The sequence below is a fragment of the Rhinolophus sinicus genome, chromosome 3, assembly GCF_057876585.1.
Source record: "Rhinolophus sinicus isolate RSI-liver-muscle chromosome 3, RSI-T2T, whole genome shotgun sequence".
NCBI classification, from domain to species: Eukaryota; Metazoa; Chordata; class Mammalia; order Chiroptera; family Rhinolophidae; genus Rhinolophus; species Rhinolophus sinicus.
The window spans coordinates 174,349,949-174,415,395 of NC_142503.1; the positions used below are offsets into that span (position 1 = coordinate 174,349,949).

The 65,447-nt window shown below is 38.4% G+C and overlaps 2 protein-coding genes across 2 annotated transcripts; one reads left to right on the top strand and one right to left on the bottom strand.

Annotated features, from left to right (window-relative positions):
• Nucleotides 1-4,108: 4,108 nt before the first annotated feature.
• On the bottom strand, nt 4,109-15,632 carry ERH (ERH mRNA splicing and mitosis factor). The gene is made up of 4 exons (XM_019733703.3): nt 15,474-15,632; nt 13,258-13,345; nt 9,746-9,866; nt 4,109-4,630 (listed from the first exon to the last, which is right to left on the bottom strand). The coding sequence occupies exons 1-4, from the start codon at nt 15,615-15,617 to the stop codon at nt 4,528-4,530; spliced, it is 456 nt and encodes a 151-aa protein (XP_019589262.3). The 5' UTR covers nt 15,618-15,632; the 3' UTR covers nt 4,109-4,527.
• Nucleotides 15,633-15,917: 285 nt separating this feature from the next.
• Nucleotides 15,918-57,855, top strand: SLC39A9 (solute carrier family 39 member 9). Its single transcript, XM_019733460.3, has 7 exons — nt 15,918-16,730; nt 32,844-32,952; nt 42,037-42,234; nt 49,689-49,757; nt 50,869-50,954; nt 51,669-51,803; nt 53,879-57,855. Exons 1-7 carry the CDS (start codon nt 16,635-16,637, stop codon nt 54,107-54,109), a joined length of 924 nt encoding a protein of 307 aa, XP_019589019.2. The 5' UTR covers nt 15,918-16,634; the 3' UTR covers nt 54,110-57,855.
• Nucleotides 57,856-65,447: the final 7,592 nt, after the last annotated feature.

The window sequence follows — 65,447 nt, forward strand, 5'->3', positions numbered from 1 at the left end:
CAGCTGCCTCAGTCTCCCTCAAACTGTTTCCTCAATTCTGCAAGGCAGTTGGGCTCTATTTGAATTCCCTTTCCTTGCTATTCTGCCTTCCAGAAAAATATCTCCAGGCTGAATCCTGGGGGGAGTGTAAGGCTCACCTGTTCTATTTGCCTTTTCTCTGGGTTCATAGTTCTGTTACCTGTTGTCCAATGTATGAAGAAGTCCCTTCACTAACTTTGTCCAGTTTTTCAGTTGTTCAGTCTGGTCCTTTCTCTATTATGTCTAGAAGTCCTGGGGAGCTTTTAAAAATTCTCCTTTTCCCAGGTCCTGAACCTGATGGACTGAATCAGATTCTCTAGTGCAGGGTTAGCAAACCACAGCCCACAGTCCAAATCCAGCCTACAGTCTATTTCTATATGGCTAGCAGGCTAAGAATGGTTTTACATCTTTGAAGGGTAATAAAAAATATGAAGAAGAATGTGCAAGAGACCACTATGGCCCACGTCTAAAATATTTACTACTGAACCCTTTACAAATTGCTTGCTGACCCCCTAATCCAGAAGAAGGGTCTGGGAACCTGATTTTTAAAAGGCTTCCAAAGTGATTGTGGTGTAGCCATCTCAATACCAATTGGTAGACCAGTATTTGAAATCCATTACTGTGGCAAAAGAATGTGATCTTTGGAGCCAGAGAAACCTGGATTTTACTTCTTGACCTTAGGTAACTGCTTTAAAGTCTTATTTCTATAGTTATAAAATAATAACTGATATGCAGGAATGAAGATGAGAGATAAGGCATTCAGGTAAAGTAGCTATGTGGTACAGAGCTGGCCACCATAAATGGTTATTTTACTATTTTTTTTATTGAATAAAACCCTCAATATTGCTTTTTCTCATTGGTTGAGTGCTTCTGGTGAAAGTCAGAGTGATTAGTTCCACTAAAAATGTGCTAACCTCCCCATACTCCCCACATTTGTTCCAAACGTTTCTCACCATCTTCAAGGTCCTTCATAAATCTACTCCTCACTTTTTCAAAGATGGTGGCTTATTTTACCCATTTAATGGATTGAGACCCTCTAACACAGGGGTGTCCAAACTTTTTTCAACATTTTTCACCAAGGGCCATATGCGGTAAAATACACAAACAGCCAGGCCACTCACTCGAGGTGAAGTACGTATTGCCTCACCTGGTTTATTTAAGTAAACTAAATATATTTTTGGAATTTTCTGCGGGCCAATAAAAAATGGATTGCAGGCCGCAGTTGGCCCGCAGGCCGCAGTTTGGACACCCCTGCTCTAACACAAACTCTCAACTTTCCATCTCAATTTCTCTTCTGAGCTGCATTATTCCATTAGTACACCTAAACATGTATCGTCTTCAACTGGCACTGCAATTTTTCACTATCAGTTATTTAATTATATTTTTTACCTTAGATCCTTCTACTACTTACACATATGATCAAATCGCCTTTATTAAAAAAACCTGTCCTTCCAATTTACTGTTCCATATTACCACTCTTCTCTTTCCTAGTTTCCAATGAACTTTGACTTCCCTGCCTATACATATCACATTTCCTTTACTCTTTACCTGAAAATTTGGTTTTCATCTTCATATTATACTACTGAGAAGACTTCCTAAATTCCAAATCCAAAGCCTTTTTATAATTCCTGATTTTACCTGTCTCATTGAAAAATTCTGACTTGGCTTCTTGGACATTATATTCTCATTTTCCAATCTAGTCTACACAGAACATTGACTTTAATCTTAATGCAAAAATTTGACAGGTTATGCCTCAAAAAATTTTTAAGACTATCCACAGCCTATAAAATTAATTAGCTTTCCTGGCTTTTATGCCACCAACCTCCTAAATATTCACTTGATTCCAGCCATGATGACTTACTTGCTGTTCTTCAAACACCCCCAGTGCTTTACTACCACACCTCCATATTACTCTTGTCCTATTTTCAAAGTTTAGCCATTCTTCAAGGCCCAGCTCAAATGTTTCCTCCCTCATGAAGCCAGCTAGATGTGCTATCGCACATTTCTTAAATATCTGTGCATAAAGGATTAACAAATCCTTTATGGGGTTAGGGTTATGGACAAATGTGCTCTATGGACAAATTTGACCTTGGGTTAACCCTCTAGCTGTTCCTAAGGAAAAATGATGCAATGTATTACGAGGCAATATTGCTTAAACAGTTCATATTAATATATTAATCCTGATTTTCATTTGAATCTTCCAAAAATTAGTAAAAAACAATTTGATAAAGGAGGGGCCATAGTGATAAGAAGCTGATGCCATACTAACTCTGCCCCATCCTTTCTCCTCCAACCCAAAGTCTGTTTTGCTTTTAGGACAGTAAAATTGTCTGCTCATCCTTTGCCCAAGGCATTTAGTGAGTTGCTAGAAATATTTTCAGCCAAAGAACTGCAAGTGAAGTGAGATAGTTAAAATTTCCCTTTTATACTCCTGGGACCTCTTAGATCAAAATGTTAAAAGGAAACAGCACTGTCAAGAAATATTTTAGTAATTCTCAGGTATATAAAATAAGGTGGATTAGAGAATCAGGAATTTTGCTATTTGTCTGGTAGGTTTTACCTTTACATAGCAGTGTAAAGAATATCACTTTATAAGGAGAAATCAAATCTCCTTTACTTGTGGTTGGGTAAGGGCCACACAATCAATACTCCAACTATCTAACAATGTGGAAACAGTGGCTGTAGCTTGGCCAAACCACTAAGAAGTTTCATCACAGACTTCAACTTAACAAGGAAAAGGCTACTTCTCCTTTTCTGTGTAATACTGCAGTTAAGCGTGAATCTCTTCATATTTATTCCAGTCCTAGTCTTCCTTAAGCCTTCTAAAATATGATTCAAAATACCACTCCCCTCCTCTTTGCTGTCATCACCCAACATGTAGGACCCAGATGTTTTCTCATTCCTTAGAAAATTCTATTTTCCTCTGTAAGTCCAATACCAGAAACTATTGCATCTAAGAATCACGGGATCCCATTCCCTCCAGATGTGCTCTAGAGTATTTTTCAAAAAATATGAAGCCAAGATTGTATCTGTTAGAGAAATAAAACTATATCAAAAGGACAGGACAAATGAAAAGTGGAACAATCTAACTTACTTTTGGATCTATTTTTCTGTAAAAACATTTTAGCTTTAAAATTTGGCTGATACACATAAAATATTAACTACAGCTATACATAATTTTAAATTTTAAGTGTGTTTTTCCAGGACCCATCAGCTCCAAGTCAAGTAGTTGTTTCAATCTAGTTGTAGAGGGCGCAGCTCACAGTGGCCCATGTAGGGATCGAACCAGCAATCCTGTTGTTAAGAGCACCACACTCTACCAACTGAGCTAACCGGCCGCCCTACATAATTTTTTAAGGCACCCTAATTTTAATAGTCCTTTGATACAGTGATGGCGTTTCATTCATAAAATAATTATAGAAAAAGTGAACACATATAAATAATAACTCAGAATTTGGTTCTATATAAAAGAAGAAAAATATTAACTAAGGCCATAATGTGGAAGTAGGAGTGAGGACAAGGGGAATAAAAGGCATCATGAAGCCTCCAAAAAAACTGCCACTCTTATAGTGGCACACAGACATTCCTGGCTCTCAGTGATAATAGCAGAACCAACCAGGAAATGCCCACATATTTGAAGACTAGAGGTACAATACAGTGTTAGGTTCACGTCACAATGTGACCAAACCCTACATTAAAAGCAAGATTACCTTGTACTTTTCTGTGGTCTTTCCCTCACCCTTACAGCTTTCCAGACCAGAATGGTAATCAGCATTCAGCTGAAGGCTACACGAAGGGCACAAGTTCCCACAGAGTATACGACCAAAGCTAAGGAATGAACTTGGCTGCTACTACAATCTATGTACCAGAAAGTTTTTCATAATGTTTGCATTCAACAGTAGGTACCTTGGAGCTACAAATGAGATTCACATACAAGGCTAGGAATGAGGTAAAAGCTTGTTAGCGTCACATAAACCACAGCAAAATTCAAATTCTGTGTAGCAGCCTATTGCTTTTGAACCTGATAATGCTTTGCAAGAAAATTCAATGTTCAGAGACCAAAAAAAAAAAAAAAAAATTCACACAGGGGGAAAATATAACTAAAGAACATTTATTTGTTTTTCACCAAGACTTTAACTTGATGACATAACTAAACTGTGTCACCACCCCCACTCCAACTTGAAGAAGGGCTGTTAGAACAGTGAATGTTATAAAGCAGGCATGAACAGTTTTTGAAGGACTGGAACCAACATTACCTGACAAAGAACAATTTCCATCTAAATAATCATAAAAATGTTTAAGTAAAAAAAAAAAAGAAAAAAAAGGGGGGGAGGGTTGGTGGGGGTTTCAGATTGAACCAGATCCTCACATTTCATCTAACACACCTACTCTGGGCTAGAGTGTACCAAAATGGAAACAGGATTAGTATAATACAGAACTTCCACTACAGCACGCTGTACACACCTGTGTTCCAAACCCACCCCCAGCCCCTTAATGCATCCAACACAACTATTTCCCAGCCTGTTGGGCCTGCCGACGAAGGAGCACGTAGATCTTCTCTTTAATCCAGTCTTTGTTATAAGGCTGGTATGTCTGGGTATCAGCTCGGTAACTGAGGAACAGAAAGGTAATAAGCAAAGTTACAATGGTCAATTACTGTCACGTTTTTAAAACTCTTAAGTTATAACTGCCCAATAATGGCACAGATATGCACATGTTCATACATGACCTTAATGAAAATATAAAAGAGCTGATTACATAACTTCAATTTTGAGCAATATAACTTTACATCACCTTGTACGATCTTATAGCAGAAAAGGAAACCGAGGCCTATAGATCTTAAGTCCCAATGTGTTATACACCTACTTCTTAACACGTTGCGTACGGCGGGGTTTAAATCCCTTGTGAAGATTCTCATGATCCATACGCAACGTGTTAAGAATTATGACCAGAAACTGCATATTCTTTTTCCTACATAGTTACTATTTTTATGGTTCCTCTAGTGATTAAAAAACAAAAATCAAACACTAGTACCAACCTCAGATTTGCTAAATTTATTTTGAATGAACTAAAAACCTTTAAAAATGTTACTGTCATAAAGATTTATTCCTTGAAAACTATTAACAGAAGGAAATAGTTTAAGCTATATTTTAGGATTTGCTTTTTAAAATGAATCATGCTAGAGGCCAAAGGAGAGTTATTAGAAGATATAACAAGCTCCAAAATGGTTCTTATCAGAAAAGAAGGGCCAGGCATGCAAGGACTAGCATTAGCAATGAAACTGTAACAGGACTGTAGGGTTTTGGGAGTCCAAGGTGTCCCCTAATAGCCAATCACTCAAGCCATCTTTACAGGACTCAAAAAACAGGGACATTCCAGTTGATCTACAACTGAAATATAGCTGGTTAGGCAATAAATTCATTTTTGGAGTAAAAAACTAATAGCATAAAAAGGCAGTAAGTAACTAGAGGCTGCACAAATACAAAGCACATGACAGTGTTTCAAAGCCATGTGCACCATCTGGTGGAAACACTGCATGGCATCCAAGAGAGGCACAGATGCGGTTTGCCTAAGAAAAATACCTTAGTGATACCCTAGGAAAACAAAAGATCTAATTTATCAATTATTGCTTTACTTTAACCATCAGTTTATTTTACCTTCTCAGCAGAAAATTACATAAATACCTATTAATAAGTTATCAACTGCTAGGTATAGCTTTAAGTGCTTATCGGAATGAACTCAATCTTGTTTACAACCCTGTGAGAGTAGATAAAATTATCCCTTTTTTTTAATAAAGGGGGAAACCAAGGCTCAAAGAAGTACAGCAACTTATTAGCTATGGGACTTTGGGCCAGAAGTAGAAACTTAAAAACATTTCTGATCAGAGTCTTCACAGTTAACTACTGAGCTGCTAGAGACCTATATGCTCCAGTTTCTGGCAAGAGAAACAAACTCCAAAGTAGGTATGCTTTATACCATTATCATATCCTTCCCGAATAGTAAGGTCAGAATCTGGTTCATTAAGAACACACAAGCTTTCTATTTTTATAAAAAGTAGAAAATAAAAAGAAATATTTGGCTTTTCACTAATGTCCTTTTGTTACAATGAGAAATATTCTAAAAAGAAAAACAAGTTTCTTTGACTATCCTTTTTCATGCTTCCTAATGAATAAATGCTAATCTGGTCTACTTCAAGGTATGGCAGAATAGACTACAATATTTATATTAACGCTGGACTTTTCCTAACACTAAAAAAGGAACAGAATTTTTCAGAAGTATAGCATCTGGGTGGGACAGCCTTATTTAGACCATTCCCAGCAAGATCAGTTTGGTCATGAACATTTAGGAATCCATCAACTTGCATGCTATTTTCCAACTCAAGAAACAGTAATAATGCTTTCTTTTTGGAAAGTTGTACATTGATGGCTGTTAAGTGGCACTTGAAAATGAGACAAGTAAATGTTAGGTACATTTACAAAATCCCAAGCTGTTAGCACAGATGAATCTTTTAACCTTGCGTTATGGTCAATGAATGCAGGTTTATACAAGAACAAAAGCTGGGGGACTGAGCAGTGAAATCAGCCAGTGTCTTCACTGCTACCAGGTGGTCTTTCTGATTGGGAGTACCTCCTGGTTACAATAACTAAGGATGAAAATGTCCCTTTTGTCTCTTAAGCAAACAAGGAAAGCCTACATATTCAAAAGGCTATTATCTTAATCTTAATAAAAGCTTATTTTAAAAAAAAACCCACAGATCAGAGAACTGCAAAGAATTTGTACTTACACTTCAAATGTATGAACTACAAATCCTCTGTGCCTAAATTTTACTATTAATGCATTGTTGCTTCGTCTGGGGTTTAATCATATCACAAAGTATAATCTTATTTATTCCATTTCTTCCTATGCTGGTTACAGTCCTATGTCATTGCCATGTAAACTTAATAGAAGCAACAAGTACACAGCAATTTACAAACCAAACTGGACTTAATTCCTGTTCTGAGGAGTAACAGTCCAAGGCACAATGCTGATTGAGAGGGGCAGGGGGCAGTGCCATGGCAATAGGTAGCCTCTTTGGAAACAAGACCTTATTTCTCCTGAATATTCAAATAACAAAAGGGACAGAACAAAATCACATGGACAAAATGGTTCTAAATCCTAAATTTGATTCTGAAAGTTTTCAGAGGCCAAAGAAGTTTCAACGTTAGAGACGGAAATATTAAGCTACAATTCAGTTTTTCAGAGTAATAATTCAAATGTTAGAAATCATTTTAGCATACTAGATGTAGTTTCTGGTTTACTTTTAATGGCACAAAGTTAGAAAAGTTATGTTCTGCTGTTATTGCCATACTTGTCTCTTAAAACTGTTTTACTTTGTAATTTTCACTGTCAAAAAAACTCAACATAATACCCCTTTATTAGTTAACAGTACAATTTAACTCACTTGTGGCATTTGAAATTTATAATTCTATTCGTGGCAAATTTTAAAGAACCAATCTACTCATTGTAATTAAAAATAAAACTCTGCCTTGACTTTTGTCAATCTAGTTAAAAAAGGAGTTCCCACTATCTAGGCAATACTACTGTGCTAAGCAAACACTGGATCCGCACAGGTAGCCTCTGAGGTAAAGTTATCTAATTTTTCCAAATGAGCAAACTGAGAATTAGCAACATTAAACTAACTTGCCCACAGCAGCCACCAAATGACAGAGCCAGGAATCAGTCTCAGCTATGTCTAATTCTGAAACTCCAGCTAGCTCTTAACCATAGTCTCTCAAGGTGAGTAAAACACGATTCTTGGCTCTCAAGTAGCTCCCCATCTGTTGAGAATGAGTGTGCCACATCCAAACCATCCGGATTAGATACCTGATGTCTTGATTTTTATAAAATCAGAATAACAGCTATTAATTTTTCATAGGCCAGTAGTTCACTTAAACAATGAAGTGAGGATATGAATATGAACTGTCAGACGTTGCAAAATTTAGCACGACAGAAGTCAGATTCTTTCACTTTTGTTTAACCATTACACCAATTCAAGAATATAGCTCTGTAATGTAAACAAGGGAAAATTACCCCTAATTTTAAAAAGCTATGCCTCAAATCATACATGTGTGACATACATTTATACAAGTAGTATTTACTCAATATTAACTATGTTCCATGTACTTTTCCAGGCACTGGGGATACAGCAGTGAATAAAAACAAAGCTCTCCCTGTTCTCAGATTAAATTCTAGAAAGTAAATATATACGTTATCGGTGATTTCACTTCCAGTACATGATTCTCTCCACATGGGCCTCTCAGTTCCTTGAACTCCTCTCCTCCAAGGATCTTGTCTCCTGCCCTTACTTGGCCAGATCCCTAGACCGTGTCATTACCAGCAACTTCAATCTCCCAATTTCAGGCATGTCATTCTCTGATTACTACTACTTCCCAATACCCCAACTTCAACAATCCTTTGACGCCACTGGGACCTAGAATTAAATTCCTGTCTCCCCCCCACTGCAATCCCCACTTACATTTCATGATCATTCAGTTCCTTGCACAATACTCCCTTGCAAACACCCTCAACTTTTAACATATTTGCTAATTCTCTACCCGAAACCATCAGGTTAAGAATGACTAGGAAAAAACCACCATCACAATGACTAATTTCATTTTAAATTCATCATCAGGTATGTCATAAATCACACATTTCCCTAACCCCTTCAATCTCCCAGATTGTTTCTTACCTCTTTTTACAAACCTCCAACACCTCCTCCCTCCCCCTGAACTCCAAATAGTGCCCTCGCCTTCTATTTTCCAGAGATAACTAAAACAACCAGAAAACATTCCCAAGATTCCACCACATCTGCCTGCCCTCCCTACTTTTCCATCAATGAACTGTTCAAGATCCTATCTGAAGCCATCAATTTATCCCTCTCTACTAGTTCACACATACCATCAGCCTGCAAACTTAACATTATTCCTCCCAACTTAAAAAAGATTTAAAAAAAAAAAGCTATTCCTCTAGCTATAACCCCATTTCTCTGCTCTCCCTTCTAGCTAAATTCTTCCAAAATGTCTGAGTACAATTTATCTTTTCCCATTAGCATAACATCTGCAGCTTTGTTGGCTTCTTATAGTTTTCTGAGCTTTTCATATTAAAATAATTAGGGCCGATATGTTTTTCACCACTGAAAAACATATTTACTTCTAGAATAGTGTCTGGCATGGAAAAAAACCTTTAATTTGACAAATTTGTGAGAATAGAAAACAAAAAAATCTCACTAACAGACCAAAATATACATGGTTAACACCGGGTAGGATTTAAATTCCATTTCAGTCCTACATATATTTACATTTTTAAAATAATGTCAAGAAAGCAGAATAATCTTAGTTTTAATCCAAAGCCAATTGTTTTAGGGACAAAGACTATAAGGGAAAAGAAAAAAACAAGAAAAAGATTAGTTTAAGGAACAGAGAACCGGGACTGAAAGTCTTAGTTCGCACGCTCTCTTCATACTAAATGCATCAATTAGCAAAGTTCTTAAGATTTTCCTATGCCTTTAGCTTTATGTTGCCAACTGATTTTATGAGCCATATGTAGATGAAATACATTAATACTTAGTAGTCAAAATGCAAAGATCAGTGTCAGGCACAGAGTGAACTCCCCAAACCATAAATCACCTCAAACAGATGAGTAAACAATAGAAAAATACAACTTAAGAGCCATAGTGGTTAATACTTACACAAGGCAGCTGAGGTCTGCCAGATCATCAATAAAATCAAACAACTGGCTGATATCATACGTGATAGAGGGGCTGTTGGGATTCATTCTCTTCAGATGTTCTTCATACATTTTACAAACGCCTAGGAGGGAAAACCAAGATCTTAAAATTGTTTACACTTTAGCTATAAATAGTGTTGTATGTTGATATCATAAAACTTATTTTCATAACGCTGGGCTGGGAAAAGGACAGTAAGTTGATCACTTTTAATTGTTACTATTAGCAATTTCATAAAAATTTTATAAATTCACCAAAATGTTTGTATTTTGTGCCTTAATAATAAAATGATTACTTCGAGCCACTGGATCTAAAAGGACTTTAAAGACTTGTCATATGATGCTTCAAACAAGTGATAACATTGTGGGACTTAGGTTTTCAAAAACTAGACATTCCTAAGGCCTCAGAGTAAAGAAAAATACCACACTTGGGAATGATGGATGACAAACAGATGCTTTTCCATTTTGATACCATGCAAACAAACAAACAAACAAACCACACACACAAACTTAGAACTAATAAATGAGTGCAGCAAGATTTCAGGATATAACATCAATATACAAAAATCAATTGTATTTTTATACCCTAACAATAAACAATCTGAAAATGAAAGAAAACAGCTCCATGTATAATAGCATCAAAAAGGAATACACTCTTAGAAATTAATAAAAGCATAAGCTATACACTGAAAACTACACAATGTCATTGAAAGTGAAGGTTTTAATAAATGGAACGATATCTCATATTCATGGATTGGGAGACTTCATATTAAGATGGTAATATTCCCCCAAATGATGCATAGATTCAATGCAACCTCTATCAAAATTCAATCTATTTTTGCAGAACTTGACAAGCTAACTCTAAATTTGATATGGAAATAAAAAGGACGTAGGGTAGCCAAAACAATCTTGAACAAAGTTGGAAGACTCAAACTCCTGGATTCCAAAACTTACTACTAACTACAGTAATCAAAATAGTGTGGTAATGCTTACACATAATCACAGGCATACAGATCAAAGGAATAGAAACGAGAGTTCACAAATACGCATAAATCCTCACATTTATGGTCAACTGCTTTTTGACAAGGACACCAAGACAACGGAGAAAAGAATAGTCTTTTCAACAAAAGGTACTAGGACAACTGTATATCCACAAACAAAAGAATGAAGTTGGACCCATACCTCACAGCATTTATAAATATTCACTCAAAGTGGCTCAGAGACCTAAATGTAAGAGCCAAAACTATAAAACCTTGGAAGAAAATACAAGCGTGACTTAGGATAAGGCAATGGCTTCTTAGATATGACACCAAAACTACAGATAGCAGAAGAAAAAATATGTAAGTTGGAGTTCATCAAAATTTAAACCTTTTGTGCTTCAAGGACACTATCAAGAAAATGAAAAGACAAGCCACTGAATGAAAGAAAATCTTTGCAATACAGATATCTGATAACGGACTGTTATCCAAAATACACAAAACTCCTAAAACACAACTCAATTAAAAAATGGGCAAAAGATGTGAACACACACCTCATCAAAGAAGATATACAGATGGCAAGTAAGAGTTATAAAAAGATGCTCACCATCATGCAATTAGGAAACTGCAAATTAAAACAATGAAACATCACTATACATCTATTAGAATAGCAAAAATCCAAAATACTCACAACACCAAATGCTGCCAAGGACGTGGAGCAATAGGAACTCTCATTCATTGCTGATAGGAATGCAAAATGGTACAGCCCATCTGAAGACAGTTTGTCAGTTTTCTACAAAGCTAAACATAGCCTTACCATATCATCCAACAATCACACTCCTCGCTATTCACCCCAAAGAGTTGAAAACATAACCCACATAAAAACCTGCACATGAATTGTTTATAGCAGCTTTATTCATAATTGCCAAAACTTGAAAGCAACTAAGATGTCCTTCAATAAGTGAATGGCAAACCAAACTGTAGTACATTCATACAATGGAATATTACTCAGTGATAAAAAGAAATGAGCTATCAGGCCACGAAAAGCACTGGAGGAAACTAAAAAGCATAGTACTAGGTCAAAGAGCCAATCTGAAAAAGCTACATAGTGTATAATCTCAACCAAACGACATTCTGGAAAAGGTGGAACTATGCAGACATTAAAAAGATCAGCAGAGGTTTGGGGGGATGGGAAGGAAGAAAAGGTGAAGAATGGGATTTTTAGGGCAGTAAATGGTAGAAATGTGTCATTACACATACATCAAAACCCACAGAATGTTCAAAGCAAAGAGCGAACACTAATGTAAACTATGGACTTTACTACTCAAAAAATAAAATCTATTAATTTAAGAAAGGTGTGGGGCAAGTAGGGAAAGCTCTGCTTTCCAGAGGAATATTCACTACTATGAGAGAAAAATGAAAAAATTACCACTTGGCAACCACCATGTGAGAATTGATTCAGTAATTCCCTTTTAACTTTTTTAAAAATGGAAAATAAACCATTTCTTCTTTTTTAATTACATTTTTTCCAGTTACAGTTGACATTCAACATTAGTTTCAGGTATATAAATAACCATTTCAAATTTAAGAAGAAAAAAGCTATTAAACCACAAAAAGATTTGGAAGAACTTTAAATGCATACTGTTAAATGAAAAAAGTCAGTCTGAAAAAGCTACTTGTTTAATCCCAACCATATGACATTCTGGAAGAGGCAAACCTATGGAGGCACTGATTCATCCACTGTAAACCACGGTACCCCACCAATGCAAGGTGTTAGAGATACGGGTTGCTGTATAGAGCGTGGAAAGAGGAAACATACAGGAACTCTGTTCAATTTTTCTGTAAACCTAAAACTGCTCTAGAAATGAAGTTTTCTCTTCTTTAAAAATCAGAGCAGAGATGGATGGCAACTAGGAAGACATGGTGCCACCTACCCAGAAGCTGTCTCTAATGAGTAGCTTTTTTTCACGTCTTTCCATTGGTGGCTTTAAATGAACAGATTTTAAGTCTAATCCAGTTAGCTTTGGATAGCAACAAATTCAGAGTCATGCCCAGCAGCAAAAACAGTGACTACCGCATCTTTATAGGAAGATGAATAAAGAATGGACAATTTGCTAGAAACAGTGCAGGGCATACACAACTGGTTTACTTGGTGAAATGACTAAATGTAAAGATGAATGCAATTTGTGACAATCCAATCTATGTGCTCTCATCTAATAGTTCACTGAGTAAAGAAACATTAAGAGCTAATAGTTCCCTTCAGGGTGGTGTCTGCTTATCAAAGCACAACAAATTATACTGATTTGGTTCCATTTCCTTTATTCTCTGAGCTAATTTTTATTTTCTAACAACATTCTTGAATATCTACTTCCCCTGCTCAGATGAACAATCCAAGAAATCTGGAAGAAAAAACAAACCCAGTTCCTAAATGAGATAAACTGAATGTTAGGGAAAAAAAAAACACTCCGATTTCTAACCCTCGATTAGTGTTTAAACTCACCTTCCATGCATTCATTCACAGATTCGTAGTCAGCATAAGTTCTTCCTTCTGGCCTCTTGGTAGGCTGTACCAGCAAAATGGTGTGAGACTATAGGGGAAAAACATGACCTCAACGTAAGTTTCTAACTCTTATTTGAGAAATTCATAGTATGATATAAAAATCCTTCATGGCAACTTTCAGTATTTTCAATACTTATTGCCCTACGACAAGGATCAAAAATGACAAAGAAAAACTGACTAAATTTACAAATCTGTAGTCAAAATGGTTATTATTTTTAAGTGGCAGTGCTTTCCTGTTACCAGTTTAGATCATAATACCTCCCAAACCAGTTTCGGTCACTTTCTTCTTATTGGAGCTATTTTCAGAACCCTTTGGTTTTATTAAAAATCCAAATATATTTGTCTTATCAGTCTTTTCCTTTTTCCAGACAGATTTGGTCCTTGACTTCCTTGTGGTCCTTTTTCCAAGGGGAATGGCCAGTACAAAATATATATTTAAAAAAATAATTAAAAAGAACATACACACATACAAAATATAAGTACACTTAGGCATACACACACACACATACTGGGGGTGCCAAAAAAAAAAAAGTACACATTGTAAGAGATGTTACCTGTGTACTACTTTTCAAGTTGAATTACCGTAGCAATGTGTGGTATGATGTTCTCTCTAAAGATGGCACTAATCAAATGAGTACTAGTGTCATTCACTGTATTACAATTTTAATATTTTCCTTTCTTAAAATGTGTATACATTTTTTTGGCACCCTCTGTATATATATTCATATTTGCCACAACAGGAAAATAAGATTGTAAAACCTAGTCAGGAAAAAAAAGTTACACAGAATTACCTTAATAAAAATCCCTGTTCTCTATGATTACCAAGCAGCTGTGATTCACGCTAATGAATAATCTGGCTTTGTTAATTTTTTTAAAGTGTCACAAACATGAACCCTAAGAATAGTCATTCTACTGAAGCAAAAATAATACGATACATACAATTTGCTCATTAGCTTTGAAAGAAATTGAAGCTTGTATCTCTAGTAAAGCAAAAGTATTTAAGACTTCTGAATCAATACTTGTTTGCCTTAAATACAAATTCTAATTTTTTAATTCTATTTGAACAGATAAGGAATTATCACTGACATATTTCCAACAAGAGTGGGTAGTTGTTATTAACTGCTGCCACTTTCTCAGATTACTAAGCATTTTTACAATACCAAATCATGACATAAAAGGTAGAGAAAGAAGAGGTAAAATGACTTGCTCAAGGTCACAATGCGAGTTTTGACAAAACAGGAACTGGAAACCCAATTTTCTAATTCCTACTCCTCTTTGGGAGACTGTTTTAGGTTAAACACAGAATTATCTCAATTCAGAAAATTTCAACCTGAAAAGGTGCCTTCTTAACAATAATAGCTGCATAACTTAACAGTTACTGCAGCAACCAAGAAATGAAAGTTGAAGTGTGGAAGTAACCATGATTCCTCATAATCCCCGTATAAGCATCTCCTTTTTGTGGATTAAAAAAAACACACCACCCACCCATTACACTACCACTCTGGTCAGAGTCTAAGGAAACGTGACCCTACCCTCAGCTGAGCCTTTTTTTTTTTTTCCAGCCTCCAATCCCAGGAGAATATAAATAAGGGTAAGAACAAGATTAGGGGCTGAGACTAATGCCAAACCAGGCATCTAGGAATCTTGGAAAAGAGAAAAAAAGTTATGTATCTATATACTTAAAGGGAAGGGCACAGAAAAACTCGGGGGAGGGGAGGGATAGTTGAGAAAGCCCACTACAAAGCAAAGATGACCAGGCCCACACGCTGGGTGCAATACATTGAAACTGTCATCTTTGGGAGCAGGTTTGTCAGGCATTCCTCGGCCATTGTTCCTATAGCAGTCTAGAACGTTTGGGGGGAGAGAGCAGCATCCCCATGCCTGCCTTTACCAAGGAGCAATCGGAAGAAAGCGCATCCCGAGCACCACACGCCTCGCCCGAGCCAGCAGGAGGGCGCGCAACCGCAGGGCGGACCCGGGCTCTGGGGCCTAGTGCCAGGCCCAGCGTCTCTACGGCGGGAAGGGGAAGGGTCGATCCACACGCTGAGGGCCCGGGGAGAAGCAGCACGCTCAGGCTGTATGAGGTGTAAAAAGATGTACGGGGCTGGAGTTACCCGGAGGCTGGGGACTCAGGGAGCCGCTGAGGCCTTTCTTACCATCGCGCCAAACTCTTTCGCTAAAGCCGCCACCGACACTGCCGCCGCACACGAGCTTAGCACAACGCCGCCAACAGCCAATCCCCGCGAGAATAGCCGCCGGAAGTCGTCAGCAGGGCACCGCGAAAGAGCCCTTTGGACCATAGAAGCGCACGTATTTCCGGTGGCTCGGGCAGAGACCGACTCTGTTTCAGCCATCTTGAGTAAGGGCGATGAGATACACAGGGAATTCTTCGGAACCTGAAGAAAAATATTTTTTTTTCAAGACTCTGTCTTCCATACTCTCGTTATTAGATATACGGCTAACATGATAACCGATGTAGACAGTGACACAAGTCATCTTTCATTCGCCCTACTCAAAAATGGCGGCAGTATAGGAATCCAGGGCCAAAGGGCGGTTGTAACCCGGAAGTATCCTTCTAAAGGAGGGGGCGGTGAGGAAATCCGGATGTGCAGATAGTGAAGGGGTGCCACTTGGCGGCCATGGCCGCTGTAGTATCTGTGGCTGCGGGTCAAAGCCCACCAGAGTGGAGTAATATGGGCAGCACCGGACATAGGGCAGAGACAGCTTTGTATCGGCTTCGCTGCTGAATCCCTAAGACCCATCGTTAGAGACTTGTAGGACTCGTTTCCTCATTCTAGACTCGGAGGAGAGTTTACCGGGACTGGTGGGCTGGTCCCAGCCTGTGGGGATCACCAGCAGGGTGCCCCAGGGAGCTAGGGGCTCCGGGAGAACGAACAAGTTTGCTTGGGTGTTTCCTCCTTTTCCTGCTGCCACCTGAGACGTTGTCTGTGGAGGGAGTGGGCCCACTGTGCCATCCTCATTCCGACGATTGAAGAAATCGCTCTTTCGCGTACTTCCCCCATTGCTTTTTCTTTAACTGTTACCCCACCGGAATCCAGTGACTGGCACTTGAAAACCCAGGGGCTAGGACCTAAGACTGCTGAAAGTTCTCTCTGGTGCTAATATCAGCAAAAGGGGGCTATTTCCAGGTACGTTCAAGAGAAAGCTGCCTCGAACATACCTGGTGGGGAGGACGAAAGAACTGGAAAGTCCACTTGTTCTCTTGGAATCACCACACGCGTTTAAGAACCTAAGCACCTTTTGAAGACACTGAAAATTTGTAATCTGGTGGTGGTAGGTTAATAAAGGAGGGCAGAATGGATGATTTCATCTCCATTAGTCTGCTGTCTCTCGCTATGTTGGTGGGATGTTACGTGGCTGGAATCATTCCCTTGGCTGTTAATTTCTCAGAGGTAAGAAATTCTCGATTTTGTGTTAGCTGTCAGGAGGGCTGTTAGGAAGTAGTGACGGTTGTAAAGGGAAGTGCTTCCCCAGTAATCTCTGAGCTAAAGGTCTTATTAAGGAAGACTGTGTTTTAAAAAGATGTACAGGGTGGGTGGATCCACTGCAGATCCTGGAGCACTCTGTACACAATTTGCGTACAAAGATTTGGGGCCCTGCATTTTCCTGGGGAGAGGGACCATAACATTACTTTGATTCGCAAAGGTTCAAGGAATGAAGGTACCAGATTGCTATAAAGAAGTGTAAATAGTGAATGTTATTTGTTAATATCAGTTGAAATCAATATAACTTCTGTTTTTGAGAAAATCAAGCATAGGTGTTTGGAGAAAGGTAGTTTTTTAGATACCTGTATTAATTAGAATGAAGTAACAAAAATGTTTATTTAAAAAAAAAGTTAGATTCTTAACTCATTTCCTTTTAAAGAAGGAGTGCATTCGACTGAATATTCGAAGTTGTTTTCAAATCGATTGGCTTAGATACTAATTTTTTGTTAATATGTTTGACGTTTTGGTTAATTTGTTTGGTTGTCATTACGTGAACAAAAATTAACGGGGAGGAAAAATAGATGAAAGCAGTGTTCAATGAAAATGCGGATATGTTCTTCAAGTTGTCATAAAGAGTTCACATGTTCACAGTACTCAAAGATTTAGGGAGGAAAAACTACTACACTGGGGGAACAGGATTTCATTATTATGCCCAGGGGTTCAGCTGTAAAACAGGCCTCTGTCACTGCCAGTCCTGAAAGAAAGGACAGGGGAGAGAGAAAGTAAGTAGAAAAGAAAGGTATAGATGAGGTGTGAGGAAGGCCTTGAAGAAACCTGAGGGAAGAGGAGGCATTGCTGGTAAAGAAAATAGCCTGTGGGTGGGAAGAAAGGTGGGACTAGGCCTTGTGAGTATGAGAAATAGTAAAGCCCCCAGCCAGCTGGAAGGGAGGCTTGAATTGTTGCTGCTCCCTTTCTGTTTACTTTTTGTATTTGTACTTCTCAGCATCTAATGCCAACATTGAGCTAAATTTTTTTGAGCATGTACATTACCTAACTTCATTTTAAAGAGTCAGTGAGGTACAGATGAGGAAACTGAGACTCAGACAGATTTGTAACTTGGATAAGTTCATGAAGTATGTTAGAATCAGAATTGTTTTTTAAATCTAGGTTTTCCTCATGCACAGCAATTGTTAGCTACTCTGTCCATTGTGGCAAAGGAAGCAAACTGGTAGCCTTCGTACCAAATCTAGCCCACAGACTTAATTTGTTAGATTAGCAGACCTTTTATTTTTATTACTGTTATTGTTTTTGTCTGTATTCCTTCAAGGCAACAGTTAGCTAGAGCTGAGTAGCCGTAGATTGTCGCTATCCTTTTGGGTATGTATGAAGCCTACTGAACTCATTTTGGCTACGTGCCCACCCAGTGCTTTGTGAGCCTGCTGTCTTTCCTCTGACAAAAGCCGTATTTTCTTATAACTACATCAGAACTGAATTGACATTAATAGGACTGTGATGTTAAGTTGGTTTGTATATTTAAACATTTATTGAGGTGACTTTTATCAAAAATTATAGTTAATTTAAATACAAAACTGATAAAACTTTTTCTTTCTATAAAATGCTTAGGACTTTTCCAATTTCAATATTTTCTCAAACTGTCTTGGGTGATTTTTGCAATATGCAGACATATGCTATTTTATTTTTCACTGACAGGAAATGTGTACATGAGTGGTGTACTTAACCAGGTCATTGATATAAGATAATTAGTACGACATGTCATTTATGGCTTTCTAAATTGATGGTCATGTGGTCTTTTCCAACTGTAGGTCTTAAAATGCTACAAATCAGCATTCACAATCTCTGTTTATTATTACATCAGGAACAATGCACTTGGAGCTATTGGAATAAAAAGGAAAGTTGTATATAACTTAACAAAGACATTTTAGAATTTTTTTTAATTTTTATTTTATTTTTATGTTAGTTTCAAGATATTTTACAGTTTAACTGGTGTTTTCTATCTCTTACGAATTAAGCATTTTTCTTCTAGGCAAGTTATATTATTATTACCAACCAAAGTATCGTGAAACTAGTGAGATGATAAATTTGTAAAACTAAACTTCATTTATGGAGGCTGAGAAGCACAATTTCTACTCTTAGAAAATAGCTCCCCAGATTCCTACATTGGCTAAAGTCTAGCTTTTCTTAGGTACTAGTGTTATTATACATAGAAGGATCAATAAACCGGATTTATTTTACAGTTCACTATCATTTACATGAAAAGATATGCTTTTTATTCATGCTCTTAATCTAGCTGCTGCTTTGTCATTCATTACTTTCTTCTTCAGAATTTCTCAGCAGGAAAAAAGACCAATAAAGCCATTACTTAGGGCAAGATTAATATTTAGAAATTAGTTAAAATCAAGTAGTCTGAAACTGCTGTAGCAGTGGTGTCTACCCGCCATCTCTGACCATCAACAGGTTTATGTGACACTGATTTTTCTGTTATTTTTCTCCAACAGTCCTTGCCCCCAAAGCAACTTTCCTGATGCTTTTGTAACCTCTTCCTTGCCATTTGACCTGGTGACTGTACCTTCATACGTAAATCATTTTAAAGCAAAGGGAAAAAATCTCCCGACTCTCAAGTGCATTTATAAGTAACTAATAATCAAGATGCTCTGTTCTTCAGCACGTGGGAAGGAGAAAAACTGAACTTGTACAGGAGGCCAAAGCATGCTTTACACAAGTGAGGTCCTGTCTGGTAAAGGATTGGACACACTAGCACTATCTTATGTTTTTAATGAGCAGTTTTCTTGGCTCTATATGGAAATGCATATGTAGGTTGAGAGCCCACAATTTAACTACCTAGTATAAACCCAGTTTAGCAAGTGCTCAGATTGATGAATGAATTTAAGATATAAATGACGGCCAAACTGGGATTTTAGATCAATTATCTGAGGGTTGTTATTTACCTGAGCGTGTCTTTTTGTCACAGAGCTGGTGATAGAGAGCAAGCTGTGTTTGCACCGGAGCTCTGGGGTAATGCTCCTCTAACTCTCTGCTGAAGATTAGTTTTTGGTTTTTTAAATTTCTGTTCCATTGCAGACCAATATATTTGCAAAAATGAAATACTAAGAAAATGAAGTGGGAAAAAAAATAACATACAAAATACAATCCCAAATGTAGTGTTATTAGATTTAAGAGACATAGCAATTATTCCTATAATTGTAATAATCATTTTGCTAAAAAATGAGTGGAGAGCTTTCTCTCAGTTTTGCACTTTTCTCATTGCAGGTCAGTTTGGATTATAATATTTCATGTGTTAAAACGGTATAAATCCGTAGGTATGCAGATGAAGTAGTGCTACTCTTATTTGATAAAGAATTTAAGATGATTAATGTACTGATTTCAGAAGGACCTTTCAGAGACAGGTGGTGTGTTCAAAATCAGTGTCACTACTTGAGCAAGCTATTTAACGTCCAACTCTCTTCTGTTAAATGACCTTATGGATTGTTGTGAGGATGTAATGAAATAATACAAACACAAGGCTTAACACTGTATCTAGAACATAATAAGGACTTTAGAAATCATTGAGAATTATTCTCAGTATTGATTACAAAAAATGTTTTAAGGTTTTCATTTTTATGATTTTGTTCTAAGTTATAATTTTTAAACCTTTTATTTTTGGAGCAGACTCCTAATACTGGGTAAACTCTCCAACCCCCTTAAAACATGGAAACTTCTCAGCTATTTTTTTGGAATTCGAATGGTCTTGTTTGGGGGTTGGCATTCCTATTCACCATGAATGTTTCATTTGGAGAGGCCAGGGCTTTTCTTCTAGTCTCTCTGCCTTACAGTACTTTTCTTAGTATTCAACTTACTTTTCTTCATTATAATTATTCTCATTTTAAGCTTTGTTTTGTTTTTCATGTGTTAAACTTTTGTGTCTATAATAATGGACTCATTCATAATAAATATGTTTGGGGCTTTGAGTTGCCCCCAGATCAAAGGTTTGCGTCTAAAAGAACACATCCATTCAGTATGCTTTTTCTCTGACAGTGGTTCTTTTGGAAATAGATTTGACAAAGTTGCATTTTTAAGGACTTTTGCATTGTCTGTTAAATTAACCTTTTATTCTTGTATGGTAATTCTATTGAATTTTAAGCTCTTTTGGAATTTCATTTCTAAATTCTAACATTTTAAATTTTACATTCTCTATAATTTACCCATACATGGAAGTCATACTTTGTCTTTCCTCAGATTGTTGTCTTATAAAGTTATTGCCTCATAAGTATCTTTGCTTGATAAAACTAGGTTTGGCTCAAATAAAATCTCGATACAATCTGATTCAACATTATTGGTGAAAAACTTTGTTTTCTCTAGGATATTATCTGGATAGACATCATTGAAACTTGTGTGCACAATAATGTTAATAATAGTTATTGCTTATTGCGCTCCTTCTGTGTACCAGGCACTGGTGTATTAGCTCACTTAAAGCTCGGGATGAGACTGTGAGATAGGTGCCCTTCAACTTCACTTTACAAATGAGCACACGCAGGCGTGGAGAGGTCACAAACACTGGTGGAGGTGTTTCATTACCAGTCCAAAGCACTTGACCATTAAATGGTATTTCTTTTCCAAATGAGCACTGTGTAAAGAAGAAATGAAATGGATCTAAATTCGTACCTTTAGCTCCCCAAATTAGGAATACCCTTAACATCACGTACGTTTTACCTTCCACAGTACATCTCATGTCTTGTGCTTAGTCAGTGTAGCAGAATTGAAATTACAGAGGTGAACAATCTCCAAATACCATTGAAACCTTGAAGAGCCGAATATGTCTTAGATGCCCTTTAAATGAACACCTGCCAAATTGAAAGCTGAAACAGTTCCTGTTTTGAACTATCCAAGATTTATACCTTCATAGTTTGTCAATTCTAAAGTGTGCTATTCAAGAATTGACATGCTTTTTGAGGGGAGAAGACCTGAAATGGATTCAGAATTCTAATGTATGTGACAGTCTTAACCTTTCCTTTAATTAAAGAATTTAGATGTGAGACTGTTGAATGCTAACGAAGTTTAAGATCGTCTCATTTTGGAATTCCAGGTGATAAATATTAATTCTAAGTGTGTTACCGTGCTAAAGACCCAGAGGCTTGCCACATGAAAGCCAAAACTCAAGAGGCGAGGTTGGTAGAAAGAAAAGCAGGTTTATTCCAAAATGCCAGCATTAGGCGGACTCCTTGTTACAGATTGCCTTCCCACTCAATATCGCCCAAAGAGTTTACAGGCATGTAAGGAGAGGCAGCACTTAGGGAAGGAGAAAAGCGCTTCCCAGAGGCTGGTTTGTTTCAGGGATAGGAGTGGATCTTAGGCAGATATGTAAAAACTTCTTTCAAGTCATTGAGCCAGGTATGCATAGCAAGCAGAACCATTGAAACTGGTCTGCACAGTAAATGTATAGTGAAAAGTCGTTAAGGTTTGGTGGGAGGGGAGGGAAGCAAAGAAAAGAAAAACTTTCAAAAAAGTCCCAAGCTAAACTGCACGGTTAAATCGAATTATGCAAGAGGTTTAAATCTTAAAATAGAAGGTATAGTGTCACCATTACATAAGTACAAGTATTTCTTAAAACCTATGATGGAATTCTAGAAATCTCAATTCTCCTTGAATACTAATATTCAATGTCTAACTTTATTGAAATAAAATAAAAATAGGTATCAGTTGTTCCGGAAATTCTTCTACCCCAATAACATGGATTTTTAAGTGACAGGGTCTTGGAGTTAGCTACTAGATAATTATCTCAAACTATGTGTTGTAAACCCTGTATTTATCTTGGGGTCAATTTTCTATTAACCAAAAATTTTTACTCGAGCTTCTGCATCTTGTATGTTCCTCTCATTAATTCCTTATGCATTTGACAAAGGCAAATTGGGGAAAGAAGACAGGTGCTAAAAGGCAAAAAACGGAACAGTGAATAGAGTTCAGAATACCCCTGGTCTTTTGCAGAATGTGAAAGTATTCACAAGATTCAGAAAAGTAGGAAAGCAAGGAAAGTTTTATTGAAGGTCGGGCAGAGAGAATGCCTGGGGCAGTGTCTAAAGATTAAGCCGGCTCCACGGATAGTAAGGAGAGAAGCACCAGCAGAGGAATTGGTTGGGCAGAGTCTAGAGTAGACAGCGGCAGCAGGTTGCTGTTTAGCTGGGGTTTTATCGGTATTTTTCTATGCAGGACGCAGGGGGCCAGTCGTCTTGCAATTGTTGACTGTTGCGGCTGGCCCCTTCTGAGAACTGTTGTCAAAGTTGGCTTCCTCCGAAAATTGTCCTGGTGTTTGTCAGCCTATAGGTGAAGTGCTAGCGGGAGAACTCAGAGCTAACTGGTTAATCTTTAAGCCTATTCCTGTGAGCTCCCAGACTCGTTCTTATTAACTCTTTCTGACTCATCAGTTAATCTTTAGGCTTATTCCTGTGAGCTCCCAGACTCGTTCTTACTCTTTTCTGACTCATCAAATGGGTTTTATAGAGAAGAAGTTTAGCGTAGTGCTCGATGAAGAGATGTTGGAGCTAGACCGTGTGGGTTCAGGTCACGGCTCTGCCATTTGCTGGGTATGTGAGCCTGGTGACATTACTTCAACTTTCTATGCCTCTGTTGTAAAGTAGGGGTAATAGAAGTACCTGCCTCATAGAATTGAGTTAATATATGTAAAGTGATTATAATAGAACATGCTGACATAATAAGTACTTAATAAATATTAGTTATTATAGAGATGAAAGAGAAGAATATTCGTAGCACTTCTCTGTGTAGAACTTGTCCATCCAGAAACCTCATTAATCTAAAGGGCCAGAAAAGCCTCTGATTAGCTAAACAGATGGCCTAAGGAGCAAGCGTTTGACTTCCTCTCTACTGTCCTTGGTACTCACTCGGCTCCTGGGTATCTTTCTATGTAATTCTACTGGCCAGAATGCCAGTTATCAATTTATTGCCTCTCAGCTCCACATTCACTCTCCATTGACTGCTCTGTAAAAATGGATCTGGGTCTTTTAAATAGTTTTCCTTTGCCAGCTGGCACAGCGTTGAGCTTTTCCAACTTGTAAGAGGAAGGGGTTTTTCTCCTTGGTGCTGGCGTGCTTGCTCAGCAGGCTCCTAGGCAATTTCTGTGGCCCCAGGTCCTCAGCGTGCAGCTTCCCTGTGCAGCTCCTGCAGCGGGAGGCTTCTCCAGCCTCCAGACTCCTGCTGAACTTCCAGCGTCTCTGGCACCGCCCCTGGGCAGTGTTATAGGAGAGTCTCCCCAGTAAGACAGCGTTTCCCGACACTCTAGAGTGCAGATTTCCAGCAAGTTCCACCAGGGTGGCACCACAAAAACTTCTCTGCGTGTGACATTGTGGTTAATAATAAGAACTATCTATTTGGGCTTCATCCCTGATTTTGGCAAGGAGTGTCTAAAAACCTTGGAAGTTCTTAAATGAGAAAAGCCAGGAGAGTGTCTTTTGTTATATTAATGAGGTGACTTTTAGAAGGCCCCTAGGTAAGCTAAGGATGAGGCTGGTTGCCAGGGGAACCAACCAGGTGATTGGAGGGTTAAAACTTTCCCACCAGGAAGGGAAGAGGGACTGGAGGTTGACTCAATCATTTAATGATTTATCAATCTTGCCCATGTAATGTAGCCTCCATAAAAACCCCAAAGTATGGGGTTCAGAGAGCTTTCAGATTGATGAACACATGGAGGGTCTGGGAGAGTTTTCCCACTTGGAGAGGGCATGGGAGCTCCACACCCTTTCCCCATACCTTGCATTAAGTTATTTTATATGCAGAAATTCTTACTATGCATTTAATTTTTTTCAAGTTTTTGCCATAATTGTGTTGAATGAATATTTTTATGTCTGAGGTTGTGACCATATTTCAGATTATTTCTGCAGGGGTAGAATGAGAGGGTCAAAGGGCATGAGTGGTTTTAAAAAGATTCTCACTCTTTGTTACCAGTTTTTCTTAGATGCATTTTTCCCCCAAAATGTAAATGACGCTATGTGCTCACAAACATTGAGTAGTATCATTGTTAATTTTTAAAACTTTGCTAATTTGGTAGAGAAAAATGTATTTTCATTATTTTAATTTTCTCAGTTCAGTTGAACGTCTTATATGTTAATAATAATATAATTATTGCCAGTGTTTTCCCAGGTTCTTTCCCAGTGGGTTTTGTTTTTGTTTTTGTACTCACATTGAACAATCTTATGGGATTTCCAATTTTTGTTTAGTTCTTTTATAGTTAGAAAGGACTCTAATACAAAAGGAAAAACAAATTAGTCTTGTTTTCCAAGATTGGAGGAAGTGGCATTAGTAAAATATTGCTTGTTATTACCTCTATGTCAAATGAATTAGGAAAGGGGAAGCCTATGTGCCCCTGGCAAAATGGCAGGTATCAGGATTGTTCACTTGAACTTTTATCCAAGTATCCAGGTTTGGTTTTGTTCTTGTGGAGGAGGAGCTTAGAGGCTTTCTCTGCATGCTACTGGTGATGGTCAAGATCAGTAATAACGAGTTACTCTGCTCTGAGTGTCCTGATACCGTACTCCTACCTGACAGTAGTAGTAACAGTCATCGTTGCAGCTCCTTCTTACAGTGGAGGACACTGAACTTGCTCAGGGTTACACAGCTGCTACGTAGAGGCAGGAAGCTTTTCAGCATCTTGACTTAATTGTAAGAACTTGAAGAACAAAGTTCATCTTTGAGTTTCCTTCGTTACCTGTTATCTACACTTAGCAGATAATGTAGTAGTTAAATTGGCATTAGGAAAAATCTCCTTGAAGAAGGTTTGTTGTGGAGAAAGAATATGGAGAAAGCCTTTTGTGCTGGAATAAGAGTTACTCTGTACCCTCTATTTCATCTCTTCAGTGCCTAGAGCTTTGAAGGGATTAGTTTTATAAGAAGAGATGCATCTTTAATTTTTTAAGAGACTAGAGTTGATGATTTCAGTACTAAAATGAGCATGGTACAAAGGGGTTAAAATAAACTATTTTCAAGTTTAAAAGCTTTAAAAATTATTGGCTAATATTTAGTTGAACCAAACAATGTATTGACTGTTTCTATGAGCAAGGAAAGAAAAACCATTTAACTACCTTGGTGTCTGCCAGGAAAATTAAACTTGACTTCAAAGCTTTGCGCTGATAGTTAATGACATTGAGTACAAGCTGTTGTTTTAATTAGTACATCTGGTCAATCCTTTGGCTCATTCAGGCTACAGCTGTGAAACTGTAAAATGAGACAACATAAAACCAATGGCATTCCATAGTTCGTTCATGCCTCTCGAGCAAATATTTCATTTCTCTGACAGAAACTGTCGCTTTGGGAACTCACTTTTCATTTTGAACTATACTTGGAATTTGTAGTTCTTCTTCACATACACCCTTTTAGTGATTTACCATAAGCAAAGGAGAACACCTATCAGCGTTTTAACTTTGATATATACACAATTTTGAGATTGAATCCCAAATTGTGAAGTTGTGTGAAAGAATACAGTTAGTTATACAATAACATGGAGCCACATCTCTAGTGCTTAAAATAAATCAGATTGCGTCCAAAATGATTTAGGTAGAAATTTTAAAAAAATAGAAATTGAAATGACAACCCATGGCAATGTTGCTTATTTTTTTGACTGTTGCTTTTTTCATCAAGTGTTGCCTCTGTACTATTGGTCGCTGTGCGGTTAGACGTTTATCAAGCTGATAAAAGTTATGTAGGATATATAATCTCTATATCACTTTGCTAAAGATGGGCTTTATTACGTGTATTTGGATACCCCTTAAGCCAAAGCATAAATTCCAAAGCAACTAACCACCGAAAATTCTTGATATGGTTACACTTGCAAGGAATATGTTAGGCCCATTTCCCAGCACAGGTATTCTAAAGAAGTTCCACTCCATTCGTGTATTTATTGATAGTAGAGCCAGTGAAGTGATGGGTACCGAGTCCCTAGCACCAAGTTGGCTGGGGACCTGCGTGTCACCGGGCATTTAATTCATTCTTTCAGTAAGTATTTAGGGAGCATCTGTTAAATGCCACATACTGTCCTATAAACTGAGGGTTCAGCAGTACATTAAAAACAAAAATTTCTGCCCTCACAAATCTTACAATCTTGGGGGAAGGGGTTACAGGGCCATACAAACATAGTATTCAGTGGATGTTAAACTTCATTTGGTAAATAAGTGTACTTAATTTCAAAGTGAACTGAAAATATGATACAGTAATTTTAGCTCACATTGCCTTTCCTTCAGGGAAATAATTATAAAGCTAGATGATTCACTTAGACTTACCTTAAAATCTCTTTCTACAAACTCTCAAATTCTTTGTTTCTGAAATTTTTTATAGTATTATAACATAGAGCTCATGCTTACACTATAGATGAGTGGTTTCTCAAATTCTTTGTTTCTGGAATTTTTATGGTATTATAACACAGAGCTCATGCTTATACCATAGATGTGGGGTTTCCAAGCTTTTGGGTTTCGCAGGCCACTAATATTTTTGGAGTTAGTTAAAATTGGTACAGGAATGCCTGCTTTTAATTTTGCCAAGTAAGAACATTAAAAATAAAAACAAAAACTATCATCACCATCGTTTTGTAAAAGAAAGGACAATTTAAGACTAAATAGTAGGTACGACATAATCTCAGAATAAAGAGTAGTCCTCTGCCTTGAAGAAATAAAATCTTAGGAAAAGCACATTTCATTGTCCTTATTACTCATACTTTTTCATGGACCTTTAGAAACTATTAATAGAGAACAATTTCACTAATTATAATTTTGGTTTTCCTCATGATGTTGCTAAGGGGTTCTGCTGACACACACTATTTAAAGAGGTTGTATGATTGAATGATACCTTTTCTCAGAGGTAAATTTTGTATGATGCGTTGTCTGTGTTGTGCGACTCGATGGACATTGTCTTGGGATGTACAGGGCAGCAGAGTACAGTGTCAGATCAAAGTGTGCCTCCGCCACTAGCTAGCCTGGCTGTGTGATCATGGGTACATCATTTCGCATCTTTGGCACTTGAATCTCCACACATATATTGAGAGAGGATCATTTCTTATATTTTCTTCCAGTTCTTAAACTTGGATTCTATGTTAGTAACTCAGCTAGTATCCAGTTTTTTTTAAGTATGTGTCTAAAAATTAATAAAAATGTTGACTGTGTGTTTCTAAAAATTTGGACCAAGCTCCTGTTCATATCCTTCAGCTCAGAGCATTTAATTGTTCATACATGATTAACAAAGAGTGTAATTTCATGACTGTGTGCTTTAAATACTTAACCATGATTTCCTCGTAATGACATTAGCTGCACATAGAGATTCAACTATTAACATTTTCTAGCTTGCTAGGGCCTTTGGAAAATTCTTACAAAATCTGTTGCAATAGATAATATTCAGAAATTTGGTTCATGTAAATAAGTAATGTAATTATGAGTAAAAAAAGGAAAAAATTTTGAAGTGCCTTTTAGTGTTTTACATAGACCTCTGAGCTTGGTTTCAAGGAGCTGCCATGAAGAAACTTTGTTAAAATTGAACAATTCTAAAATGAATCCTTTCAGTGGTTCTGGATGAGTAAATTACTACCCAGGTAATTAAAACAAACAAACAAAAAATATATATGTATATGTAATTTTATAGAGTAAAAGGTACAGATGTTAAAAGGTACAGATGTTAAGTTTGATGAATTTTGACAAACATATGAGATGTAACTCACATCACAATTAAGATTTAGAATATTTCCATCATCCTAGTAAAATAACTGGGTGCCATTTTCTAGTTAATCAGCCCTGCCACTGCATTTTCCCATTCATCCCTCTTGCCACTGTTCTGATTTCTGTAGTTATAGATTAGTTTGGCCTGCTTTTTTTAAAACTTCATATAAATGGACATACTCTTTTTGTATAAGGCTTCTTTTATTCAAACATCAGAATAATTTTTGAAATTCATTCATGTTCCTGTATCTAGCAGGAATTCCTTTTTGTTACCAAGTAGTGTTCCATTGTATAAGTATATCACAATTTGTTTATCCATTCTCCTATTGGTGGGCATCGCAATCCAGATTTTGGCAATTATTGATAAAGTTTCTATGAACATTCTTTTTTTTTAATTTTTTTTTTAAGATTTTATTGGGGAAAGGGAACAGGACTTTATTGGGGACCAGTGTGTACTTCCAGGATTTTTTCCAAGTCAACTTGTCCTTTCAGTCTTAGTTGTGGAGGGCGCAGCTCAGCTCCAGGTCCAGTTGCCGTTGCTAGTTGCAGGGGGCGCTGCCCACTATCCCTTGTGGGCGTCGAACTGGCAACCTTGTGGTTGAGAGCCCTCGCTCCAACCAACTGAGCCATCCGTGAGCTCAGCGGCAACTCAGCTCAAGGTGCCGTGTTCAATCTTAGTTGCAGGGGGCGCTGCCCACCATCCCTTGCGGGACTCAAGGAATTGAACTGACACCAAGAGAGCCCACTGGCCCATGTGGGAATTGAACCGGCAGCCTTCAGAGTTAGGAGCACGGAGCTCTAACCGCCTGAGCCACCAGGCTGGCCCTCTATGAACATTCTTGTACAAGTTTTTTTTGTAGACATACTTCTTCATTTCTCTTGATAAATACCCAAAGGTGGAATCTGTGGTTTACCTTTATAAGAGAGAGCCAGTTTTCCAAAGTGGATGTACCATTTTGTGCTTCCATTTGCACTTCTGAGAGTTCCAGTTGCTTTACATCCTTGCCATCATTTAGTGTTGTCACTCTTTTTAATTTTAGTTTTTCTGGTAGGCATGAAGAAGTATCTCATTGTAGTTTAAGCTTGCATTTTCCTGATGACTGAATGACATTGTACACCTTTTCATGGGTTTATTGGCCATTTGTACATCTTTTGTAAAGTATCTATTCAATGTTTTACCCATTTTGTATTGTTTATTTTTTTGTCTTTTGTTGAGTTGTAGAAGTTCTTTGTATTTCAAATACAAGCCCTTTGTCAGTGTCTTAGGTTGGGTTCCCCAGGAAACAGACTCTGAGAAGGAGATTTATAGCAAGTTTGTTGGAGAGTGCTCTTGGGAAGAACAAGGGTGAGAGAATGAGCAGGATTAAGTAGATGGAGAAGTAGAACTGTAATTCAGTTGCAGTAGAGGCAGCAGCTCACCCCACAGCAGGCTCTGAAGCTGGATGGCTCTTCAGAGATGTCCTGAATTGAAGCAAGGACATAGGGCTTTGTACCTCCCTCCACACAACTCCACACAAGTCAATGACTGCACTGCCCTGAGAGGGAGGATTGCCTTACGTTAGTCACTTCCCTTGGGCTCAGGCTCAGTTCCTCAGAGGAACTCAGCTCTGAGCCATCAGTACGCAACTCTCAGCAAATGTTTTATTTTATTTTATTTATTTATTATTTTTTATTGGGGATCTGTGTGTTTTTCCAGGACCCATCAGCCCCAAGTCAAGTTGTTGTTTTCACTCTAGTTGTGGAGGGCGCAGGTCACTGGCCTGTGTGGGAATTGAACCGGTGACCTGGCTGTTATGAGCACTGCGCTCTGACCAACTGAGCCAACTGGCCGCCCTCAGCAAATGTTTTGAATTCCTATGTTGAATTTTTTTCTCATGGTCTGTGTTTTTGTGTCCTTGCTAAGAAATTTTAACAACCCAAGGGAGCTCCTCTCAGCTTGATGGGATGCTTCCCTGATTCATGAATTGCTCTATAAAGCCAATTAGATCTTCAAAAAGAAAGAGGGAAGGAGGAAGGAAAGAAGGGAGAAAGGAATTTTGCCAATCCAAGATTGCAAAGATATTCTACATTTTCTAGAAGATTTTGAGTTTTAGGTTTTATATTTAGGTGCATAATCCATCAAAAATTAATTTTTATGTATGATGTGAGCTACCACCCAAGTAATTTCTGAGGACAATCAGCTCTTTCTCTTTTAGGTATATCATCACTTCTCATCTTCCCTTAATTTGCAAAGCAGGGGCATCTTTCATTTCCATTTCCCAGAGTAGAGCATAGTCCAAATGCTGACAGGACAATTTTCTAGCAATTTATTCATTAGTTTGAATTGTAGAGTTCTGAAACCAGGTCTCTAAATTGAAATGATATGATCAGTCCATTTCAGTTTTACGGTTGTTTTTGTCCTTCCTTAGGAGTAAAACTTTACATTCATGAATTTTTTTAAAAAGGTCACTTTTATGAATTGACTAGAGAGAATGATGAAAAGATTAATTACCCCGTCACCTTCTACACACAACAGACCTATTTCTCCATCTTGTGTTCTCCATGCTCTGACAATTTGTCTCAAATGAATGCTGGATTAGCAGTACTTCAGTGAGTTTAATAACTCGGAAAAGACAGACTTATGGTAGCTCAGTATTAAATATTAAAATAGTAACACCTGTTGTTTGATGTCATTTTTCCAAAATGTTTCAGTCACTTTCTCCTGTTTCCTCTTGTATCTTAATAAGACAGGTAGAAATATTCTTATTTTATAGAAGAAAAGTTGAGGTACTGAGTTGTTAACCAATTTAGACATGGAGTCAGCTCTATCTCCCAAGCCAGTGCCCCAACCACTGGATGCGTTCAGAATACTCTCAGTTTGTAAGTAGCTAATAATGACCGTCCTAAGTGTCTGCAGGGCTGAGCTGGCCTGTGTGCTCGGATTGTGGTGATTCCCCACTTGCTATGTGGCAGGTATTGGCTAGTGCTGACCTTGCAGCTGGAGTTCTCTTGTTTTCAGTAGAGACACAGTGAGCTATAGATCCCTTCCTTCTTCCCAACGAGGGGGTAATGTTTCGATCAGCCTTTCAGCTAAGAACCCATTTTCCCATAGAGACCACATATATATCCCCCAGCCTCATAGTCACAAGTTCAGTGGTATATCAGAGGTAATACAGCCACTATTATTTTTGCTAATCTCATAAAGGCAGCTAAAACAGAAAAGTAAAGTACATGATATACCATTAAATTATTGAAACTTTTTAATAAGCAACATACATAGTTATCCCTTTTAGGTTTTAAGATGTTTTTTAATACTGTTAAGACTCCAGGAAACCATATAGGGTACATCACTGCTTCAAGAAATTTTGAAACATAAACCTTTATATCTTGTATATCAAGAGACAGTCTCTCAGAGAAATCTGGTTAAAAAGAAAAACAGGATTAAGTTGGATTAAAACCATAGAGCATTTATGGCATTGATAGTGATGATCGTTTTACAGATGTGTACTTTTGTCCAAACACATCACGTGTATACATTAAATACCTACAGCTTTTTGTGTGTCAGTCATACCTCAATAAAGTGGTTTTTTTAAAAAAACCATGGAACATTTTAGTATTGAATTAAACACATTTTATTGTGAGCAATACATGGTCATTTTAGATAAATTATAAATGCTTAATAAATTATGTTACAAATTATGTATGCTATATTATGTTTATAAATTATAAAGTAAGAAATTTGTTAATGTTTATTTTACACTTGTTCTACTTATATGTATACTTTTTATTACAAATAAGACATACCAAAAACCAAAGAACATGTTTGCCTCCAGCTTTTTCCTCTATAGCAGTAAGTCATGACTTTCTATGCCCATAAATAGACCTATATCATAATTTTTAATGGCTGAGTGTTGTGATACTGTGATGAAGTATTATAGTTTATTTGGCCAATCTCCTTTCTTGGACATCTAAGTTCTTTTCAGGTTTGCACTCTTAATAAGTACAGTGGTCTTCTTTGCATAGTTCTTTGTTTCTTAGGATGGATTTCTAGAAGTGAAATTGCTGGATCAAAGAATTCACATTTTTGAAACTTTAAATCTAAATTGCCAAATTATGGTCCAGATAGGTTGTAGCAGTGTCAGGTGTGCTCATTTCTCCGTATCATGGATTAGCAGACAAGTTTTCCCACATCATTGCCAATCTGCTAAATTTAAAAATGTTTTAATTAGCATTATTATTCATGAAGCTGGCGCTTTTTCATGTTCTGGCCATTGTAGATTTGGTCTCACAAATGAGCAGCTAAAAGTCGTGATTATAGATACTTCAGAAACTTTTTCTCATTCATTCATCAGTCTTTTCAACAGTTATATTTTCTTTCCAGGAGCGACTAAAGCTGGTGACTGTTTTGGGTGCCGGCCTTCTCTGTGGAACTGCACTGGCGGTCATCGTGCCTGAAGGAGTCCACGCACTTTATGAAGATATTCTTGAGGGTGAGAGAGAGAAGGGACTTCTTTGAGATATGTTAATTCACACGGAGAGTTGAAAGAAGCTTAATGGTATTTTTTCTGAACTCAGTTTATGTTTGGCGTAGAAATCTACATTGAGAAAAGTCCTTAAAACATATCTTTTGACATCTTTAACACTGAACAGATCCTTCACAGTTTGTGATTTGAGTGCCCCAATGCATGAATACCACTTAAGATTTATTTGCAATAATACATGAATTCCAGTCTTTCAAAGTATGACAGTCCTTTTTTAATGCCCGCTCAAAACTTCCCAAATTCTACATGATGATGATTGTATTTTTATTGTTCTTTAATGGAAAAATGTATAATATACATGTTTGGATTTAAGGACTCTTTATAATAAACTTTGTAGATAATTAGTGAGGACCTCTGCAGTAAAGGATAACAAAAAACCTAAAGAGGCCTCTCCTAATGCTAATAGCAAGAAGAGAACAGTATTGCGGTGTAAGAGTAAATGCTGGTTGGTCAGCTTGGTTCACTTACCTGCTAAATAATTTGGTCCTTCACACCAGCTCGCACACATATTTGACTCAAGGTTGTGACTCAGCAAAATCAGATTACTACTTGTCGTGAAACTTAACAGATACTTGTGAAGGATTGAAACCACAGCTGTTAAATTGGTGAGCTGAATCTTCAAGTGCCAAGAGTCTACTGGACTTTAAGAATAGTATAAAGAGGTACGGCCTTCCAAATTTCTTACTAGATACAATATAAACAAGTCGTTTTTCAGATCTCGGTTGAGGAAGAAACCTGTGTCCGTTATCCAGAGTGGTGATGCTCTTATGCCTGGGGTATGAATATGGGCGTAATGGTAAAGAGTGAGGTCTCAGTGCAAAATAGGGCAGAGGCTGAGAGAATTGCTCAGCTGTAAGGGGAGAAAAGTAAGAAACCAGGAGCCTTGCAGCACTGGTTTCTGTTCTTTTTGATCATATATCCTATTGGGGTAAAAAAAAAATATACATGTACTATTTTACTTATTTACTCTGCATGTTGTAAAATCACCTAAAATGGAAAATTTTGAACTATGTCATTTAAAGTAAATGTGTATCGATCAGTATTTCCTTTCTTATCCCAGTGGATCCCTTGAATTTTTCTGGGTGTGACTATTCTACTGTAGAGGGATCATTGTCCTAGTATACTAGAAAGCAGTCAGACCATGATTAAATAGACAATTACATTTTTTTCTTGTCTTTGTAGTTCAGAAAGAATTATGGGTGTTAGTAGTTTTCTAAACTTGTCTGATAATAAAAGTTTCTTGAGGAAGGGGTGCATTTTAAAAATATTATTTCCCAACCTAGACTGCAGTATCAGAATCTCCAGGGGAAAAGCCTGGGAATATCTTTTTAACAAATTGCCAAATGATTCATATTAGGCAAGTTTCGGAAATACTGGGGTACAGGAAAGAAGGTATAGTTTTGTTTCTGTTTTTTTTAATTGTTTTATTGAGATATAATTCACCATATTTTAGATATACCATATTTTAGATATAGTTTTAAGCTTAAATTTAGCTACTGTGTGTTGGATTGCATTTCTTTATTTTCAGTTTTCCTGGGTTTTGATCCAAAATACTTCTGTGGATTCCTTTGAAAATAGATAGAATGTGCTTTATAAACCTGCTTCTCCAAAAATAAGCATTCTGGTCTCTGTAACCTTTTATCATAGATTAATCTCCAGCCCTGACATTATTTAAAATTTATTATTTTCATTTACATATTTTACATTCATTCTTTTTGGTGTACACCTCTATGAGTTGTGACAAATGTGTAAAATTATGTTATTGCCACTGTGGTCAAAATACAGAACAGTCCATCACACAGAAAATACTACCTCATCCTTAAAAAAATAAAAATAAATAAAAAAAGAAAACGAAAATACTACCTCATTGCTGCCCTTTTGTCGTTAAGCCTTTCCTCTACCCCCAACCTTTGGCAACTACTGATCTTTTTTCTCTGTCTATAGTTTTGCCTTTTTGAAATGTCATATAAATGTAATCTTGCAGCCTTTGGGTCTGGCTTCTTTCACTTAGCATAATGCATTTGAGAGTCATCATACTGTTCTGTGTATCAATAGTTTATACCTTTTTATTTCTGAATAGTAGTCCATTGTTTGCTTGAACCATAGTTTGCTTATTCCTTTATCAGTCAAAAGGCATATGGGTTGTTTCCAGTTTGGGTTATATTATATTATATTATATTATATTATATTATATTATATTGTATTATATTATAAAGTCACTATAAACGTTTGTGCACAGGTTTTTGTGTGAACATGAGCTTTTATTTCTCTTGCATAAATAATTATAAGTGGAATTGCTGGGTCATATGGCACGTGTGTGTTTAACTTTATAAGAAATTGCCAAACTCGTTTCCAAAGTGGCTGTACCATTTTGCATTCCCATCAGTAATGTATGAGAGTTCCAGTTGGTTCCCTTCCTTGCCAGCCATTGGTGTTGTCTGTTTTTGTTTTTTTATTTTAGTCGTTCTAATAAATCGTTAGTGGTATCTCAATGTGGTTTTAATCTGCAATTTCCTAATGGGTAATGATGTTGAACATCTTCTCCTGTGCTTGATTGCCATTGTTGTATCTTCTTTGATGATATCAAATATTTTGCCCATTTTTTAACTGAATTTTCTTATTATTGAATTTGGAGAATTCTTTATGTATTCTGGATATAAGTCCTTTATCAGATGTGTGAGCTGCCAGTATTTTCTCCTAGTCTGTGGCTTATCTTTTCATTCTCTTAATAGCATCTTTCACTGAGTAGTTTTTAATATTAATGAAGTCCAATTTATCAGTTCTTTATTTCACAAATTGTGCTTTTGGTGTCATATCTAAAAACCTCTGTTAAAACCAAGTTCACAGAGATTTTTCTCTTTTGTTTTCCTCTAGAAATTTTATAATTTTAGGTTTTACATTTAGGTCTATGATCCATTTAGGGTTAATTTTGAATACAAAGTGAAGGTTCATTTTTTTGCATATGGATAGAGGTCCAATAGTTACAACACCATTTGTTGAAAAGCCTATCCTTCTTCTGTTTGTCTTTCCACTTTATTAAAAATCAATTGACTATATTTGTGTTGGTCTATTTCTGGACTCTTATTTTGTTCCATTGATCTGTATACCTATCCTATGCCAATACTACATTGTCTTGAAGACTAACTTTAGAGCCAATCTTGAAATCAGATAGTAGAGTCCTTCTAACTTTGTTCTTATTTTTCAAAATTGTTTTGGTTAAACTAGTTCCTTTGCCTTTCTATACAATTTTGGAATGAGCTTGTCAGTATCTACAAAAAACTTTGCTGGGATTCGGATTGAGATTGAATTGAATCTGTAGATTAATTTGAGGAGAATTGACATCCTAAGAATACTGTGGTTTTCCAATCCATGAACACTGTATATCATCAGTGTTGTAGTTTTTAGCATACAGATCTATAGATATTTTATTACATTTACACCTAAGTATTTCATGGTTTTTGTGCAATTGTTAATGACACTTTTTTAAAATTTCAGTTTCCAGTATTTTAGTATTCAGAAATTCGCTAAACTCACTTGTTAGTTATAGCAGCTTTTTTGTAGATTCTTTGGGATTTACTACATAAGTATGTTTAATGTTTTCCTTTCCAATATGCTTTTTTACCCCCCTTATTGCACTGATTACACCATCCAGGATGAGGTTAATTAGGAATGAAAGTGGACAGTCTTGCCTTGTCATTCAGTCTTTTACCATTTAGTATGATGTTAGATGTAGGGTTTTTTTTAATAAATTCCTTTCTCAGGTTAAGGCACTTTTCTGTTCCTAGTTTGTTGAGAGTTTTAATCTTGAATGAATGTTGTCAAATGCTTTTTTTAGTCTGGTATTGTGGTGAATTATAGTGATTTTCAAATGTTGAACTAGACTTGCATATACCACTCTCCCCACCCTAACCCCGGCTGTTATGTATTATATTTTTTATATATTGCTTGACTCAGTTTTCTGATACCTTGTTGAGAATTTTTTGTTTCTGTTCATGAGCAATATTGGCTTGTGGCTTTCTTACAATGTTTTTGTATGGTTTTTGTTATCAGAGTAATTCTGGCCTCTAAAGGTTGGGAAGTATACTCTCTTCTGTATTCTGGAAGAGACTGTATAGAATCAAAAATATTTCTTCCTTAAATGTTTGCTAGAATTTACCAGTGAAACCATCCGGGACTGGAATTTTTTACATTGGAAGATTTTTAGCTATGAATTCCATTTCTTTTATAGCTATAAGACTATTCAAGTTATCTACTACTTCTTGAGTATGCTTTGGAAGTTTGTGTCCTTCAAGGAATTGATTCATTTCTTCTAAGGTAAAGAATTTATGGGCATAAGGTTGTTAATAGTAATCTTTTATCCTTTTAATATCTGTAGTAATTTTTTCTTTTTCATTCCCGATATTACTAATTTGTCTTCTGTCTTTTTTTACCTTGGTAATGCTGCTGGCTGAAACACCATGTTTGATTTTGTTGATTTTTTTTTTCGGTTGATTTTTCTGCTTTCTAGTTCATTAATTTCTGCTCTTATCTTTATTATTTTCTTCCTTTTGCTTACTTTAGGCTTTTATTTGCTCTTTTTCAAATTTCTTTAAGTGGAATCTTATTGCTTTGAGATCTTTTGTTTCTAGTAAAAGCAATTAATGCTATAAGTTTCCCTTTAAGAACTGCTTTAGTAGCATCCCAGGAATTTTGATATATTTTTATCTTCATTCAGTTAAAAATACTTTCTAATTTCTCTTCCAAATTTTTCTTTAACCAATGTATTATTTAGAAGTGTATTATTAATTTCACTATGGTCAAAGAACATAGTATATTTTTTGAACGCTTACAAATTTGTAAATGCTTTTTTTAATAGTCCAAAATATGGCTTATCTTGCTGAATGTTCCATACACTCTTGAAGAGTATGTATTCTGTTATTTGGTAGAATGTTCTATAAGTGTCAATTAGGTCAATTGTTTGATAATGTTGAGTAGGTCAAGTTGTTTGATAATGTTGGTCTTCTATATCCTTGCTGGTTTTCTCCTTTTATTGATTACTAAGATAAGAGTATTGAAGTCTCCACGTACAATTGTGGATTTGTCTATTTCTCCTTTCAGTTGACATTTTGAATATTATAATTTGAGACTCTAGGTCCTCTCAAAATCCTTTGGATAATGTTTATTTCTTTTGTTTTAGCAGACAGATTGGGTTCAGATTGCCAATTCTGTGTTACCTTTTTTGGGTGATGGTTCCAATTTTAGTTCAGTTTTCAAGGCCTTTACAATGCTGCTTTGTGTCTTTTCTTCCCCCCTTCTTCTGCCGCCCCCCCCCCCCCCCCCCCGCCCCACTCCACTCCACTCCACTCCACTCCAGTTCAAGACGTTGGTTCCCAGTCTAGTTGTGTAGAACACAACTCCCTGCCCCATGCTGGTATTATGAGTTATTATGAGCCTTGAGCTATCCCCGCTGAGGCAGTTGGTTGCCAGTCTTTGGTCGGCTGCTCACAGCCGCTCACGGCAGCTCTCACCAGCTGCCAGCCACTCACGATGGCCGGGCAGCTCACGGCACCTCTGGCTGCTCATGGCACCTCAGCTCCAGGGAGAGCCGCTGTTCACCATCTTAGCTGTAGAGGGCGCAGCTCACTGGCCCATGTGGGAATCAAACCGGCAACCTCGGCGTTAGGAGCACGGTGCTCCAACCACCTGAGCCACTGGGCCAGCTCTTTGTGTCTTGTCCCTGCAGAGTTCACAGGTGAGTCTGGGACTTGTGCCATTTAGACACAGGATTAGGGGACCTTCCCCAGCTCTTTCCAGTATTCCTCTCACACTTTCTTGCTCCCAGGGGACCCTTTCCTTGGTCCTCTGGCCAGAAAGAAGAAGTTTCTCTAAGAGTTTTCGTTGCCTGTGCTGTCACTGCTTAGTTCCATGTATCTTGGGCTGCTCTCAGGGCAAAGGGACAGGAGAAAAGACAGAGAACAGAATAACTAGATTCCTCTCCACACTTTTCAGACCACTGGGGTGCTTTTCCCGGTTACTGTGGCTAGAAAGATGGGGTTTTCCTTAGGGTTTTAACTGCCTGCATTACTGCCATGCTGTTCTGCAACTGGGGCTGCCTTCAAATTAGGGCTGGGAAAGAAAAAAAGGAGAAAAGAAAATAAGAGAATGGGGACTTCCACACCAGCACCTCTCAGCAGCCTCTTTTCTGGTCCTTTGGCCAGAGGACAGGGTTTCTTTTGAAGTTTTTGCTGCCTTCTCTTCTTGTTATTGTTTACTTTTTGTAGTCCTCAGGTAGTTAGATGTATTTTGTGTGTTTTGAACAGAGTTTTTGTTTTAATGCTTTTGCTGCATTAATTGATTTGAAGTTTTTTTCCAAAATGTGTCAGAAATCCACAAAAAACAAAAAGTTGATATTTGGACTATTTTATGCATTTAATAATAACAATTTTAGCTTTGTATATTAATGACATTATTTTTATGTATAAAAAATTACTATTGTTAGGATTGATTCTTGAAAAATGCAAAAAGATAGAAAAATGTATATCTACTTTTCTAAACTTCCTTTCTGGAAGTTTCCCTCCACAGAGAATGGAAATATTTGTTTGGCTATATCCGACTGTTGCAGCAAAAGTTAATCAGTGCATGATTTAGGCTACAGTGGATTTACTCCATCTTTGCCAGCACCAGAAATCCCTATCCTTCTTTATATAAAGTAAATATTAATACTCCACTCGATTAAAAATTTTTGAGATAGCTCAACCATGATATTAACTTATTTAAACTAAGCTGTCTCCAAATTTTCCACATCTCTCTTCATACTGATGAGTTTAGTCACACTCACTTTAGTTTCTGCTGCTTTATCTGTTTCTCCTCCCCAACCCTTTTCCTCTATTTGTAGATCAAACCAACTTTTCTCCAAACTGGTTTAATTCTTCCATGGATCTTGCAATTATGATACTTAACAGATACTTTTTAGAGCTCAGTGTATCTATGAGCTCTGACACTTTAAAAAGCACTATTACTGTGTCCCCGAAAATAAGACCTAGCCGGACCATCAGCTCTAATGTGTCTTTTGGAGCAAAAATTAATATAAGACCCAGTATTATATTATGTTACGTTATATTAATTTTTGCTCCAAAAGATGCAGTCGAGCTGATTTTCCATCTAGGTCTTGTTTTCGGGGAAACACGGTAAATACTAACTAACGTAAAAAGGAGACTCTCACATATTCTTCTATAATTATAGCTCTAAAATCACTGGAATTAAATGATTATCAGCAATCATGAGAAAACTGTCTTTCTATAGAAACAGAAGTTTTAAGAACAGTTTATTGAGTATTATTACAGTGCTTGTTTACTGTGGAGCTAAAATTTGAAATCACCATAATTCTTTGGAACATGAGAATTGATATGTTTAGGAAAGTAGGCTATTGGGTCAAAGACCTAAATATAAATGTTATATATTCATAGCTGGAAAATTATTGAAACTGTTGTCATCAGGAATGGTTCAATATAGATTTCCCGCTGACTTCTCCAAGAATGCCACATACCAGATTCTTAGTTACCATCTTACCATCAGTACAGTTACCATCTTAACAGCTTTTCTCTGTTGTTTTGTTCTACATTTAAATAAAAGGAAAGTGTTATACCTGCTACTATATTAATTAACTCTTACCCTATCATTCATTAAAAAGAGGAGCTCTAAGACTCTTTTTATGCTTTACTCTCAGAATTCTGAAACATGGATAATTATGGACTAATAAGATCTAGCTCCTCTTTTATTCTATCTGCTAAAATATCTGGCGTCTGCTTTTTCTATGCACACTCCTCTTTCTTTTCCTCCAACATTGTTTTATTGCTCAGTATTGTATCTGACCAGATATTCAAGTCAAATATTTAACATAAATATTTAAAAATGAATCTCCCAAATTAATTCCATTTAATATATAACTATGTTTCTGAACATGTAGTGAGCACTTACCACTTATTATATACCGGCCTGACTGGAGCTAGGTGAAGGTGATAGTTGCAAAACAATATGAATGTACTTAATGCCAGAGAACTATACATTTAAAAATGGTTAAAATGGTAAATTTTATGTTACGTATATTTATCGTTTTTAAAAAGCTATGAAAACAGATAAAAAACACCTTTCAGGAATTAGAAAAATACAGGTTTTTATTATCTTCAGTTGACGTGTGTTTTTTTGCCCCTCGTAAATGACTTTTAAAGAATTAAGGCAGAGCCTAAAATATAACAACAGGCTTGTTCAATTTCTTTCATCAAGGGTAAAAGTACCTAATCTAATTATAAATGACAAATGTCTAGTATGTTAGTTTCTATTCATGAAATACAACAAAGATAAGGAGTCAGGCCTTGAAGCATTTATATTTTGAGTATCAAATATGTGACTATAAACTAGTCGTATTACTTGGCCAGATGTCATTTACTGTAATTCATAATCTCCCAACAATTTTGATAATTCTAGAACTGAATTTAGATCCAGGATGTGCCTCTTTTAAATTGGTCTCCTTTTTTGGTTTCTAGTTATTGATTGCTCCCTGATATTTTGTAAAGCTGAAAGTTTTATATTTGATTTGCTCTTTATTTGCGATTTTTATATCAACCTAAGTATAAAACTAGATGAATTTGATTGTAATTATTTTATTGTTGCAGTTCTTCATTCACCTGTTTTCATCAGAATAAAACTTACAATGGTTTCTGATAAGATTGGCATGAATTTCTCAGCCAGAAACAAAGATTTGGGGATGCTATCCCTTGGGAATATGAGTGCTTTCTTGCTTGGTGATTTGCTTCCATTTGCTAGGTTTTGAGAATAATAGGCAGTTTAAAGGTCTGCATGCCAAAACCAGAAGACACTTGGGAATTTTTTCATCATGAACTTTAAGGAGTTTATGATTGGCTGCATTACAATATAAGAAATGGATGATTTTGCAGTAAAGTAAGTAGAGCTTGAAATACAGAAGAATGGAAGCTTCCATGTGAAAATGTTTTAAGGGGAAAACATATTTTCTGTTTATGGTTCATTCTCCTCTAGGAAAACACCACCAAGTGAGTGAAACACAGAATGTGATTGCATCGGACAAAGCAGCAGAAGTACCAGTTGTCCATGAACACGAGCACAACCATGACCACACACAGCTGCATGCCTACATCGGTGTTTCTCTCGTACTGGGTTTCGTTTTCATGTTGCTGGTGGACCAGATTGGCAGCTCCCACGTGCATTCTACTGATGGTAAGTGACCCCAAGGCTTTCTGGGCAGGGCAATAAATTTGCAGTTTAGAAAATCATAAATGATTGAATAATTCAGTGTATGTCACTGGCCTGATTTAGTGCTAAAACTCTTGTCTTCTTCAGGTTTCCTTGAACATTTTATTCAGTTGGGGGAGCTACCAAGTTGTGGCATGTGGCACAAGAGAGTGTTTATTGGGTATTACCCATGTTATCTTAAAGCTGTCACATTTAGTTACAAGTCTAGGTCAGAAGTTTTTAACCCTTTTTGTGCCATGGAGCGCCTTAGGTAGTCTAAAGCCTATGGACGAACCTTTTTTTGGAATACTATTTTTAAAAATGTAAAGCATAGTGCATAGGATTATAGAGAAAAACAGTTATATTGAAATATAGTTACCAAAACATTAAAACAAATATCTGATATAATAATATATGTCCTTTTTATCGATGCATTAAATAATGAGATAATACATTTAAATTATAAGCAAGGTTAAATTTCATTTTTTCAGACATCAGTATGACAGTTACTGTTGCTTAGCTGGACTAAGAACATTAAATTGTGAGATGGCCTTTAACAAGGCAACGTGAATGTCAAATTGAGCATCCAATTCTTTTGGGTTTTTGTTTTGATGTTTACTAGTTTAGAAAATCCTAATTCAGAAAGATATTTTCTTACAAATATACCTAAGCACATTTGTAGGTTGCTTATCAGGGAAAGATAAGCTTCTCTGAAGGACAACTATTATTCTCCAAAACTTAAAATTTAACTCCAGTCATAGTAACTTTTTTGCCTTAAGATCAATGAATTCATCTTTGGGGAGGTCAACATCTTTGATATGATTTATGGTAAATAAAGGATTCTGATCCATGAAACAACTTCGAAGCCATAAAGATAGAAATAAATTTGAAAGAGTTATAATAGACATAGGGGTTTACAGATATCTCTTTTCAAATACATTGACAGAGAACTTTGCAGATAGAAACTACTAGAAAGCAGCATAGATATCTTGGTCCCCAATGGGTAGTGATCCTGTGACTTCCACTGTTTGGTGGTTGGAATGAGTGTTGGGTGCAAGAAGCCTCATAGCTGCCTCGCTCTGTCAGACAGGAGGGCTAAGCATGCAATGTGGCAGCAGTTCTGGAAGCCCTAATTTTCAGTCATCACTGTGACTGAAAGCAATAACATCAAGATATCTTCACCTGTAAAATAATACGAAATTATCTGGTTTCTGTTGGCAATAAAGTATAGGTAGTGCTAGTATGACTTGTGGGTTATTGTCTACATTCATAATTAAAGGACATGCTAATTTTCAGTTAGAGGCTAGTAAAAATAAAAACGCATTTTTTTCCAAGGTAAAATCACAGATGCCCCCTGTATTCTCCCTGTGTTCTGCTCTGTGGACCCCAGGTTAAGAATCCTTGGCCTAAAAATAACTGTAGAAAAGCAGTAAAAGTCACTAACAGATACTTTATAAAAAGATAAAAATAGTTCTTAAGCATATGAAAAGATGATCAGTTTCACTTAAAATAAGAAAAATGCAAATCAAAACTGCTGAGATGCCATTTCTCACCTGTCAGGTAAAAATTCAAAAGCTTGACAGTACACTCTGTTGGCAAAGCTATGGTGAAACAGAGAATCTATTGCTGTGAGAATGCAAATTGGTACAGTTCCTATGAAGGGGAATTTGGCAATATCTAACAAAACTACATATGTATTCATTCCCATTTTAGGAATTTATTTCTACAATAATGGCTCCAATATGAAAATACTTATGCACAGGACTATTCAATGCCGTATTATTTATCATTGTACAACTATTTATGTGTAGTCATGGAGACTGGTTGAATGAAGTGTAGTGTGTACAAATAATGGAGTTTTATGTAACTATGAAAAAGAATGAAATCAGTTTTCTGTGAACTGATAGGGAGAGATTTCTAGGAGATATTGTTAAGGAAAAAGCAAAAATATAAATTAGCTTCTATTGTATACTGTATTTTATGTAAGAAAGAAGGGAAAATGAGAATATATATGCTTGTTTTTACAAAATAAAAAAAGAAACATAAAGATCAATTAGAAGACAAAGCTGGTTACCTGTAAGGAGCATGGGGTGTGATAGGGCAGAAGGTTTTAGGAGGGTATGACACTTCCCTGGGCAAGCTTTTTTGATATAGTTTTGACTTTTAGAAACATGTTGGTATTCTCCATATTCAAAAATAAAATGAAATCAACAAGGATAAGGGAGCTAACTGAAACAGATGAATTGTATTTTAAGTGAATGACACAATTACACTGAAGGGGATTAACAAAAAAATGAACCCAAGTAATTTATGAATGTAATATTTGCCTATATACCTTTAGTCTTGGGTGGACTTGAGGAAGAAGCATAAAAAAACAATGAACTCTTACTTGTAGGCTTTGCTTTTTGTAATGGTGTGGGCAAAACAATTCTAAAACTGTTCAGATGTATTATAGGATTGAGTAAATGAGTAAATGTGTTGATGTTGGTAGAACCAGGGTTCTTTCTCACTGTGGAAGAAGGGACGTACAAATATGGAATGAGGTAAGGTAAGAAAGAACCCCTGTAGGGATGGATTAGAATTGGAGCAGTTTGGACTCGTGATTTCTAAAACTGTATGTGTATAGGTATGTATATGTGTATATATATGTATATACATGTGTATTTACATATATACATACAACATGTATGTATGTCCTAGCTCTGTCTTCAGGGAAGACCTAGAAGGAAAGACACCCCACCCCACCACCCCACCCCAGCAATGAGCATACCAGGGCTCTTCAGAGAAATGGCTGATTCTAGGACGGGCAGGGTAGGTACAACATGAGTTTGGAACATCTAGTGCTCAACAAAAGCAGGACGAAGAAAGTTGGAAACGTGTCACAGTATATGAACCAGCTTGAAGGCGCTCCCACTGACCAGATATAAGACAGCTTAAGCACCAAAATCATAAAGAACGGTAATAAAGCGTAAAGCATTGAGAAAATGGGAATCGATAAGCCTATCCAAGGCAGGGGGGTGGGGGGAGTATGTGTGGGTGGAGAGGGAGGGAAGAAAGGAAGGTAAGAGAAGGGAGGGGCACTTGCTTACTGTAGAATACTGTAGAAGGAGTACTAGAATTGGAAAACCATCATTTTTGCAAACTTCATCGTAAAAATTGGCTCACACAAGAATCATCAATGAATGTTAAATGTAGGGGCTAAATTTCGATTTGATTGCAAGGGAAAAGAAGTAACTAAATAATGAAATCGAACAGTATCTTGACTAGATGATCCAAATGAATGGCATTGGCATTCTGCTTTCATGTGGGCAAGTGAGTTCCTGTCAGGCCAACCTCCTTACAGATGACTATAAACTCTGGACAAAATTTTAAAAACAACTACTTAAAGACACAGGAACGTTACCTAAATCAGGCAAATTCTGGAGGAGAGTCAACAGTTGAAACAGGGTGATTCTTATTTTTACTGCTTTTAGCTATCTGTGGGTTAGCTAACACTCTGATAGAAAACCCAGTCTTTGTGGCCTGAGGAGCCAGAGGGCAGTGTAACTAACACTTCTGGAAAGCAAGGGGAGAATCTTAGGAGAGACAGAAACACAGCCCCAAATTCTACGTATAAACTCTGCCCAAGTCTCTGAGCCCTGAACTGTGCTTTACTGGCCAGACTCCAGACAACTCAGCTAAAGATGAAAATTAAACCGAGATTTGAGCAGTCGCCAATCAGACAGTTTGTAGTTTGAGCCAAACCAAATTATGTAAAGCAAAACAAAAAAATCAATGCTCTTGGGAGGAATATAATAGAATCCAGAGTATTCATAAGATAATAATCACCTTGTCCCAGATACGATTCAAAATTGCAGCAGATGTACATCTTAGGCATCTAGATGTGAGATCCTGAGAAGCATTACCTATGTAATATTCCCCCTAAGAATGCATAATCTAAGGACATATCAGACAAACCCAAAAGGAAAGATCATTCTATTAAAAAACAAGAAAGATACCGGGAGGGGAATGTAGTCTTGAAAGATAGCAATGTCACAAATGTCAGAGACAGAGAAAATGTTCCAGATTAAAAGAGACTAAAGAAATACAAAATAAGTATAATATATGATGTTAGACTGGATCCTTCCTGGATAGGAAAAATGCTCTGAAAGACATTCTTGGACAATTGACAAAATTAAAATTTGCAAGAGATTAGAAAAAAGTATCAATGTTAAATTGACTGAAGTTGATAACTACTGTGATTACATAATAAAATATCCTTTCTCTTACAAAATACACACTGAAGTATCTAGGGGTAAAGAGTTATGATGTATGTTATTTACTCTTAAATGAAAAAATGTATACGTATGTATACTTGTGTAGTATGGGTAGAAAAAGCATGAGCACAAATGAAGCAAATGGGGCAAAATGTTACATAATGGGTTGTTCTGAAAAATGGATACATGAATGTTTTTTAAACTAGTCTTAGTTTTTTGAAGATTTAAAATTATTTCCAAATTAAAGGTTTCTAAAAATTGTAAGATTACACTTAAGTTAAAAATACCCTTGATGTGGAAAGATTTTTTTCCCCCTTCTTCCACCTCCTCCCACACTCTGGTTCAAGCCGTTGTTTCTCAGTCTAGTTGTGTAGGACACAGCTCCCTGGCCCAGGCTGGTATTTTGAGCCTTGCTCTCCCCCCTGCCGCTGAGGCAGTCGGTTACCAGTCCTCAGTCGGCTGCTCACAGCAGCTCACGGCAGCTGTCGGCGGCCGCCGGCCACTCACACTGGCCACTGGCAGCACAGCAGCTCACGCTGACCTCCGGCTGCTCACAGCAGCCCAGCTCCAGGGAGAGCTGTTGTTCACAATCTTAGCTGTAGAGGGCGCAGCTCACTGGCCCATGTGGGAATCAAACCGGAGACCTCGGCATTAGGAGCAGGGCGCTCCAACCACCTGAGCACTGGGCCGGCCCTAGAAAGATTTTTTAATCTTCTTGTATTTACTACTTTTTTTTTCCCATAGACTTTTTAAAATAAAGTTTTATTTTGGGAAATTGAGTAAGGAGTAAATGGTTTTTATTCATGTTCTTTATTCCAAATAGCAAGTGAGAAGCACCCTCTGTCGGATGGCTCCAACTGTATTACAACGTAGTTATGCACAGTAGCCTCTATGACATTTTTTCTTGCGATTCTTTCTTATCAGTTTCCATATAAAATGCATTTTGTGTCACTTTATTATTCCTCCTGTTTTATCTCTGAGGTCATTGATTTTGCTGGCTTTCATTTATCTGATGATCTAGTTTTACGTATTATCTACAGGTTTTTATAATTAAATATCAGTAAGTTACCCCACTTACTAAATTTATGCTGAAGTACAGTTGGCCCTGTATGTCCACAGAATCTGCATCCATGGTTTCAACCAACTGTAGAAAACATGCGAAATGTTATGTTGTTGCTGATGTGTACACTCTAGTTATTCCCCCAATGGTTACAACTGTATTGGGTATGTGCAGGCTTTTATTTCTTGTCATTAGTCCCCAAACAATACAGTATAACAATTATTTACATAGCATTTACATTGGATTAGGTATTAAAAGTAATCTAGAGATGATTTAAAATATACCTGAGGATATGCGTAGGTTATATGCAAATGCTATGTCATTTTATATAAGGGACTTGAGCACCAGATTTTGGTATCCACAGCGGGAGGAGGTTCTGGAACCAATCCCCTGTGGATACAGAGGGACAACTGTACAATCTTTTTGTATAGATTTATTAAAACTATGTTTTAATTTTAAAGCCTTTAGTTTTTTCGTTTTTTTGGTGTGATTTTTAGGAAGGGCGCAGCTCACAGTGGCCCATGCGGGGATTGAACTGGCAACCTTGGTGTTATTAGCACCGCGCTCTGACCAACTGAGCTAACTGGCGACCCCTAAAGCTTTTAGTTTTTATTTAAGATGCTACTTGTAACCAGACCATAAGACTGTGTATGAAGAAAAGATAAAACAAACTTGTCACAAAGTGTAATATGATTGTTCTCAGTTTGGGGTGATACTGAAATATTTGTTGTCTCAGAGTGATTAGGGGCCTTAGCTTCCCTTCCTTGCAGTGTTTTAATTAGAAGATAAATTTCACTGGTGAAAAGATAGCCTGTTACTTTATTGTATATGCTTTTGCTATTGTAAACCATTCCTTCTGTGTGCTGGGCTCCTCCAGATTAAATCCCTTGGCATTTATTTGACTAATGTCCATCTGTCATTTCACCTGGCACTTTGATGTCCCCATCTTTTAACTTTGTTTGGACATTTTTACTTGCCTGTGTATTTCCTGTAATAGCAGTAGCATTCATGTGATACAGATAAATACTTTTTTTCACTCTTCTACAAGGATTTATTAAGCAAACATTAGGTGCCAGTGTTGTGCTACATTCTGTAAGACATGTAAAAAAGAGGTAGAAAGAAGTAGAAAATTTAATTTTGTATAGTTTACAGTCAATCTGGGGATAAGACATTTAAACGAAAACAATTTTCTATAACTCAGGTGATGATGCAGAGGAAACTTTGAAGTAGCACATAGAGCCTGTGCGCACCGAGCTGTAGGTTTCTAGGCAAGGGGAGAGTTGTTCTGAACTGGAATTAATCTTTCTTGAGGGAAGTGGTCCTAGAATTAGACTTTGAACAATGTCTAGTTTTTGGATTGACAAGCTGAGAAGTCCCGTACATGCCAAGAATTAGGGTTGAGGAGATTTAGGGAAAGGAAAATGAGAATATTTTGTTAGAGTGTTAAACTGGTTGAACTGGACTAGATAGTGAGAAAAAGATGATACCATTTGATAAAGGGCTTAAGAACCTACTGAATAGATCATTTGGGGCTGAATTTGAAAAGCAGCAGATTCTCAACTGGTTAACCGACACATCAGAATGGTGGTGTTTCAGAAAGATGAATCCTGCAAGGCTGTGCAAGATGAGCTTCGATTACAGAGAAATGAGAGGAAGGGGAAACCAATTGGGAGTCTATTGCTAATTTAGATTTGAGTTGATGAAAATTTAAGTTAGGCTGGTGGCAATAAAATGGAGGAAGGAAAATGTGAGAATAAAGAAATAGTTGCAGGAAGCTGGGGAAGATGAGGTAGGCAGTGACAATTGGGTCTGGAGAGAAATGATCAGAGCCACAGAGCACTTTCCACGGAGAGGTAGAGGGTTGAGGGGTATGAGGCAGTGGGGGCAGCTGGGGGTTACACATCACCTGTTCAGGAAAGGCTGGGTCAAAGGAAGAGTTTCCTCCTGCCCACCGCTTCAGGATAGGGGACACTTCCAAGTGGTGGAAGCAGAAGAAAACCAGTAGTGAGAAAAATAATCTTCTACTTTAAGAGTTTTCAAAGAATTCTTCCACCTCTAGGTCAATGTTCTAACAGTTTCTATTTCACATTGTTTAATGGCTGCCATGCTTATTTTTACTTCAGATCCAGAAACAGCAAGGCCTAGCAGTTCCAAAATCACCACCACGCTGGGTCTGGTCGTCCATGCTGCAGGTATGCAGGAACCCCTTTCTTTTCTGTGTGCGTCACAGGGACCACCCACATGAACCGCACTTGGGCTGGCCTCCAGGGAAGGGCTGCTTCAGTAGGTCCTCCAACACAAGCACAAGCCCTCGTGTACTGAGGGTGACGGGTTTACAAGCTCAGAATGGTTTTTATGGTTTTTTAAAGGTTGAAAAAAAATATATTTCATGGCACATGAAAATTACATAAAATTCAAATTTCAGTGTCCATAGATAAAATTTTATTGGAACATGGCCATACCCACTTGTTTACATATTGTCTGTGGCTGCTTTCACACAGTGATGGAGTTGAGTAGTTGCAAGAGACCAAGTGGCCCGCAAAGCCTAAAATATTTTCTGTCTGGCCCTTTAGGAAAAGTTTGCTGATCTCTGCCCAACAATCTCATCTGGAAAAGAGCCTCAGCACTTTTGTACTGAACAGCCCTGCTGCCCAGTCTATACCCAAAGTATCAGTTTAGGCAGCGGGGGGTTGTAGAGTGCCGAAGTCTCCGCGTTATGACTGGGCATGTCTTAGAGTCACAGCCCAAAGCCAATGCTAGTTGTAAGATTCTGTCAGTGACAAACAAAGACTGTGAAAGGTAGCACACTATTATCTGGACCTTTCTAGTATGACATCCTTTTCTAACAAAGAATTCATCCATTCAGCCAACTTTTACCCATTATGTATAAGTCATCTATGCAGAGTTGTAGTGTCTTTGTTTTTTTCATCTGCAAGATGCAGAGATGCTTCCTTTGAAATTCTTTGCTATTTCTGTCATTACAATTTGATTAATCAGTGGTTTTTTGAGCTTCATACTTTTTCCAGTAACAACAGTAATAACTGACATATTAAATATTCTGGACCAGGTGCTAAAGCTCTTTTTTACATGTTGTCTCATTTAACCCTCATGAAAACCCTAAGAATATAGTATATTTTATTGAAACCATTTTAGAGATGAGAAGGCTAAGGTTTGCAAAGGTTAAGTAACCTTCCCAGAGTCAAATACAGCTCTACTTGACTCTAAAGCTCACACATTCAACTACTACACTATTATAGTTGTTGTTATTTATAGTGTTTTGTGTTTTGCTTTTTTCAAATTTAGCTGACGGTGTTGCATTGGGAGCGGCAGCTTCTACTTCACAGACTAGTGTCCAGTTAATTGTGTTTGTGGCAATAATGCTACATAAGGTAAACAAAATTTTGGTGTAAGATTTAATATTGAATGTATTCATAATTAAAATTTCTCTTTAGTCATTAATGTTTTTCTGCAATGGAAAAATTTTTTTAGTTATTTTTATAATTCCTATTCATTTTAGAGAATTTAATAAGTTGGTTTCATAGCTGGGTTTTTTTTGCTATAATTTTCTTCAATTTTTCCTAGAAGGGTTTTTTTTTTTAATGGTCATATACACAGTCTTAAATTCTCTACAGATGTCTATATTTCATAGTAATTTTTGTTTATAAATATTTTTCTTATTCTCTTTTCTTGACTATTTCTCTTTTCCTACTATCCAAGGAACACACACACACACACACACACACACAGAGGATATTTTCTTAGCTTAGAACATTCATTCCTAAAAGGCTGAGTCAGTTTTGGTACCATGCTTGGTTTTTTTGTATGAAAATTCAGTCAAATGACATGTACTTTTTTTTTTTTTTAATTTTATTGGGGGACAGTGTGTTTCTCCAGGGCCCATGAGCTCCAAGTCATTGTCCTTCGATCTAGTTGTGGAGGGCGCAGCTCAGCTCCAAGTCCAGTCGCCATTTTCAATCTTAGTTGCAGGGGGTGCAGCCCACCGTCCCATGCAGGAATTGAACCGGCCGCCCGACATGTACTTCTTAATGTAGAAGCAATCCATACCTGTGGAGCAATAATAAGGGATACGTTTTCTCTTCCAGGCACCAGCTGCTTTTGGGCTGGTTTCCTTCTTGATGCATGCCGGCCTCGAGCGGAACCGAATCAGAAAGCACTTACTGGTCTTTGCGCTGGCAGCACCAGTTATGTCCATGGTGACATTCTTAGGATTAAGTAAGGTAAGTCCAACTCATTCCTTGCTTACCTAGACAAATGTCTGATTCTTGTGTGATCTACTAGAATTTACAGTCGCTTATGTTGAATTTTTCAATTATCCCCTCAAACTGAAGATAAAATTAGGAGTAAAAACCTATACAAGGTAAATGTCTTAATTCCAAGTCAATCCTTTTCATAAATCTAGAGCATTTCCTTACTCATTTAATTTGAAGACTTCTCCCCATTAGTTCCAAAAATATTTGCACAAATATTTGGTCTTTAAAATAATATAACTTAAACCTAACCAGACATGCCAATGTTTTTTGACAGACACATAGTAAGTCATAACAATCCATATTTAATGTTTAAGTAGGCACATGCAGCGTGAGTGACCAGCACGCAGCAGCCCTGAGAAGAGTAGGGGATGAGCAGAGATGTCTATATTCAGCTAAGATTCAGATTCTTCCACTCCCAGCTCCCATATCACCAAATGTTAAATACCCAATTCCTTGGAATCTAGAAAAACAAAATGAATGAACAAACAAAAGAAAAGCGGTTTCATAGAATCAGAACTCAAACTGATGGTTGCTGGAGGGGAGAGGGTGGGCGGGAAGGATGGGTGAAAACGGTGAGGGAGGATATAGTCAGTAATGTGATAATTTTGCAGGTGACAGTTACTACACTTGGTAAGGTGATCACATTATAAGGTATATAAATGTTAAATCACTATATTGTACACTCAAAACTAATATTGTATACCAACTATACTTAAATAAAAATAAACATCCAGTTCTTTATCATTGTACTGAACATAACTCAGACCTGCAGTGGCATAAATCATTTGTCAGCTCAGAGACCCTGCTGTTCTAAAAGGACCTTTTTGTGCCTTATAATTCTGTCTACTAGGGCTACAGCTCTTAGCAGCAACCCTCCCCGTTGTACTTAAATGTCAACTAGCAGGCAACAGGAAGAAAATTTTAGAACTAAACTGACTCAGGGCGAGTTCAAGGGAACTGCTTTCCCCCATATTCTCTCTGAAGGTAACTGATTTTTCTGAGTGTCGTCCAGTTCATATTTGATGTAGTAAAACTTTTATTAAAAGGAACATATGAGAAATGAGATGGTTAAAGAATGGTTAAATTCCTGTTAATCAAGAGTTTGTTGATCTGGATTGCTAACAAATGAGGTGCTATAAAATCTCTTCCTGTTCACCTGAAGAGCCTTATCTTCTTTCAGTGAGCAGTGTATATTTTTTTAAAAAATTTTATTGGGGAACAGTGTGTTTCTCCAGGGCCCGTGAGCTCCAAGTCGTTGTCCTTCAATCTAGTTGTGGAGGGCGCAGCTCAGCTCCACGTCCAGTTGCCGTTTTCAGTCTTTAGTTGCAGGGGGCACAGCCCACCATCCCATGTGGGAATTGAACCAACAACCTTGTTGCTGAGAGCTTGCGCTCTAACCAACTGAGCCATCTGGCCACCCTGTATAGTTCCTTTTAAAATAGTATCCTATTTATCACTTCATTAATCAGTATAAGTTTTTAGAACTTTTGAAACGAAGGTATGATAATTCCGGGAGCATGGAGTTAGATTTATGGCATGCTCTTTTCTTAAAATGGTAATTAATTGTCTTAATCCATAGATCCACCTCTTTAATAGAAAATTTGTGTAACGATTAGCTCATGAAATGTTTCTAGGCTCTATGAGGACAGGTACTGCATCTTGATTAACACTGTGTCTCAAGCACCTGGCTTACAGCCTGGTTTATAGGCAATGTTTGTTAAATATTAGTAGCTTAAAGGAATGAATGTGTGAAATTTAATATCTGTGTTAATAATGCTGTCGATTCCATCTTAAGAATAATACAGGCCAAACCTGTTGAGCCAGACTGAAGTTTGCTTGAAAAAGCAGTTGTGAATATCTGCAATAGTCTCAAACCCTTATTTGGAAGCTTCCCATAAATAACAGAATGGCTGTGATCGCCAGTGTCCCCAGTGTCTCAGATAGCCCCGGTTGTGAATATTGAGTGTTTTTTATTGGGACTTCTTCCTGACCCTGAATTATTCTTGACTTAATTTTTCTTTTCTCTCTCTCTGAATTCACAGAGCAGTAAAGAAGCCCTTTCAGAGGTCAATGCCACTGGAGTGGCCATGCTTTTCTCTGCTGGGACATTTCTTTATGTTGCCACAGTACATGTCCTCCCTGAGGTGGGCGGAATGGGGCACAGTCACAAACCCGACCCCACTGGAGGGAGAGGCTTCAGCCGCCTGGAGGTGGCAGCCCTGGTTCTGGGTTGCCTCATCCCACTCATCCTGTCAATAGGACACCAGCATTAATGTTCAGGTTCCAGCCTCAGTCCATGGCCATTTGCCATCCAGTGAGAACAGCCCGGCACATGACAGCTGCTCATTTCCTCAGTCTCTTGTCTCATGTTGCCCATCTCCACCTGTATTCCTAGAGTCTGCAGGGAGGTGAGATGAAAACCTGGAGTAACGGAAAGCTTTTAGAGTAGAAACAACACATTGCGATTGGATATAGATATTCCGTTGTGTTGTCTTTTAAAGGGCCCTGGGCATTTTGAGTTTTGATGTTTCTCTTAACCCTATTCTCAGGGAAGGTGGAATTTGGTTTTAAGGAAAAGTGGAGAACTTCGTACTCACAATGAAATAGTAATTATGACAGTACAGTGTTCTGTAATTACGGTAAATCTCTTTCTTAGTTTAGAGGCTCTGCCACTTTATCCATTGATTTTTAACATGGTTCTCACCGTGTACGACTGGTGCTTTAGCATCTATGCCATATGCCTTGTTAGAAGGTCATAATGCCCGCCTCTTAGATGCTAAAGATAATTGTAGTTAATTTGAGGCTAGTCAGGAAAATGATAGCAAGATACATTGAAAGTTGACTTTATGCCCGAGAGAGAGAGATACCCACTGAAAAGGGGACGTCTGGAGGACTTAACACCTCCTTCTGCACGTACCGCTGAACGGAGCCTGCCAATCCACCAAATGGAGCAACAGAGGTGGACTAGTTTCGAAGGTGACTAGTTTTCGGTAGCATTTATTTTCAAGTTTGCCTTTGCAGAACACCTGCCGCCAACACATTCTTATAGAGGAACCGTGTTCTAGTGTGGTTCAGGCCTAGCTTTCCTTCAAGAACAGTCAGATCCCAAAGTATCTTTGGAAATAAGGCGGTGTTAAATTTTAAGTGAATTTGGATAGTTACATCTTTGTAATAACCTTTTTAGAAGTAAGATTACCAAAACCTATGTGGTCTTTTTTTTTCTTTTCTTTTCTTTTCTTTTTAAATACTCAGCTTTGCAGACCAGCAGTTCCTCTGACAAAATACTTGGTGTCCCTTTGGGAGTGCTAGGTCCGTGTCACATAAGCACCTGTAGCAGTGAAGAAAGTCAAGGTGTATCACAGATGGGAAGTGTTTGCCTGTTCATGTAAAGCTTATTGAAATCATGTCTCTTGTCCCTTCATCTTTTCCATGCTTTTCTCCTTCTCCCGCCAGCCCCTCCTCCCTACCATTTGCAGCTGACTGCTGGTGGCAGTGTTAATATTTGTGAATTGAGTTCTCATCAAGACAACCACTTGTTGAACTTGGATGATGAAGAGAGTATTGTCTCTCTTCTTTATTCCCTTCAGTGAAGTTACCTTTGTGTCAGATGCAGCTTTAAGCCCTTACAATATCACTTCCTCATATGGGAGATGACACAATCACTAATATTCTGGTAACTTAAACAACGGAGATAGTAAAAGTGTTTAACAAACTAGGATGATTTTTCCATATTTGCCAAAATCCCTGTAAATCTTTTGTTATCAAATAAGTATATAATATTGTGTTGTTAATTTATTTTTGATTTTCTGTATCATTTCAAAAACACGTTACATAAAGAGGGAACCAAGACTTCTTCAGAGCAGTGGACTTAGGAGTTTGTAAAATGTTTTATATGATGCATATGACAGATGCCTGTGATTTCTTTATTTCCTTCCTAGATTTGTCACTGGGTCAGCAGCTGTGGACGTAGAACTTGCAAGCCCTCTGCTGGCTATAGACCAAAATAGCATAAATAGGATTTGGTTTTGTATAGTGGCTCGCAACCATTGCGTACAATATTAAAACCAACAGAAGGTAGAATAATGGAAAGTCCTGTGACTTTCCTGATAACAGCTCTGACTTAGGAGAGTCAAAGGGTTCATCTGTCATTCAAAATGACATGGTTGCATAGATTGTCCCTGGAAATTGACTTCGTTAAGTGAATACCACATTTTAGTGTCTGGTTTGGTTTGGATAGTAGCACTTTCTGTCATATTGTGTGCAACGATGAGAGATTTGTTCTGCTGGCCAAAGCCTCTTTCAGCAGTGCCTTGACATCACGCTTAAAAGTTTGGCTAGAATTTCTTGCTGGTTATGGCCTTGAACTCTGGCAAGGATTGACCCTTGTAACTTCCAAATTTGCCTTCCCCTCTGGACCTCACAGTAACAGGCAAACCTTTCAGGGCCTATCAGCTCTCAGAAGCTATGGGCTTTCCCAGATTTTAAAGCTGCTGCCTCAGGAACTACTCACTTCTCTCCTGGTCAGCAGGCAGAAATAGCCATACTAACCTTATAGGGCTCAACTGCATCTTCAGGCGGCAGGGGACCGAGCAGCACGGCAGAGGCCTCCTTCACTGGGGGAAGAACTTGCTGACGGTGGGCAGTGTCCCAGGAGAGACCACATCGATGGTCACCTATTGGCACATTTCACTTCCATTTCCTCTTGTTAAAACTGCCTCCTTAGCTGTGGATGCCTTAATGCTCTCACACATTTGAAAACATTGGCAATACTGAAGTCGCTGCCATTATTGCAAGTGGAATAACTGGCGACCAAAGAGATGCAATTAATAGTAAAAAGTAAGGTCCTTCTTCCTCATAACCAAAGTTAGTCTTGACTGTAATTTGACTCCCTTTCCTTGGTAGGGATAGACTTTCTTCAGATTCCGAGTATTCTCATAAATGGCAAATTGAGTTGAAAAATATTACTGATCCATTCCCCTCACTTGTTCTCCAGGGAATCGCTTATCCATCCGTTTCCCCGAAACAGCGATGGTCCAGGACCGGCAGTGTTCCTGCGCATGCCATTGCCAAGGTCCTTTTATGCAAAGGTTCTGCACCGGAGTGTAGAGAGTTGGAAATGGTACCACCTACAGAGGCTACGTGTTCTCTCTTCCTACCCCTCATCCCATCACCTTTTTATTTCCCTGTTCAAAACAGCTGAGTTAGCCTTGTTCCTGTATTTTGAATCATTAGAAAAAAAGAGAGGTGACCATTTTGAGTGGTCAGTTTCTGTAGAAAGGAGAAAATGTAATTGTGGTTTTTACTGGACTTCTTCTAAGTGTCACTGCCTGGTTTTTCTCTTTTTCAAGAATTAGAACTAGGAGGACACACCAGCATCAGAGTGTATTAGGCCCTCAGACATATGGTAGCTGGGTTCTGAACACAGGAACTATATGTCAACAGCACAAGCGCCCAAAGGATGTTCCTACCTTTGGGGCGCCTGGGCCCCTTGGGAGATCAAGAATAATGACCAGATTCCTCCAAAACTGCTACAGTGCCGGGTGTTCTTCAGGGGAACCTTCTTTGCATTAGAAAATGTCTGCTCAATACAGAATGGTCCACATGACTCAAAGAGCACTGTTGGGGATGCTGCGAAATTAAAACCAATGATATGGCCCCTTTGTAGCTGAGACATCTAGATTCACCTGAGGGAAATCTGTGGCTTGTGGCAAAGGACTAGACAACCGTTAGGAATTCTCTAGATGTGCTCAGCTTAACATAAAGAGATTGGCTTTGATCTTTTTTCTAATAGCATCTTCTAGCAAGTTGGAAGTCTCATGGGCTAACACTGCAGTTCTCCTGGTTCAGTAGCCTGAATAGTGATTTTAAATGTCTCTTTTTCTGGATCCTTTGTAAACATGAAATCATTCCATGGATGGCTGCCTTATAATTTTGTCTCTTTCCACTTTGTGAATGGTTAAAAAATTTTTTTTGCTGTTTTCTGATTTGTTTTATGATATTAAATTTTTATTAGTGCATACCTTATGTGAGTGGCTCATTACTTATCCTCTCAGCAGTTTGTTTTTTCTGTTTGATAACGGGACTTGTCCTACATTTGAACATCAGAGAAGGTCATGAAAAATTTGGAAGGGCAGAGGAAAGATGTACCTACTATGTGCACATCCTTTAGAGAACGAGGGAAGGAAAGGAGGAGGGCAGATTAAGGACTCGATACGCCGTCTGCCCCAAAACATACCAGTTCATTGATGGTTTTGTTTGCTTTGCCATTGTTTGTTAGCAAATATTATTTATGAAGGTAGCAATCTACTCCCAGAAAAGAGAAGCAGGCAACAGATCCCAGTCACGGGTTCATTTCAAAGGGCAGAGCTACTTGCTAGATGAGTACAGGGAGCCTCTGGACAGCTGACCCTGGTCATATAGATTTATGTGCAAGTGCGGTTTGTAAATTTGATAAATGGTTTCTCCCTCTGTGGACTTTATTACTGGAGTTCATTTTTAACTTATCTACAGATAAACATTACATACAACAATGTATCACTTAAATATGTAGTTTGTATGTTTAGTCATTAGATTTCATTATTTATTACTGGTCCACTTTGTGCTGATTTTTTTTTTTTATGTATCACATGTATTACAGCAAGTCACAAAGATTGTGTCCAGAGTCTTACATGTGTTCAGAAAACCTCTCCTCATCATGACAAAAACAGACAAAAGGGATGTGTATTTACAATTCCTGCCATCTCTCCCAGGAGCCTTTGGGTATGTGCCTACATCCCTCCTTGCCTTGAGCAGTGGTCCTGGAAGTCTTAGGAAGCAGCATTGTTAAGTGACAGCTTTTTCATCTTGCTGCCTTGAGAGCAAAATACAGAGGATGCCAAAAAAAATGTATACACATTTTAAGAAAGGAAAAAAAAAGCTATTAAAATTACACTGATGGTAACCACTTTGAGCACCTCTTATGATTGCAAAAGTCAAACGTGACTTTTTTGTTATCCATATATATTATTACAATTTTAATAGTTTTTCCTTTCTTAAAATGTGTATACATTTTTTTGGCACCGTCTATATATACAATATGTGGGTTTAGCCCAAATAGCCAGCAATCCTTATTCTGTTTAGTTTTGTTTCTAATTCTGCTAAGCGAGAGCTGCATCCCAGTGTGGTTTCTATAACGTAAGGTATAAAAGCAACCTGTGTCTTGTCCCTGTGTCTAGAACGCCCTCCCCTAGCTTCCTCCCCTCCTTCAGGTCTTGATCTAAAGTTTCCTTCCATTAGGCCATCAGTGACTGCCCTTTTTAAAATTGTAATCTGCCACACCCACACCCCGAAGCTCCTCACCCTGTTCTATTTCTTTTTCTGTAGTGCTGATCACCTTTTAATCTGCTTCATAATATAGTATGTCTTTACTTTGTCCCTCTTCCCCACTAAGATATAAACTCCAGGAAGCTAGGTTTTCAGTAAATATGTTGTTAAATGAATAGGTCTGCCCTGAGGGGACACTTTCTTCCTAATCTATGCTGCACACCCCCACCCCCCCCCACGCCACCCCCTTGCCCGCCACCAGCTGCTGCCCTGATTCCTGGCAGAACCAGCTGTTGGCCTTCTGTGTAGCTCGGCCTTTGTCTCACACTGGGGTGAGGCTGCTTGGGAGTTAGCTCGGAGTCAGAGAAGACATGGCACTGTACACAGGTGGGAAATGAACTGGGTTCAGGTTACTAATCCAGTGCTAAGTAACTTTAGTGAGGTACTGTGTGACTGATTTAGGGATCTGAAAAGCTAGATCCCATTTCTGGCTCAGTTACTGATTTCTGTTGCAGTGTTAGTCACAGCCCAGTTTAAAAAATATTGGATAGGAATGTGAGTAAAAGCATGTGTCTCACTCTGGTTGCCTCATTTATAGAGGGATCCTGACAAATTCAAGAGTTACCAGAGGAGGGAGCCCAGTGGAGAGGGGATGGAAGGAACTACTGTTTACCTATGTCTGGAAGGCTCCTGGGGGCTGAATTTGATAACCATGTTCAGCTGTATTCTCCAGAGGGTGGAATGGGAAGGAAGCTGAGCCCCGCTTCTCCTCCACTTACTATTCAGTGAATTGAGCCAGTCCTATGGACCAGGCCCAGGCACTCTTAAGGTGCTGAGTGTACAAAAGGGAGGAAGGGTCAGTGCCAGTCCTTGAGGACTGTGGTTCAGTGAGGGAGTCAAACAGGAAGACACAATTGCTGATAGTGAGGTAAGTACTGGGAGACGAGGAAGCATAGGGTGCTCAGAGAACATGGGGGCAAGGAACCCAGAGTGGGGGCTTCAGGGAGAATGTCAAGCGGGAGATGAGACCTGAGTGGAATGAGTTAGTGAGAGGGTGGGAAAGGTGGTCTGATCAGGAAAACCTGCGTGGGCCAAGGCCTGCTGGCACACAAGAATGTGGAGTCTGCATAGTATGCCACTGGCTGAAGAGGGGAGGCAAGAGGTGGTATGCCAGACACGTCCGTCCCTGTTGGCTTCTGAGCTTCCAGATTTAAGTCTACAGATACTTGGGCCTGGCAAGGGTCTTTGTAATTCCTGCCTCAACTCCAACTGGGATCCCTTCCCAAGTGCAGTCTTGGTGGCCTTAATTCCTGTCACCACACAGATGACTCATGAATATGGTAGTCTGAAGTTTCCAGATCCTTGCACTCCAATCAGTGGCTCTTGGTGACTCCCTTCCCTCATCTCTGCTTGTCTCCTGCATTTCCTGGCTGGGGCCCAAGGACTCCTCTTGTTCCACTGCTGAATACCTGTGTTAACAGTTGTGTACAGAGGGCCTGGCCTGGCCTGGGTGGGGTGCCCAGTCTTCCTTCTGTCCCAACACTTCTGTACTCCGCTCTCCTTTATTTAAGGGAACATGTCCTGGCAGAGGAAGTGTCCCCTCCCACATATTACCACTGTATTATTACCAAAGCCACGTATTATTACCAAAGCCTTCATCCTCCACCTCTTATTTCCTTCCAACCCTCCAGCCCCTTTGTGACTTGGGTCTTCCCTGGGCTGAGGGCAGGGGGTGGGGGTGGGGGTGGGAGGGCTGCAGGAATGTGAGTAAAACCTGTTGTTCTCTTCTGTCCCTGCTTTCATCCTGCCTGGTACTATGACAAACCAGAAAAGAACATGCTATTCAACCTGGAAAATATATTCCAAGAATATTGTGATGCTGAGAGTTGGAAGGGCCCTTTTTTGGTATATAAAGCCACAAGGCTTTCAAAGTACCTTGCCCATGGTCTTTTCTTTGAGTAAAGATGGAGCTGACACTAGTCAGCTCCTCCCATGCCAGCCAAGCCCCTGTCACCTGGTCCGCTAATTCTGTTCTAGATGAAAAACCAGGACCCTGGCCCTCCCTCAGACCTTCTGGGAGAGTGTATGAAATTGTAACAATAAATGGCTTTGGGCTTACTGACCAGACTGAACACGTGGCCCGTCCAATGAAATATTATACTTGCTCTTACAAGCCAAATTAATGTGCACATTTTAATCCACACATTATGTACAAGGGGGAGCACTGAATACCTTAAGTATTTCTGAGCAGGGAGCAGCCCTGGACGCCAAGAGCCCATGTGAGTGCTGTGAAATGTCTGGCGAGGCAGCGTGGTCCTTGGGCCACCTCCAGAAACACTTCCACATGGGCAGCCTCGGGTGTGAGCAGTTGTTGGGCAGAGAGAGGGCAGAAGCCTGGCAAGAGGCTGACCCTGATGATGAGAAGTGCCTAGTGCAAGGGACTCATCTCAGGACATCTGGAATGGGGGACTGCCCCGGGTAGGGCAGCTGGCCTGTGCCCGCACATGCTCTCCTTTGCTCCCCCACCCTCTTGGTCCTTTGGCCTACTGGCTTCAAACCTGCATGTGGCACCTTCTACCCCACCTCCCTCCCTCTCAGGTTCAATACAATTCAAAAAGAGATGTGTTTTAATGCGCAGAAGGCAAGGCGTGGCATCGGAAGAGGCTTGACCAAAGAAGAGTCATTTGAGCTGAATCTTGAAGTAGGGTTTTGGGAAGATGAGAAGAAAAGCATTCTAGACTGAGGGAACAGCGAGTGACAAGATGATGTGAAAGAGCGTGGTGGCTTCTCAGAATATTAGGAGCAGAGTGTGGGGGAAAGTGACATGGGGCGAGCCTGGGCAATAGGGCAGGACCAGATTGTGCAGGATGTTAACAGTCAACGCTCAGGAGACCCAACCACGGGTTTTAAACAGGAGGCTCACACGATCAGCTCTGGGCCCTGGAAAGATCACATGAATGCTGGTGGGAGTGGGGATTCCTTGGGGGCCCTGCTGCAGAGAGGAGGCTATTGCATAGCCTCCCCTCCCCTTTTAGGGGAGACTAAAAGGCTATTGCATAGTCCAAGTGGAAAACGACTATACGAGGCAAGTTGGGAGGCCAGGGAAGTCCAGTGATTGTCCTCAGTTCACACTTCTAAAGGCAGAGCTGGACTTAAACCCATCTTAACACAAAAAGCAGGTGACAAGCCTGCCATCTAAAGATTCTCAGATTCTGTTTTATAGATGAGGGAAAGCGGAGGGCCTGAGAGGGCAGTCTCCATTTGGTTGGCAAACTGAAACAAGAAACTGCGGCAGCTGAACAGGGCCGAGTGAAAAAAAATTCCGTAAGCATTTGGCGAGCACCTGCCATATGCCCTGGACTCTGTCCTCAAGGAGCCCATCTGGAAGGGACATAAACAACACAGAGGAAAACTCCCAACAAGGCAATAGACACGTTGTAGAACGGAAGGATGGGCAAAGTTCCACAGGACCCATGAGGACCATGTAGTTTCAGCTGCATTTCCTTGTGGATTCCGGCGAGGAGCCTGACGGGTGAAATTAAGGTTGGAGAAGGGAAGACTTCCCATGGAGGAGATTTGGTGCTGCAGCAGAGCGTGGCTGGAGCCCGGATCTTTATGCCTCTTCTGCTTCGTGGCTCGACAGGAATACTTGTTCTGGGCCCAGCCATCAGACTGTCACGGGTGCAAGGACAGCTCAGGGAACCTAGAGCGGGAACATTCCAAGGCCTTTACTTGGCACCTGTATGGCCTGGGGTGAGGGACAGAGAGGGCTGGGAGCCGAGGAGGTGGTACTGTGGGAAGAGTCACTTTTGTCCACGTGGCTGGGAGCTTCTGAAGGCCACTCAGGATGTGACTCCAGGGAGATTCTTGTCACTGTTTCCTGTCTGAGAATGTCATCTTGCCCATTCCTGACTGGAGTGGGTTAAATAAGACTCTGTGTCTGACTGACAATAAAGTGTAAGATCAGAGAGCTGGATCCCAGTCAGCACTCAGTACTCCCACTTAACTGCCTGCCACGGGCTACTCATATAAAATGACCTGTTTCATGGCAGAATGGTGACTATCACATGAGTCTGCAGACTGGATAAAAGTAACATTATAAAAATGTACATTCTTTTGTACAGTAAAGGAAATAAGAAAACGGAAAAAAACCTATGGAATGGGAGAAAATATTTGCAAACTTATCTGATAATGGGTTAATATCAAAAATATATAAGAAACTCATACAATGCAATAGCAAAAAAAACACCAAATAACCTGATTAGAAAACAGGCAAAGGACCTGAATTCCTGAATTTGGAAATAAACATATTTCTAAAGACGAATGGTCAACAGATACACAAAAAGATGCTCACCATCACTAATCATCAGAGAAATGCAAATCAAAACCACAATGACATCACTTCGCACTTGTTAGGATGGCTACTATCAAAAAGAGAAGTGTTGGCAGGAATGGAGAAAAGAGAGCCCTTGTGCACTGTTGGTGGGAATGTAACTTGGTACAACCATTATGGAAAACAGTATGGAGGTTCCTCAAAAATTAAAAATAGAATTATCATATGATCCAGCGATCCACTCCTGGATACATACCTAAAGGAAACGAAATCAGTATCACAGCATTAGTCACAATAGCAAAGATACAGAAACGTGTCTGTTGATGGATTAACAGATAAAGAAAATGTGGTGGTACACACACACACAATGGAATATTATTTAACCATAAGAATGAAATCTTACCATTTGCAACAACATGGATGAACCTGGAGGACATTAATCTAAGTGAAATAAGCCAGACACAAAAACAAATATTAGATGATCTCACTTGCATGTAGGATCTAAAAAAGTGATATTCGTAGCATCAGAGAGTAGTGTGGTGGTTGCCAGGGGCTGGGGTGGGGGAGAAACGGCAAGTTGGTCAAAGGGTACTAACATTCAGTTATAAGATGAGTAAGTTCTGGAGATCTAATGTACAGTTAATACTGTATACTTGAAATTTGCTAAGAGAGTAGATCGTACGTGTTCTCCCCACACATACCAAAAAAACGGTGACTGTGACATAATGGGTGTGTTAACTGATTTGATTGTAGTAAGCATTTCCCAAAGTATACGTATATTAAATCACATTGTACACCTTAAAAAATCATGTACAACCTAAACATACACAATTTTTATTTTCAATCATAATAAAGCTGGGGAGGGGGAAGAAAATGTGTGTTCATTATTAGGATTCTGTCCCTACACAGCTGAGAGGCTGGAATTTTATAGTGCAAGTAGAATTGCATCTTCAATTCTATAAGAACTTTGAACCTTAGGTGAGTTGGCAATTAAGAGAAATTACTAGAAAAAAAGGGCAAGACAGTAGGCAGTCTTGCACGTCACATGGCACTGTGCTGCAGTGACAGGTGCGGACTTATGATTCTGACCAAATCAAGTAACTATATCTGGATCCAGCCACTTCCCTTTCATTTAACACATATTTGAGGTCCTATCATGTTTTACAAAATAACTAGCTGTGTGACCTTAGTTAGATAATCTTTTTGAACTTCATTTTTCTCATCTGGAAAACTTAAAGTCATAAGTACTTCAGTGCGGCTGTTTCAAAAATTAAATGGGTAAGATATAAACATATTTAGAAATATATATATATATATATATATATATATATATATGAATATATACACATATGTATGCACATATATATGTCTTAGGAGTCCTACTCAGACACAGAGCTGAAATATATGTGTGTGTGTGTAACAGACCCTCAGAAGACCCCGAGTTTCTGTCCCTGGTCTCACTCAATTTCTGATGAGATTGGGCAGCCCTGGCCCTCACTTGGTCTGGGGCTCTGGGTTGGCACCCAGCTTGTTTTGTCTTCCACAGAAGAGTCCGCCGGGCATTTGGCACTCCCACCAGCTGACGCAGAGAGCACAATGCAAGCAGAAGCAGCTTCTCCCAAGGCTGACTTGTCATGATCTGGGCTGGTTAGTTAAGTGAAGCAGAAGCCACTTAAGTATCTCGTGTTCCAAACTCATGCTGTTTGTCTCAGGGGAGTCTTTCCACCTGCCATTAGTTAAGGTCTGTTTAGATGTCCTGTGAACAGAGGGGATGGGCGAAGATTGGTTTTTCTTTGCCACTAAAGAAACTTGTAGTGTTTCTTCCACTGAAGACACCAAATCTTTCCCAGGAACCATCTGGGCTCACCCAGTCCTTCTCCTTGGGAAGGACTTCTTAAGAATGATTTTTCCAGGTATCCTGCCTTTTTCCCACCTATGGCTCACGAGCTCATGACTAGTCCTTCATCACAATCAGC

Excerpts from the sequence above, each read along its gene's own strand:
- ERH (XM_019733703.3), bottom strand. The coding sequence starts at position 15,617 with ATGGTCCAAAGGGCTCTTTCGCGGTGCCCTGCTGACGACTTCCGGCGG. Across the intron at positions 13,346-15,473 it reads CGAAAGAGTTTGGCGCGATG|TCTCACACCATTTTGCTGGT; the intron begins GTAAGAAAGGCC and ends TTTCCCCTATAG. Across the intron at positions 9,867-13,257 it reads TGTGAATGAATGCATGGAAG|GCGTTTGTAAAATGTATGAA; the intron begins GTGAGTTTAAAC and ends TTTCCCTCCTAG.
- SLC39A9 (XM_019733460.3), top strand. The coding sequence starts at position 16,635 with ATGGATGATTTCATCTCCATTAGTCTGCTGTCTCTCGCTATGTTGGTG. Across the intron at positions 32,953-42,036 it reads TTATGAAGATATTCTTGAGG|GAAAACACCACCAAGTGAGT; the intron begins GTGAGAGAGAGA and ends ATTCTCCTCTAG. Across the intron at positions 42,235-49,688 it reads CCACGTGCATTCTACTGATG|ATCCAGAAACAGCAAGGCCT; the intron begins GTAAGTGACCCC and ends TTTTTACTTCAG.